General features: G+C 43.4%; 1 protein-coding gene across 4 annotated transcripts; it reads left to right on the forward strand.

Moving 5' to 3' along the window:
* Window positions 1–824: 824 nt before the first annotated feature.
* Window positions 825–50137, forward strand: CSNK1E (casein kinase 1 epsilon). Of its 4 annotated transcripts, none has more exons than XM_081928889.1 (11): window positions 825–993; window positions 13388–13475; window positions 31011–31121; window positions 31243–31391; window positions 32036–32264; window positions 41422–41592; window positions 43219–43367; window positions 44864–45056; window positions 45396–45535; window positions 46771–46836; window positions 48502–50137. In XM_081928889.1, exons 2-10 carry the CDS (start codon window positions 13400–13402, stop codon window positions 46801–46803), a joined length of 1251 nt encoding a protein of 416 aa, XP_081785015.1. In that variant the 5' UTR covers window positions 825–993; window positions 13388–13399; the 3' UTR covers window positions 46804–46836; window positions 48502–50137. The 4 variants fall into 4 exon arrangements, with proteins under 4 accessions (XP_081785015.1, XP_081785018.1, XP_081785017.1 ...); XM_081928892.1 differs by having other exon boundaries at window positions 48599–50137; XM_081928891.1 differs by lacking the exon at window positions 825–993 and adding an exon at window positions 1046–1179.
* Window positions 50138–53414: the final 3277 nt, after the last annotated feature.

Consider the following 53414-nt stretch of genomic DNA (forward strand, 5'->3'; position numbering starts at 1 on the left):
ACATATTCCACATACAGTGGTACCTCTGGTTACGTACTTACTGTAATTCGTTCTGGAGGTCTGTTCTTAAGCTGAAACTGTTCTTAACCTGAAGCACCACTTTAGCTAATGGGGCCTCCTGTTGCTGCCGCGCCGCCACCGCGATTCCTGCTCTCATCCTGAAGCAAAGTTCTTAACCTGAGGTACTATTTCTGGGTTAGCGGAGTCTGTAACCTGAAGCGTATGTAACCTGAAGCGTATGTAACCTGAAGCATATGTAACCCGAGGTACCACTGTACTCAAAAGGGAAGTTTACTTGAGCATTCAGCATATGAAGTTGGATGTTATGGAATTAAAAGGTGCTTGTCTCTAGATCATATGACCCATCAAAACCCAGCAGGTAGGCCCTAAGGAGAATTGCTAAGATGCTGAAACTGGGATTTCAGTATTATGGGATTTTGATGTGACCAGATCTTAAAGATATTTGAATTCCATGTCAGCTGGAAGGACAATTTATTTGTTGCTCCACTTTGGTAAAGCATTGTTTGGGATGATCCAGGTTATAAACAGTGGTCCACATAGCTGACTGAAATGCTAGGATTCACCACAGTGACATTTTGGAGGATAGAACTATAAAACAATTCAGTAAATTTCTCAAGTGGGGGCCTAGGACAAGAGGAAGGTGGGGTGGAGGCCAAATCCATTAATTCACAGACAAACCATGAGGCAGAGATCTATTGACTGTTGCCTAACCTGCATGTCTACAAATTCACCAAGTATGACAGTTGCCATAGGGATTGTGATTGTGACTTGGAGTCTGGAGGGGGGGGGGCTGTGAGCTCTATCTCAGAGAGACTCCATGATATGAAAAGTCTGGAATAGACAACTTTGCTCTGACTAAGGAACTAGGGATGTTCCAGTCCCGGCTTGGCCTTTGTTATGATGGAAGAGCTCAGATCTTCAGAAATGAGGCCACCTCACCGATTCCTCACAAATGAAGAGCCATTTTGTCAGGTGAGTGAGGCCTAAGCTACTGATGTAAACTCAGCCTCTATGACACCACTTAATATTGACTTGGGCAGGTAATGTTGTCCATTGCTGGTTGCTTGACAGCTTGGCTTTCTCCTAGCCTCTGAGGACTACCTAGAGTACACTTGAAACCCCAAGCCCTCATTGCAGAAGATAAAAGGCTGGAGAAAGGTATCTAAGAAGCCGGGTTTAAAAATGGAAAGATTAAGAGGACAAGAAGTCATTGGTCTTGGGTAGCTGAGATAGTTGAGTCTCACTCAGCTTGGCCATGAGCCAACTGTGGGCGGTGTGGAAAGAGATGGAATGTTAACTTTTATGTTTGGTGGAACTTTTACTTTTATGTAAGTTATAAGCAGCTGTGAGATTTACCCCCCTTACAAATATAAAGCTGTATAGAGTAACATTGTGGGCATCTGTCTGTCACAAAAGACAAAAGATGTCCCTCAAGGCAGAGGGTAAAAGCAGTATAGGAATGATGATGGTAATAAGAATAAGAATAATAAATTTCAACTCAGATAGGATAGTACAATATTAGTGCAGTCCTCACTGGCTTGGGGTGCTTCCCCACTAGACGTTTACAGCAGAACTCCCCCCACTGGAATTGTGCTCTTCCAGACAACCCGTGTCTTGAGCATTCACCCTTATTTGCTTACACAAAGTTTCTGTGAATGTCAGATTGTATCTGGTCATTTGTTCCAATATATTTGCAGAGAGATTATATGACAATGAATAGTCACTCTGATTTGCTTGTGGGGCATTTATTCAATTTGCCCTTCATTATTTGTTCATTCTGCATACTTTTCAGTGCACTGCCCATCACTTTCCTAACTACGAATAGTCAATTATAATTTTTTTAAAGGGAATTTACTGTTCTAGGGGCAACAGAATGATTTAATCTGCTTCAGTTGCACAAATTTCCTGGTATACACTTGAATCTCTTCCACAAAATACTGGGTTTGGAGGCATCCTTTGTTCAGTCACTTTTTATGGGGTATCAACATGACATCATAATCACATTGTTGTCCTCTTGTGTGTCCCCTCTCTCCCAATATTCTTTCTATCTTTTAGATCTTAAAAAAACAGTAGTCCAACATCTCTACAGGTGTAGATCACCTTGATGCTCCTTTTCCATCCTTTTGAAGAAATGGGGTTTTGATGTGCACAATAACAAACTAGATAGATGAGCCAGTTTAGCATCATGTTAATTGTTCCCCTCTAATCTGGCACTAAAACACTTTTTAATTTACCTTTCAGAAAAGGCATTGTATTTTTAGCATTTCTTTGTTAAATTTGTATCGTAGAATCATAGAATTGTGGTATTAATTATCATTAAGGCCTACTATGAAACAAATAACTTTATTTAAACAAGCTTTCTTTAACTCCTAACTCTCTCTGAACATCCTGCTCTCTCTTTCTATACTTTCTGTGCTGAATCACTTTCCGGTAGCTGTTCCCTTAACCTGTGCCTTCCCTCTGTGTCTCTAAGTTTCTCCCCCTGACTGGTGTTCTAAGCCTCTTATTTAGTTCCACATACATTGATATAATGGTGTCTTTCAAAAAGTGATGTCATTAGAAGCAGTCATTGAACATATTGACATTTACTCTTGAGTAAACATGCCTGGGACTGCAATGTTATTTTTATTTATAAAAAATCACACAGTCTTAATAAATACATAATTTTATAGGTGCGTAAGATGCTGCCTTATACCTTTATTCCCTTAATAAATTAGCAGCATCCAGTCTGCCACTCCTGAAGTGCAGGCCACGTGTTGGAATTATGGGGTGGAAATAGATATAGATCACCTGTGTGGGGTAAATAATAAAACAATTGGCTGGATCCGTAGGTCTAAAGCACAAGGCTAAACATACTCCCCATCAAGAGACCGCCCCTCCCCCGCAGTTTAAAATCACATAATTATACAGCACAGTGAAGCATGGGAGGCTGTTAGACCTTTTAAATATCCTGTTCTAGCTGCTTACAGCATTTCCCCTCTCTACCCCATTGCAGTGAACAAACCACATTCTTAGTAAATGTAAATGCTTTACTTACAAACTCCAAATACCAGATTCATGTGTTATTCCATGCAGCAGCATGTATACACAGGCAGAAATCTTGGGACACAAAATATAGTGAAATAGCTCTAAGCACAGGGGCTGAGCTTGTAAAGAACAAGCTCACACAAGTCATGTCTTAGTGAGCTCAGATGATGGAGAGCAAACAATGGGAGATACTTCCTTCCAGTCGAGGGGCATGATCTAGCTAAGTCTAGAAATAAAATTATTGGTCTTAACCCCTACATGCATTAACTAGCCCTAAGCTTACTAAGTCAGGCTTACACAGTGATGTTAGACTGCAATTCTGTTTCAGATTTTAAGGGTGCACCAAAATGCCCTTTTATCACGTTGAATTTCATGTTGATTTTGTCCCTCAAGAATTCTTTTTCATGCTTCCTTCTCTCATAATTCTGAGTTAGGGCTTGTTATTGTGCAGTTTTATACATGTCTACTTAGAAGCAGATTCCCATTTAGATCAATGACAGTTACTCTCTGAGAAGTGTACACAACATTGTAGCCTTAGACTGAAACCCTAAACACAATGGGCGAATTATATTCACAGTAGACCCATTAAAATTAATGGCTGCAATTCATTTGGCTCCATGAATTTCAGTGGGTTTACTCTGAGTAGAACTTAGTTCACTGCAACCCACTTACTAGAAAGTGAGCCTCATTGAACATATTTACACTTACTCTTGAGTAAACACGCCTAGGGCTGCAATTTTTTTTTTTTTAAAGCTATTAATAAAGGCATAATTTTATAGCTGCATAAGACGGTGCAGGATTTCAAACAGGGTCTCTTTCAGCCCCACCTGGATATGCTGTGCATTGAAGCTGTGATCTCCTGCATGCAAAGCACAGGTTCAACTACCACTGAGCTACATCCCATCCCTTTCCCCAGTGTTTTTCCCCACACATCCCTCAATAAATTGATCCAGTTTTTAAAAAGTAAAAGGCATGGAGCACAAAACCTTAAGACAGAGTGGTGCAGGAGTCAGATTTAGCTTCTTGTGAAAGGAATTTGCAAACAAAAGTAACAGTGTCCAAACTTACCATTAAAAAAATAAAAGAAAAATATCTGTTTAATCCGGGCCAAGGACAAGACAACAGGCAATTAGAGGGACAATCCAAGACTGCTAACTTTTTGCCTCTTTTGTTCAATGCTGTGCAAGTCTTTGTGTTAAACATAAGTGGAGCACAGTGACAAATCTTGTGGTACAGTGTGAGTCCCTAAAACTAATGCTTGCACCTGAAAATCATAATTTTGAAGTAAAATGAAACCATATGGTAAAAAAAGTGGGGAAGTCTATGGGTGGTGGTGGGGAATGCACTTTTCCTTGCCTTTCTGCCAAAATCTTCTATTGCATAGCCTTCTCCGTCTAGCCATGCCAATGGCTAGCGTTTGTCAGTGAACTTGTTGTGGTCTGGTCAATATATCCTAAACTTTGCCTAGAGCAATCCTGACACATTTACACAATTCCGCAGACTCCACTGGTTAGATGAACGTGTTGCACAAATTAATAACAGATGGGTTTCTGGAGTTTGTGTGAGCTGCTATGCTCCCATGGGCGAAAGGTGCCTAGGAACATTGGGAGGTGACAGAGTAAATTGTTGCAGCATTACTTTCCTGTAGGTGTGGCTGTCATTAATTTTGTCTGAGGCCAGATTAGCTTGCATACAAGCCAACCAATGAGGGGTTCTGGGTGCTGATAACAGATCCTGCTTGTAGATATTTTCAAATTCCTCAAGAATCTTCTTTCTCAGCTTAAAAAGCATAAAAAAGCTGAGTAAAAGAAATCCAAGTGGATTATTAGAGCTTTATCAACACATGACATACTTGTCACCTCAGTTTTCTGTTGCCCAGAAAACTAATGCAAAGCGCTGTGAAGAAGTCTGGAATTGTTCCAGATGTAACAGGGCAACCAAAATATCCCCATATTAGCCACTGGTGGATAGTTGGTTTTATGATGTCTTTAACATGAGTTATTTGTTGGATTGTCATGTTATGTCACAAAATGGTATGGGTCACATCCACTTCACACATTGAAAGCTCAGAGCTTTCCCAGAGAATCTTGGGACTCTTAGTTTCCTAGAGGTGCTAGGAAATGAAGCTCTGCAAGAGGTTTGACTACAGCTCCCAGGATTCCACGGGGAAAGCGATGTGTCTTGAGTCTTGACTGTGTTTGAAATGTCTGGTGTGAATGTCATCTTAGTATTTTGTTACTGTAATGATATCTTGATCTGCATTTTTGTTCTGTTGTGAGTCACTTTCAGCATATATTTATATGGAAAAGCTGCATACAAATGTACATATATAGCTTGACTATCAGCCTTGACATATCCTCCATGAATTTGTCAAATCCCCTTTAAAGTCATCAAAGCTACTGGCCATGACCACATCCTTGTGGCAGTGACTTCGAGGCATTAATTATGAATTGCGTGTAAAAAAAAATGCCCCTTTTTTGGCTGCATTCACACCACAGTTTATTCCATTGGCCAGATGTTTCCCTAACTAGTTAATTTTTGTGTTATAGCTGAACTGTCACACCACATAAAAGCCACTTCTAGAAATATAGCAGAATATAGTGCAAGTTTAATATTCGTGCCCATGTTATTTTCTTACAGAAAGAAAGAAAAACCATATGTAAATAACAAGGAAATGGGTGGGTGCTAAACCTTCTACAGTACTATATTTCCCCAAGTGGTTTTTACACTGTGGGAAAGCTCAAATATACTGTGGAAATTAATAATTTGGGAAACAAAATGAACACTGGGAAACAGTGTGAGTAAAGCCTTTGTCTGTCCAGTAGCCACTGTCAATCAGCTAGAATCATAGCTAGAATGGCTTCACACAGCCATTGTGTGAAGCTATTTTCACATGTATAACACATGAAGCGGGTCCTTGACAGAGGGAGAACTTCCCTCTATCCACTTTGAACCTCAAGTGTAGTTTTATAAATTTGCTAATTTCATTTTTGTGTGGCTACAAGGACACCATTGTGGAATCCTCACTGTATTAACACACATACACGTTAGAGACCCAGGTTGAGTTTTGTCACCAGACAAATTATTAGCCACAGGCAACAGGGCTTGCTGAATCCAGACCAAGCTTTGTGTTTTCACTGGTTGTTGTTGTTTTTTTGTAGGAATCCTACTTTGGCCATTGATTGATTGCATTTATATCCTACCTTTTTCTCCGGGAGCGCAAGGTGACGTACATGGCTCCCCTCCCAATCCCAGGTCCTATTCTGACACTACTCTGACACATTGGCTTCCTCTGGTTACCACAGACTGCAGCCACTCCCAGATGCTTAGGGAAAGGGAACAAGGGTTGGGCACTTCAGCTGAATTACATGAGCATACATACGCACTCCTTGGTTTGGAAGGATAGCCAAGCTAGAATTGGAGTGACCAAGCTGAGAGAGGCTGTGTTCTAGGAAGCTACTCAGCACCTCCAGTTAAGCAGGACAAGGAGGTCTAATGGCCCTAACCAGGGCAATTGCTGTATGAGAGCATACAATTGCCGTGTTGCGCAATTATTTGATGATAGCACTACCAACCTTCTTATCTGCTCTACTTTTGTTAATGGAGAGGTCACATCAACACCATATATTTGAAGCACACTTAAAGTACATGTTTTCCCCCAAAGAATCCTGGGGCAACTTGCCCCTCACAGAGCTACAACTCCCAGCACCTTTAACAAACTACAGTTCCCAGGAGTCTTTGGGAAATGTATGGTATGGATGTGACCATAATCCCCAAGTGGTGTACAGTAAGGTTACGAAAGATACAATAAAGATACTGTAAAATCACTTAAAGACAACAAAAATCATAAAACTTAAATTGCCTGCTGAAATTAAGTGCCGGAAGTTCAACAGGGAGAGAGGGCCTGTCTGATATCAGCTGGGTGGGGGATTTCACAGAATTGGATCCACAATATTCAGGAAGTAGTAGTCATTGCTTGTCTTGTGACCTTTGATCAAACACATCCAGAGAAATGTGAACCATTTCAGAACATTCATATATAGGTATGTATATGAATGATCCAAAGACTGATGGTTCAAATCAAGTAAATTTTGTTTCATAAAACTATTGGCTGGAAGGTATGGAAAAGCCATTCTACAGGCAATGCAAATGACAGAATGCAGACTGAAATGTTTATGGTTTGGATTTTGTGTTTGACTTTAAGCTGAGTTTTCAAGACAAGCATACAGCCCATTCCTAAGCGAGTTTCTTGGGATGTTCCGCCCAGCACCATGAGGCAGATTGAAGCAACTGCCTCAGGCAGCACATGATGGCTGCACAGACATGTCTGAGAACAAGCACTTGCAAATGGTTCAGGGTCCAATAAGTAAACAAAAGCAAATAAATATTGTAATGAGTGTTAAAAATATTTTGGTGTGGAGACTTGAAAGAAACATCTCACAATCTCCAGAATACAGGCTGGATGTTATGCAAAGCAAGCCACAATCTTGAGATTTTAGGAAACACAGGAGGCTGCTTTACACTGTGTTAGAGGCCTTTAAAAAAAAGTAGAGACATCACCTTGCCAACAAAGGTCCGTATAGTAAAAGCTATGGTTTTCCTAGTAGTGATATATGGAAGTGAGAGCTGGACCATAAAGAAGGCTGATCGCCGAAGAATTGATGCTTTTGAATTATGGTGCTGGAGGAGACGCTTGAGAGTCCCATGGACTGCAAGAAGATCAAACCTATCCGTTCTTAAGGAAATCAGCCCTGAGTGCTCACTGGAAGGACAGATCGTGAAGCTGAGGCTCCAATACTTTGGCCACCTCATGAGAAGACTCCCTGGAAAAGACCCTGATGTTGGGAAAGATGGAGGGCACAAGGAGAAGGGGATGACAGAGGATGAGATGGTTGGATAGTGTCTTCGAAGCTACCAGCATGAGTTTGACCAAACTGCGGGAGGCAGTGGAAGACAGAAGTGCCTGGCGTGCTCTGGTCCATGGGGTCACGAAGAATCGGACACAACTAAACAACAACAACAAAGAGGCCTTTGGACTTTGCAGCTCAGCATGGATGGCCTATGCTGACAGGCAGCAGTTCTCCAGGGTTTCAGACATGGGTCTCTCTTCCAGCCCTACCCCCTGGAGATGCAGAGGGTTGATCCTGGGACCTTTGGCATGCAGTGCAGATGCTGCCCTACTGAACACTGCCCTTTGTTTTCAGAGGGATACTTCCAGCAGGATCCTGCGCATCGCATGTTTGGCTTGGTAGGAAGGCTTAATGTTATTTACAAAAAGAAAACGTATGGAAGATTTGGCTGTTAATGCACTCAGTACATTGGGCCAGGCTTTAAGACTATAAGCTCCCACATCTCAGCCCTTGGTCCAGAGTGCGCAAAATATAACTTTTCTGATCTTGAGGTGTTTATCTGTCTGTGGATTATTGATTTACTAAAAAGCTTTGAGCTGTGCAACAGAGCTGGATGCGTTGGACGCCTACCCAGAAAGTTAGGATGAACTCAGCTCCCCCTCCACCTTAATATGTGCAGAAGCTTGCAGCCTCTCTTGTCCTGATCCGAGCAATGGGCGCCTTTTCGTTTACCCCGACGAGAGGCATTTGGCGCCCGTTCTTCTGGATTCCGCGCAACGCGATAGCGATGCACTGCGGTGCAGGTGTGAGCTAGACAGCTGCTAACAGTTTGCACAAAATTGCGCCGGTACATATTTTTTGGGGGATGGATAGCGGGTCATTTCAGAACCCCCGTCCTCCGCGCGTGTATTCCCCCCCCCCCCCCCGCCGCCTCAAAAAAAGCGGTTGCCAGCGTGGGCGACCAGGAAGCCCTCGCAAAGCAAGAACCAACAAAAACAAGCCGCTGCCCCTTTAAACCTCCGAGGGAGGGCCCAGGGCTTTGTAGGATGACATCAGTGGGTTTGGCCCTGAGACTCAATGGAAACTCAATGAGCGAGAGCCTCGGCTGTACACACACCGAGGGAGGCTGGAGGGGAAGGAGGGAGGCAGCTGAGCAGGCAGAGCGCAGAGAAGGAGGAAGCGGCGGCGGCGGCGCTCAGAGCTGGCTACGGCCGCCTTTCCCAATCCTCCGTCATCCTTCCTTCCCCGGCGCCTTTCCTCCCTGACAGCCCCGGGAGCAGAAGCGGCAGACAGGCTCCTTCCAGGCGGGGTGAATATTGTGGGGATCCGGGCAGGTTTTGGGGTGCAAATCCGGGGGGAAAGGCGGCCCCTCCGTCCCTTTGTTTTTCTGCTGAGAGAGGAGGATAAGGCGGCGGGGGGGGGAGGGGGAAGAGGCTCTCGCTCGCTCACACACAGCACACAACGCGCACATACACAACACAACGCACACTTACACAACACGGCGCACACAAGGCTGGGCTGGCATAGGGCTGGGGGCCGGCCCCCCCGTGGAATTTGGTGACAGGCGAAGGAGGAAGCTGTAACCGAAACGGGGGGACGGCAACAAAAGGCTCGTTTTCTCTCTCTGTGTGTGTGTGTGTTTTAATTTTTGACGGAGACAAAGGATTATGCAGGCATCTTTCCCCCCCCCCCCTTCCAGGCTTCACTTTCAGAAGGACACATTGAGGGGCTCCTGTATCTCTCCCCCCCCGTTCCTCTCCCCCCCCCCTTGCTGTCTACATGCAGAAATGGCTCCACTGACTTTATATATATATTTAAATTTTACTTACTGGGGTTTATGCTCAACCTAATGTCCAAGTCAGTGTGTGTGTGTGTGTGTGTGTGTTTGTTTTTGAGAGGAGGGGGTGCTTCTCCGCCCCCCCCCTTTCTCCCTTTTCGTTTCCTATACTTAACATCTGTGTATGGCTTCACAAACAATTGGTAGTGAGTAACGGGTATCTCTCATTTCTCTCCCCCCCCCCCCCCCGGCTCCAACCTTTGACTGTTTGTGAGGGTTTTTTTGGGGGGGTAGGGTGGGGGGACACCAATAGTAAACACTGTTGAATTTCTAAAAATGTTATATTTGACAAATAGGGTGGGTATTGTGAGGCGGAGGGGGGGAGGAAGTGGCTGTTATTGTAAATCACTATCTCCTTTTGTGCACTGGGAAGGTTCGGTATTGTAGGGAGGGGGGTGAAGAGGGGGGCAAGATCTCACCCCCACCCCCACATCTTTTCTGAAATGTTGCTTCTTTGTACCAGCTCAGGGATTTGTAATGAGGATTGTATAGTAAATAGAAGTTTTGCTGCTATTTCTGCTGCCTAATTCTCATTCCTCGCTGCATTATTCTCCCCCCTCCCTATTTTATAAGATGCTTCTGGCGCTGGAAGAGGGTGATTTAATTTTAAGTTATACTTGTGGCTGAGTGATGAGGTGATCTTATCAGTTTTTATCTCCTTTTAATGCTTGCATTTGTTGTGTGTGGTTGATCTGCCTTCTTTAGCTCCTTTTCTTTTTTGGTAACTGCTCTGAAGGGAAATGGAGAGGAAAGAGAGAAGGAAGCAAATCTCTGTTGTGGCACATTGCTTTTTAGAAAAGTATTGCTATATTTATGTGCACACTCCTGTTCCCCCAATCCTTTGAAGCTGATATGGAATATCCCCCCCCCCCCAATTCTTCAAACCCAGAAGCATCCATTATATATCTGGTCAACTCTCGCACAGTGTGGCCTACTGTGGTCCTCGATGCATCCTTGATTTCTAGCAAATCAAGTAAAGCTGGTATGGAAGTCCTCTTGTTTACAATAATTGCTTGGGGGGTTGCCTATGCTGTACTGTAAAGTGCTGAATGCTAGATGTGTGGGGCCTGCTGTGTGTTTGCACACATATTTTTATTATATGATTGCATTTACATAATGTAGAGTAGGTTTGTGTGTGGTGCTGATTCGAATACAGCTTTCTAGAATGTGTGTGTGAGAGAGAGAGAGAAAGAGGGAGAGAGATAGAAGTGGCTATTAATATAGTATAAGCATCCACTCATGCAGAGTATATGCATTAGAGTGTGTGGGAGTCTTTCTAGTTTCATGAAGAGGGAATTCTTGGCTGGCATCTTGACTGCCTAGGGCTGTTGCTCTAGTTTGAGGAAGGCCATAGAGTTGGCTTAGTTCCTTTCTGTCTCTCTGGATGGAGGAGGTGAAGGCCTGAGAGTTTGGAGAGAAACTGATGTGGAAGCAGGGTGGGTGGGTAAGTGTTCCCATCCTCAGCACCTGGAAGCAATTCCTAAGGTGACTGGTTGATTTGTTGTTGCCCTTGGCATGAACTGGTCTTGTTGCCTTCTCCGAACCCTCTGTCCAAAGCATTGCTTGCCTTATTAATGTTTCAATCATATGCTTTCTTACTAGGAAGCAAGTCTGATGAAACTGGAGGTACTTAGGTGTGTGCTTCATTATTATCTTTATGAAAGGGAAATTGGGAGATCTCATTCTTTGTCTCCGCGCGCGCCCCCAAACAACATCTGCTTTTTTAGAAAATGAGTTTGAAGGCCAGTCAGATGTAAAGCTGTGTGGGGTACTTCTGAATTAAGCCCCAATGTTCTTGCAGGAAGTTAAAAGGTCACAACTAACTGCAAACCACAGTGAGCAGCTGGGCCCCTGCTTGCTTGAGCCCAGTGCTGTCCTGAGTGAGATGGGTTACTAGCTGCTGATATGCCGGTCCCTACTTCTGCCTGTTCTCTTGGGTTATGTGTTGAAGAGAGCTGGCACAGAAACCTAGGAAACTCATAACCTTTAGGGATCAAGCATCTCTAGAGTAACTTCTGAAAACTGCTGGCTCCTTCCGGTTTGTGTGTCACCAGTGTTTATAGGAATAAAAAAAACTTATCTTGTATTGAGAGCAAGTTAGAGTATGAGTCAAATGTATATGCAGTTACATTCCTAGTTTAATTGGGGTAGTGGAAGGGATCAATCCTTTCTGCTTGCTCGAATATAACCTCTTGATTCCTGTTTGTTCCCCAGAGCTGTACTTCAGTTGTGTATTCTGCTTGAATTTTAAGACAAGAGAATAACTCTGTAGTCCTTGCAGATTAACAATCCTGCATGCTTGGGTACATGTTTTAGCAGGAGACTCTGCCTTCTGTTGTGCTTTGAGTAATTGGAACTGGGTATTTAGGGTTCATGATGCCCTGTTAAAGCTTACAGTGAAATGTGTGCCTTTAAGCTCCACCACTTCTCTTTTTGCAGTACATGATTAGTTTGGATATGACTAGAACTCGGCTTTACTTTGCTTATTCTGGCATATTGTAGACCTTGGGGTGCAGAAGAAAGGAAGCTGTAGACTCCATCAAACGAAAGGACCCCCTGTCTGCTTAATCCTTGCCTGTTCTTTCAAGCAGCCTACCCACCCAGGAGAGCAAAGCCTGCATACAGTACATTAATAAATATGCATTACATAAATTAACCATACAGCAGCATCCTTTAAAAAGAGCCACAGTCTTTCAAACAGATCCACGTTAGTGGAACAGTGGTGGGGCGGGCAGAAGGAGACAGGAGAAACACAAGATGGTGGTCTTCTGGGAGAGGATATTGCTGGGAGTCTCCGGAAAACAATATTTGGCACAGGCCTAAAGAAAGAAGTTGGCATGCATGGTTGAAGTGAAGGTAGTAGTGCTGGGGTTTGGATGGCTCTCATGTTCATGAGCGTGATGTGCGGAAACATATGGTGTGCCTAGTGTAAAATGTGGCATGCAGATGTGCACCTTGGGCCCAGTAACTGGTTGTGAACCATGTGATTGAGGAATTTGTCCTGTACTACCATGCTACTGCCCAGAAGGAAAGCGAAGCAGAGTAGAAATGTTGTGAGCCCCAAATCCCAGTTCATTGGAACGCATGCCAGGTGTAGGGTTCTCGCTTGTCCTTGAGATGGGTTCACTTTCTCCACCATAAAGTTCTCTGCTATACATTTTCTTTTAGCCAGAGACCCGCATCCTGGTTCCAAGCGTGTTTTATGTTCAAGTCTGTCTCACTGATTTCATTGAGGCTTTTTTCTAGGTAACGTTGCAGCCAAAGTTGGCCTTGCAGTCAAGGTTACTTTAGGTGACTGGTTTGGTTGAACTGTTACTTCTGAATGCCCCCCAGCCTGGAAAAAAACCTGTTAAGAAATGTCAGACTACTGTTTACTAAATTGAAGGTTTTACTATGACACTGAGAGAGCCCCAAGGGTTTAGGCAGCAAAACTGGACCCAAAAACTTTAATTGAAGAAGGAATAAACCAGGGGTAGGAACCTCCTGATGCTACTCAACTCTCATCACTTATAGCAAGCATAGCCAGTGGCCAGGGTTGATGTGGAGTTCCCCACACCAGGAATAAATATTGGGTCCCTCATATGGTAGCTGAATGTGTTGACTTAGGTCATCTTTCTAATCTTACCCTGTATGTCCTCTGTTTTATTCCCAGAGCAACTGAATCATGGAGCTTCGAGTGGGGAACAAGTATCGGCTGGGAAGAAAAATCGGTAGTGGATCCTTTGGAGATATTTATTTGGGTGAGTTTGTCCTAACTGTAGGAATGCATCTTCTAATAGCTTAGAACATTTTGGAATAGTGAGCTGGTGTGTTGGTTCTTATGTGTTTCTTCAGCCTTGTATTCTCCTCTTAACTAAGGAGGCTAAGGGCCAGAGGAAAAACAACTCCTTTAGACAGAGACCGGGGGGACATGCTCTTTTTATCTGATGCCTGGAATTCATACTATTTTAAAGTAAGATTTCTGTACTACTGTAAAGGCGGCAAGCATTTCTCACAGGGCTTCTGTTCCTGGCCCCTGCATTCGTGTCGGTGGAGCGCGTATAAATATGCCCCCCTTTTCCCTCTTCTGGGTCCAAAAGGACCATGCATTGGTGATTGTTCCAATTGGACGCACCTAAAATAGTCGCCGCCTGTATTCATTAACAAAGATGGTGGTGGAAGTTCTCAAGCTGCAATATGTTCAGCACTGTATAACAAGTCTGACCCAACCTGGTGCTTTCCAGATATTCTGGACTTCAACTTTCATCAGTCAGTAAGAGTTGTCAATGATCGGGGATAATTGAGGTTGTCCAACAACATCTAGAGGACATCTGGTTGGGGAAAGGTGCTATAAAATATTGTATCTGTTTTTTGGATTTTGCATTTAAAGTACATGTTTGTTATTTTATGAACATTTATAACCAGCTGAATATAAAAGAATTCAAGCAGTGTATAAAACATGATATATAAAAGCAACAATGTTTTCTTTAATCCCCACATTATCATAATAATGGTAAAGTCAAAATAGTTGGTACAGGTTTCAGCTTTCAACAACCTGATGGATTACTTAGAGCAGAGTCCTTGCTGGTAGCGCCATGTTTAGCAAAGCTAGGGCAAATGAAATAGGTCTTTAAAAAGATGTCTAAAACAAAGAAAAGAAAAGGCAGCGCATATGGCAGAAGGAAGAGTGCCAGGGTAGTGCTGTCGCTACCAAATGATGGTCCATAAGACATGGTGCTACTGGTAAGGAATCCTCAGACAAAGAAATCTAGCAGGTCTGTGTATATGGGCAGGTGGTTTTCAGGTAACCTTGTTTTAAAAACCTTTATATCCATGTAACCTTTCTACTGCAAGGTATTAAAGATAGCTTATAATCCAAAGCAATCGGTTAACAAACACACCACACAACAATGGAAATGGCAGCAGCAAAACAGGCAGGCAAGAAACTTCAAGGGCCTGTTAGTGGCCGAATAGTTGTGAGAGTATACTGGGACTTGACATCTAAAAAATAGAAAGCCAAGTGTCAAATGTGGGTCTTCCTGCAGAAAATAAGCCCTGCCCTTAGTCTCAGCTCACCTGTCCCCTTTGACAGTGGGGGCACCCAGTCCAGGACTGTAGGTGTTACGCTATGTTGCGTGCGTTTGTTCCCTAATTGGGAAGCCCTTTTTGCTAGCTTGTGGCAACTAGGCTACGCAGCTGGCTGCTCTCGGGAAAACTGGCTTGTGTGACAAAACGTGCTTTGTCACTCTGCTGTGTTGCACATCCCTGGTGTAGAGTATGCTTGCAAGGTTATGACAATGGCGGTCTTAAGGATTCCTCCTCCTATATGTCTCATGTAGTTCTATCACTGAGGGTGTGCAAGGGCCAGAGAAAAGAATTCAAATGCTTACCTCCTGTATTTCTCTGATTGGGGGGTTGGGTGCTTGCCTTTTTTCTTTTTTTAACTTTTGAGAATGGTGGACTTAATTATGTTTGTCAGTGCTTTGGCTTATTTTTATACTGCCAGGCTGCATATCTCTTATTCTGAATGACCCTACCTTTTTGTGTGTGTGTGGAAATATATTAAAAAATTTAAAAATTGTCCAGTAGCACCTTAGAGACCAACTAAGTTTGTTCTTGGTACAGTATAAGCTTTCGTGTGCATGCACACTTCTTCAGATACACTGAAACAGAAGTCACCAGACCCTTATATATAGTGGGAGGGTGGGGTGGGGTTTTTTTTGTGTGTGTTCACTTAATGGTGTGCCCAGAGGTAAATAAAAAGTCCTAGGTGCGGCTTCCCTTCCCAGGGCTGCATCCGAAAGGGCTACCCTCTGAGTGAGCTGTAAGGTGATGCCTCTGCATGCATAGCTTCTGTGTAGCGTGTAGCTGGCTTTCCCAGTTCCTAGCAGGGTGTCACATTGCAACCTCCCATCTCCAGTTTCCACTCTGGCATTGCCACAAGATTTGCCAGCCCCACTGTTTCAAAGATTCCTCCTCTTGAGTGTGGTTGCTTTGGGTTGTTTTCTTTTGAGCAGCCCTGCCTTAGTTTTCCAGTGTAAACCTTCCATTTTCTGCTTATTTTATTGATATATTTATATATATTCAGATTTTTAGAGAGATGCTTTTCCACCTAATAGAGTCCTCAAAGTGGCAGGTGACAATGCAGTTATTAAGGACACAACTAAATTTAAACAATACAAATTAGCCTGTGTTGTCATCCTTCTGGCTGTGTTTTGAGTCCTCTTGTGGGTGGATCACAATACTGGGCCTGTGTTCTTTGCCCACTGGAAAATCCTGTTCCTCTCTGACACCATGGAAATGGACTTGTTTGATTTTAAAAATTTATATCCTCTTCATTTTACTTAAAAACAAATCAAAAGTTTAAAAAACAATATTTTTAAAACCCAGTTTGTTATGGTATTGGGTGTGGTGGATATGGTGTCTCTGGCTCCATCCTTTTATGCTTAGGCCTCTTAACTTGTACCCCATCTTGTCACCTTTTCCTTTGACTATTTATTTCCAAGATTCTGGTTTCCACTTGTCAAAAGCCCTCTGCTCCAACTAGATATCTGCCATACCTATTTAACAACTAAACTTGTATTTCTCTCTCCTTCCAAGGTCTCAGGGTAGTTTTCTCACGCTATCCCTTTTTACCCTGTGAAGTAGTCTAGCCTGCAAGTGATTTTGTCTAAGCCCTGGTGAGCTTTCTTGCTCAGCAAGGATGCTTTCTCTGTGTCCGCCGAGTATGGTTTGAACCATACTTGCAGTGGGGTTTTCTGATCTACTCTTTTAATGAGGTTCTGGAAACGGATGTGACATAAAGTGACATGGCTTTTAAAAGCAGTTCCCCCCACAATAGTAGTATCTAACAACAACAACAACAACAACACCCTATATGTTTGTGTGCCTAATAATTGATGCAAATTGCTTTCAGAATACCTTTGAATGAAGCAGGATATGAACATTTAAATTGGGTGTTGAGTCCATCTGTGTTGGGAGAGCCACAGGTTCCTAACTCCCGCCAGGCCTCATGGCCAGTGGTCTTGGATGATGTGACTTAAGTTCAACATCTGGAGGGTCACAGGTTCTCCACTACTGGTTTAAATAAACAAACACAACTTTGAACCCAGATCCCTCTGGTCCAAGCCCTAAGTTTTTCCAACTGCATCCAACTGGACTAGCTTTTTCTTAAACCTGAAAGAAGACCCCCCACCCACCCAACAGGCTATTTCAGGAAGAGCTATTGGGCCCTATTCTACTTGCACCTTGAATGCCTGCTGATTTCCTTCATTTCCTCTGAAACGTTCATCCGTCCCTTTTATTCCCAGCCCTGTATTGGTTGTATATTTTTGTTTGCAAGCCTTTGCTTACAAAGTACTTCCATGGTCTGTTGTGCACCAGCTAGGAACTTGCTGCTATGGTGCTCAGTAATATGTAATTTGTAGTTATCAATTGATTATGGTAATTTGATAGCACTTCACTGGCAGCTACATATTGTTTAGCTTTTTCTGCTAGTCCAGAACTGGCGCACAGGTGGGGAGCTACAATATTTATTGCCTGTATTTTAAGTTCAGCATTTGGTACAGGGTTGACAGGCTTCAAGCACGAGATGGTGGTCACTGACACTTCACATATAGTGGTTGTACTGCAAATGCATGATTGCTTCTAAGATGGGGGTCAGCAAATATACTTTGGGCACTGCCATGTTGAACGTAAAGATGAAGCAAGGTGCAATGTGCCCTCTAGGAATAAAGATGGCAGAACTGTCCATCCCTTTTTCTTGCACTTGTGAAAGTATGGGCATAGGCAAAGATGGAATATGTCTGGCTTGAAGCCTTTGCAATTTTGCAGTATAAGATAAAGGCTGCATATTCTTGATTAGGAGTATTTCATTATAGTTTTTTCTGTTAAGTAACAGACTCTTAAGTGATGGCAGCTTGTTTTTTAATTCCTCCTATTTTGAATTTTGTGGCGCTGCTCAAGTGATGGGGGGCACCAGTTCTCTGGCCAACCATGAGTTTTGGAAAGCTTCAAAAATTGATGTCTGATGAGCTGGTGTATTTGATCCTTCCCAAGATCCAGTAGCCATTCTATAGTTTCATCTCAATGTCAACATGAGCAGATTTGAAAACGTCTCAGTCTGCTCAGCCCCCACTGTTCTTTCTGTCCACTTGCATCTTTTCTCTTGGTCTTTCCACCTTTTTTATTCCTCTGTCCAATAAGTGCCTAGTGAAGTGTATTTCATTAAATGCAAGCACTTGTATTTCCTACCCCACCACAAAATAACTGAAAGCGAAGTAGGTAAATCAAAAATTGGCTGGCTGCTTCTGCACATGCCAACCACCGTGTGGATTTATTGAAATTGTGCTCTCAGGATGCCAGCCCAGTTGTGCAAATCAGACTGGAGAGACTTACCCCAGAGGGAGGTTGCTTGTTGCTTGGCAAGCCTGGTATTGGAAAAAAGAGCATTGGAGATCAGGCCGAGAGACTGGGGTGACCTGGACTAGACACCCTATAAGCCTCTTTTGCATTCTATGATTCTGTAATTCAATGGCTTTTATAAACACACGTCTGGAATGTGGAGACTTTGCTTTCTGTTGTGAAGACTGTTTGGTTTGGGAGGCTCAACTGAGAAACACTGGTGAACCAATGGTGTGTGTGTTGGGGGGGAAGAGGTGGGTGATCCTGAACACAGTAGCCGCTTGGGGGGTTTATTGTCACTGGATCCAGAGGCAGAACTTTTATCTGCAGGAGTTGCTACAGGTTGGAATAGAGATTTTTCTCCATCAGACACGGGAAGGCTGTTTGGCAAAGCAGGGCATGCTGGGTAGCTGGTGGTGTCTGCTTGGACAGTTCCTGATGGCAGGCCCCTCCCTCGGAGGGAGGGGGTGCATTCCCTTTGTTTCCCAGCTAGTTAACTCTCTCTCTCCCTGCCTGACTTCACCCATCTGCTCCATTCCCATCCTTTTCTTTCGCCGCTCGGTAACAAAAAAGGACAGGGAGGAAAGGTGGTGGCAAAATGTCGTTCTGCTCTTGAATGCCAATAGGGGTGTGTTGAGTGTATTTATGTGCCCCAACAAGTCCATGCATCTAAATTTCCCAAAAGGGTCCCTCGTGAAGACTGTCATTTTCACTTAGGCTGGTGGCATCAATCTTTTTGTAAGACCTTCTCCGTTATGCCACCCCCATCCCACATTTGAGCAGTTTGAAACAAATGGATTTTGAAGTACGCGGCCCACACGATTGAATGAGACAGGGGGTGGATGCTGCGTAGGATTGTTGATGATTTCCAGATTTCTCAGATCACTGAAGCATAAGGTCTTGGTAGCATTTGTATCTATATGGAATGAGGCAAAGGAACGGGATTGCTTCTAACTACCCTTTGTTGTCTTGGCTGCTTCATAATCTTATTTGTAATAGCAAAGGCATGATTATGATTGGATATGGTTTCCTGGGGATTTGTCTCGTATGGTGTTCACTTGGCTCTTCCTTCTGTGTTTGAACAATGAGGTGGGGATTATGGGATGGGCTGGGGAAAGACAGGAGAGCAATGGAGGGAGTTGCAGGTAAAGTAAGATGGTTGGGGTTCAGGAAAAGGCTGGCTGAAGAACTGGGGTTCGAGGAAGAACCTAAATGGAAATAAGCTTTATAAATGAGCCTTAGGTATAAGCACCAGTATGGTTAAAGACCTGGGTATGAAATGGGGAGAAGTATGCTATTTTCATTTTTAATGTAGTCTTTGAAAGCATTTCTGACTTTTAGCAGGCAAGAGGTTATTTATCATTACATTTATATCCCACCTTTATTGCAAGGAAGATCAAAGTGACACACAATTACACTGAGAAACTGTGATAGTGAACTTCGTAGCTGGGTTCAGGATTTGAACCCAGATCTCCCAGATTCTTGTCCAACGCATTAACCACTACTCCAAATAGGTAGAGTTCTTGTACTCTGCACTGGATTTAATTCAGTCTTCTTACCTTGTTCTCTGGTGTAGGTAGCAGGGGCTTCTGTCATGCATAGCTGGAAGGGACCAGGAAGATGTTGGACTTGGCTATGGCAGAAAGTTTGGTCTTTGCTCATGCCTGCTGCCTTTTGTATTGTCCACACTACTCTGGGCTCCTTGACTGAGCAGTCCAGAGAGAAAACCACTCCAAAAAATGAATGCTACATAGATACGTAGAATGTATGAGTGCAGAATGTATGAGTGAGATAATGACACCATCGCCTGTTGTGGATTTGACTTGTGAGGCTTTAAAAATATATTATCCTCCCCGTATGCTCTGCTGCCATTAAAAAAAAAAATCTAATTAGTGAGTCACAGCCTAAAATACAGTTTTTAGGAAAAGGTAGGCAGCTTATGTAGTAGTAGTAAGATGTTGGCGAGGATTGCTAAATAAGCAGTTTGCATACAACTTGTGTTGGGGAAGGACCCCCATGGCATGAGGGCAGAGCACTATGCTTTGTATGCACAAAGGTACAGTTGCTCACACTGGTATCTCCAGGAGGAAAAAAAGAGGTTTGGGTAGCAGGTGATTGGAAAGATAGCTCAGCCTGAGTCTCTAGAGAGCTGCCTGCCATTTCAGAGCAGACAAAGCTGGGCAAAATGGACCAATTAGCTGGCCTGGTCTAGAGCAGCTTTCTACATTCTGCTTACAGACTCTTTCGAGGTAGAGGACTATTCTGAATAGCTGCTTGGGAAAAAACAGGTACCCCCCCCTTCAAGATGTGTGTGAGGCCTCCAGCCTAAAGGACAGGCATCTTGATACAACTTCTCACATGGCATTCTCAATACTGCCTTAACACTTGTAGGATTCTAGACCAGCTTACAAAAATACCTTGCGTGTGGCCACTGATGTTATAAATGGATGCCATTTTTCCTGAGTCTGCAGACGACAGACCTGAAGCTGTGACTCAGATGTCAGCTCCAGTGTGCCCACAGCCTCCCTCCTCCCGGCTAATCTCATTGGGGTTGTAGCTTTAAAGCCTAGTGACAACACTCTTTAAATGTCAGCATTAACTTTGGTTTGCTGATCATTTTAGCAGATGGAGTGAGAATAAAGCCCATGGGAAGGGGGGGGGGGAGATAGGACTAGGAGTTCCTACAGAGAAGGAAATGCAAGAGAGAGAGAGGCAGGCACCGCAGGTTGTATAACTCTGGTCCTAAGGGGGAATGTATCTTCCTAATGAGTAATGCCGGGCATGATGATAAGATAATGGCTGAGAATTTAAAAGCGGAAATATGTGTTATGCAAGTGCCATGCACTATCCTATTCAAGTGAAGAACTGAGTTGGTGGATCACATCCCTGAATTTACACCTTGCCCTCAGGGCTATGACTAAAATGGAGTGCAACTGCTTTGCCAAACAAAGTTCACTGACAGGTTGGTGGTGGCAGTAACTCTGTCTCTGTGTATTTTTGCTTCTCTTCTCTCCCCCCCACCCCCAAGACCTGTTCAAATGATTGCTTCACACACATCTTCCTGTGGAAAATGAAAATCTTCCTTTCTCTGGCTGGTATATCAGAACATATTATATCCCCAGTCTGTTGTGTGCCTTGTTCTTCATTTCCACTAGAGAGAGAATGTTGCTGATGTATATAGAGCAAGATAGGGGCTAGGGTTTTTTTTTTTTGCTTTGGCCATTTTTGGCCACAATTGCGGAACTGTGTGCTTGTTGGCTATTCCTGCAGCCTAGATAAGGACAGAAGTCTTTTACTAGGTCACTTGCCAATGGAGTTCAATCCTGTTGGGAAATCCTGTCCACTATTCCCAGATGCATAGGAGCAGGCTGCTGTTGCACTCTGCACATACACAGAGGTGCTTTTTATTGCTTTGCATTGTCAGTACCAACTTCCCAGAACTGTACACAAGTTAAAGGGCTTTCCTTGTTCCAATCTGTTCTACCTGCCATACCTGTGCCGTGCTGCCATACCTGTGCCTTGAGGTGACTTTGAGGTGGTTCACACATAATGCCAGACCATGGTTTGTTCCGACATGAAAGAGCAGTTAGAAGCCTTGGAATCTCATGCTGCTTCTCGTGTGGCACTTCCCATAGCTTGTTTTGCCCACTGGGTACTTAGTGTGTTCTTTCCCTACAACCCTGTGTTGCATGATGGGGAGCCATCCAGATGTTGGACTCAACACTCATGAGCCCCAGCCGGCATGGCCTGAGGTTCAGGGGTGATGGGAGTTGTAGTCCAGCAGCATCTGGAAGGTCATGGGCTCTATATCCCTGCAATATTGGAATTGCGATCAAATGCTGATTTTCAATCCTGGTTTGCAAGTTTAGTGAAAACTGTGGTTCTAATGCAAATGATGCTTTGTCTCAAAGTAGAAGGGCAGAGATCAGGCCGGAGAAGAATGGTGGGAACTGCTTCACATACGCATTGAGGGGAGCCCAAGGCTTACTATGCTTTACTCCTTTGAGTAGGTCTAGTGAGAGTTTCTGCAGCTTAGGGTGAGTGGCTAACTGGCAAAGTGGATCACTCCTGAAGCCCCAAACTAGATTTGTTTTCTTGGAAATTTGCCCCAACGTGTCCCTTGCATACTCAGACTTTGAAAGTTCAAGAAGCAGCGACGCTACAATATATAGAATGGCAGCTGACCAGATTATGGTAAGCCTAAAAAACTCATTTTGTGTTCAAAGCTGTGCACCTCCTCTTACTTTTCTGTTCATGAAGGGAGGTTAAATCAAATATTGCTGCTCTCACTGTTCACTTATCCTGTGGCCTGTTGATTTGCCAAGCCTCTGTTTTGCATGGGTCATTCTTTACTAAGCACTCCAATTTGTATTTGAAAGAAACAGTACTATATTCAGTATCCTGCTTTTGACTGTGAAGTGTAGGGTCTAGGTCACCTTTGAGCTTTGCATAGAAATGTCCCTGATAGCATTCCATGGCCTTGGGCTCCGTTGTTTACATCATTTTTCTTATACCCATACGTGTATAAAATAAAAACATGCATAATATGTAATTTGATAAAAATATAAACAATATATATATTTACACTTTGTAGCCTTCCCTTCTCCTAGCATTCTTACCTTTCGCTTTCTACATAGTCTCTAAGCACCTTACAACGTTTTAATAGCATAACAATACATTGCAATTTTAAAAATGCAAAAACTTGTAGAATAGACCCAGTAAAGCAGCAGCAAATAACTTCAGTAGCAAAATATCTTATCAAGCAAAATAATCAGAATCAGACAAATGCCTGGGACAAAAGTTATTACCTGGTGCCAAAAAGACATTAATGACTGGGCCAGACAGACCTTACTAGGGAGACCCCTTGCACAGACAGGAAGCCAGAACCAAAAAGGACCTCTTCCTTGTTACCACTCTTCAAATCTCTCTCCAAGGAAGCACCCAGGTAAGGGCCTCTGATACAGATCTAAGAGCCCCTATAGGGTCATGTTCATAGAATCATAGAGTTGGAAGAGACCACAAGGGCCATCGAGTCCAACCCCCTGCCAAGCAGGAAACACCATCAGAGCACTCCTGACATATGGTTGTCAAGCCTCTGCTTGGGACATTTCTGAAAAATGTTGGGACATTTCTGAAAAATACTGGGGTCTAGATCCGTATAAGGCTTTAAAGATCAAAACCAACTTCTTGAATTGGCCTTGGAATGTAAAGGCAACCAGTGCAGCCGAGCCAATATCAGCTTTATATGGTCATTTTGTCTCAAGTCTGTTTGCAATTGGGTATCTGCATTCTGCACTATCCACTGTTTCTGAACAGTTTCCCAAAGCAGCCTCATGTAAAGCACAGTGCAGCCAGGTTACCGGTTCAGATAGGTTGTAGTTGCTCAGCAGCCTAAGCTTCTGGAAGGTGGAACTTGACACCACTTCAAGTAACAGCAGTGGATCAAAAACTATGAACCTGGTCTTTCAAAGAGAGCTCCCCATCTCCAGCATGCTGCACACCACTCAGCTGAACAGGTGAAGCACCCACCAGCAGCATCTCAGTCTCATCAGGTTTAAGCTTCACTTGATGGACACTCATCCAGTTGGTTATTGCAATTCAGCACATCACTGCATCACCTGCAGAAGGTGAAAAGGCAAACTAGAAATGAGGCCCCGTTTCTAGTGACAGCACGCTTCAGAGCTCTGTATGACTCCTGCTTTTGTGTATGTGCTAAATAGCATGGAGGACAGAACCAGCCCTGTTGGACCCCCTCACTGGAGAACCCACAGGGGCATTCTGTATCCTCCAAGCACCACCACCTGGAGCCAACTATCCAAGTAGGAGGCACTGCAGCATTGTTCCTCCAGCCCAGCAAGTCATCCCAGAAGGATACCATAGTTGATGGTATTGAAAGCTGCTGAGAGACTAGAGCATCAAAAGGGTCACACTCCTCTGTTTCCACTCCCCCTCGACACAGGTCATAATCCAGAGCGTCGAGACGATTTCTGTACCCATACTGGGCCTGAATCCTGATTGAAATGGATGTAGAAAATTAGTCTTCTCCAAAGAGTGCCTGGATCTGCTTGGCAACCATCCTCTTGAGGAACTTTCCCAGAAAGGAACCTCTGCAGCTGTTCTGAAACTATTTTGAACTTCTGAACCCAGGGGTTTCTTTAGGAGTAGTCCACCACCACCTTCTTCTGGTGGCCCAGGCATTAATTACCTCTCTGGCTCTGCCAGCTGCCCCCTCCCAGTCAGGTTTTGTAAGCTAAAAGGGACAAGGGTCCAAAATGCAAGTAGTTGCACAAACCTGACCATGTACCTTCTCCCAAGTCCTCAGGCTGCAGGATCTGAAACTCATTTAATGATCTTTTACCAAAAAAAGTGCTCCAGGCCACCCCACCAGAATTGTTTGTTTGTGTGTAATTATCTCTGCTGACTGTTGATAACACTTCATGCACTAATGGACGCTAATCCATAAAACCTGTTACAGTGGTACCTCGGGTTACATATGCTTCAGGTTACAGACTCCGCTAATCCAGAAATAGTGCTTCAGGTTAAGAACTTTGCTTCAGGATGAGAACAGAAATCGTGCTCCGGCGGCGCGGCAGCAGCAGGAGGCCCCATTAGCTAAAGTGGTGCTTCAGGTTAAGAACAGTTTCAGGTTAAGTACAGACCTCCGGAACGAATTAAGTACTTAACCCGAGGTACCACTGTATAGTCTTCAAGGTGTCATACAACCTCTTGCTTTGGCAATATCTAAATGTAACTTTTGATTGTAATAGTCAGAGCTGTGCATTCTCAGTGACTATGTCCAACATGGGATTTGGAAATGGAGCATATTCCAGTATCCTAAGAGTGGTTTTGTGTGTGTGTTTTTTAAAGCTATAGGACACCAGAGGGGTCTAGGAAGCTCTGTGTGCATAATTTCCTATGGCTGAGAGCCTAAGTTTCAGACCTCTGTAGAACCTCTTCCCCTTTCACTTGCCTTATTTGGGGCAGAATATGATATGCAAAACATGCATAATATATCCAACTTCTAGAATGCTACTTCCTTTGTATAGGCATTCTTTAGCTGCTGAGCGTTGCTAAGTGTAACAAGCCTGACACATTTGTGGCAAGACTATAAAGTTAAGATTTTGCAACCCCGGAAGCCCTAATTGTGTAAGCTTGTTATAAGCAAAATAAGTGGTGCTTCTGATCTTGCAATAACTGATTTCTTTGACATAACACTGTCCTCAGCATTCACAGACAGGCTAACAGCTTAACTGGCACCAAACCGCTCAAGCTAGGTAAACCAATACTGATTACAGAATAAAGCAGGACCAGAAGGGGAGAAGAAACGTGATTTAATTATAATTTTTATAAGTGGTAGGTAGGGGAACTGAGAGTGGAAACTGCAAAGAGTGAAAATGGTTTCCTGGACATAAAAAGCATATTCCAGAGTCTCACTTCCTCTTGCTTCCCTAGCTGCTTTGTAAATCAGGGTTAGATGTTTGTTTATATCTTAAAGTGTTTCTATACTACTATATCATATAATGTCAGGACAGCGTACACCATTAAAACATAAAACACTTTTAAAACAATGCAGATACTGAGGTTCCAAGAATGCTGGAACGTACCCGCATGACTTCTGAATGACACATCCTAGAGCAGGATTCCTCACCCTCGGCCCTCCAGATGTTTTTAGTCTACAACTCCCATGATCCCTAGCTGGCAGGACCAGTGGTCAGGGATGCTGGGACTTGTAGTCTCAAAACATCTGGAGGGCTGAGGTTGAGGAAGCCTGTCCTAGAGAAATCTGCTTCTTCCTTACAATTTTGCATGACCTGTGCTAATTTTAATTAGGAATCTTGCTTGTTTAATTACAGATGAACTGAAAGTGAGCTAGTTTTGCACAAGGTGACAAGTCAGTTCCTTTTGGAATCTCTTTCATTGGGGCCTTCTCTCTGTTTGCTCTCCCTGACGAGCACGACGAGCCTGTTGCCAAAATGAATGGGATGATATTCTGCATCATGCTGCAGTGAAATCACTACAGCACAGTGTGGCGAGGTGGGAAGCATCCCTGTTTCCAAAGCAACTGGGGCAGTGCTCTGCCTTACTAGTATAGTGCAGTTGCCATGACAACTGGCATGTTCCCTCCCTGTGCTGAGGGCGCAAAGCATTGACTATCTTCTGCCCTCAATGTCACAGAGCCAAGACATGGGTACATAGCCTCATGATGTTATGTTCCCCACATGATCCCTAACTGGTTGGGATCACTCAGAAGAAAGCAGAGCCCTCTACCCCACCCAGCTGCAGTGGCACCACAGCAGAGGAATAAATTGAGAGCTGTGAACAGTACCAAGAAAGATACTATATACATGCATTTCAGTCACGGACTTAGGTAGGCCCAACCCTGCCTTGTTACGTTATGGGGTGGGCTCCCTCCACCCAAATAAGTAGATGGTGAGGGGTCTTGGTACAGTGGTTGCGAACTTAATTCATTCCAGAGGCCTGTTCTTAACCTGAAACCGTTCTGAACCTGAGGTACCACTTTAGCTAATGGTGCCTCCCGCTTCCGCTGCGCCACCCCCAGCATGCGATTTCTGTTCTCATCCTGAGGTAAAGTTCTTAACCCGAGGTACTACTTCCATGTTAGCGGAGTCTGTAACCCAAGGTGTTTGTAACCTGGGGTGTTTGTTACCCGAGGTACCACTGTACATGCCAAAAGGATGTCCTGGTCTTAGGGTCTTTGTGTTTAACCTTTTGTTTAAGGGGAGGGGGAAGCTGAAATACTTAGAGAATTAACTTTCATCAATTTATTGTAATCAAAAGATTATATGCACACACCATTACTGCAACAGCTTCCAAAATGCTATAGATGTTTTGTCATATGTATGCTTGATTTGGGCGGCATTTGACTAAGCTTTACTCAGATTAGACCCATTTAAATTAATGGACTTTATTAATTTCAGTGGGTCTGCTCTTGAGTACAGTCTTGTTTAATACCATCCATTATTTCTTAGCTTGGATGCCTTATGCTCAGGAAAGACAATGGGATGTATGTGTTGGCTGGGGATTGCCACTTTATTGGGTTAGAATTCCACCTCTGAATGTTCATAAAATGTTTTTCACCTTCTAAAAGCTCTGCTTTTGCCTCAAACTTTTGGGAATGCAAATTTAGCACGGTCCTAACATTTAATTGTTAAATAGTTGGACGTAATTTAATATATAAACTGAAAATAAATGGCACCAAGAAAAAAGGAGGTCTGCCACCCGGGCAAATTTTGCATTTTGTTGATGGGAAATGGTAAGGAGTTACACGGGAAATCACTGGAACAACTATTTTTAGAGCAGCAGAGAGTCTCGGCCCAGATTCAAGTAAGCCTCAGTTCTGGCCCTCAGCTGCACCTGGCTCCTTACATGAGCACTGCACAGGAGCGCCTAGGAGCCAGGAGAATTGGTTAGAGATCAAGGCAAGAGAGGCTGTAGCCTTCAGAGTTGAAGAGGAGGCAAGACAGGAACTGGGCAACAGTCAGAGTGGTCAGGCCAGTGTGGGGAAAGGAAGTAGGTGAAAAGGATGGGTAGGCAGGGAGAGAGAAAAAAAGCCTCTGGAGGGAAAAGGGCCAGGAAAGCCAGTGAAGGAATTTTGAAAGAGGTACAGTTAATATTTATTATTTTTCTAAATAAAATAGTGCATTGAGAGGCAGGGGATAAGAGAGGAAAGCTGTTGTAGGAGGAAAAAGTGGATGTAAAAAGAGCAGGGAGAAGGAATAGGGTGAAATTAAAATGTGAAAGGCAGAAGAAGTGATGGGAGATGAATTTAAAAAAAAAAATTTTTTTTGAGGGAGGGAGAAAGAAATAGAAAATAAAAAGCTTTCTGTGTTTAGAGCATCTAGATCTGCAAATTCCACCAGAAGTGTAGAGGATTGAATGTTACCTTTATTCTAAAACCTGCCATCCAACCAGTTGATTAAAAATGTGCCTCTGTAGCAGTGCTTAAAAACTAAAAGAAAAAAAGAATAAAAAGCCTTCTTAAGAAAAATTGAGGTCTGGATTAGCCCCCTCAAGGCCTGGTCAGAGTGAGTCTGGTAGACCTCATTGGGAAGAAAATTCCATTGGGAAGGCATGACCACTGGTAAGGTTCTGTTCTTTATAGATGACAGTTTAGCCACCTATCCAAATTAGGGCCACAGCAGCAGATTGAAGGCTGTGGGAATGTTTGCATGGAAGCAGGTATTTTAGCACACCCTTGGATTTGGTTAAGACTTGGGTAGGCTGTTGAGCAGATTAGGAATAATGAGGATGAAAAACGTTGATGTGCTCTGAGAGGGCTATGTGAGAGTAAGATGGAAGTGGCTTTTGGAGGAGTTGATGGCCTGAGGGTGTTGAAGCAAATACTTGAGTAGATAGGGTTAGATACTAGTGGCCCAAGGTCTCTCTTGAACAGGGGAGACAGCCACTTGCTTGCCTAATTTGTGAATTAACACTGCCCAGAATGGCTACATGTGATTGGGAGGTGACAGGACACAGAGAGACATGGGTGGACTTGGAATGGTGCAGCAAAACTTCCCCAAGGATATGAGGCTACTGTATTCAGGTATGCTGTGGAGCCTCATACAATGAGGCCCAGCAACACTCACTCTCTCGTTTTTGTTACAGATAGGTAGCCGTGTTGGTCTGCCATAGTCAAAACAAAAAAAATTCCTTCCAGTAGCACCTTAAAGACCAACTAAGTTAGTTCTTGGTATGAGCTTTCGTGTGCATGCACACGAAAGCTCATACCAAGAACTAACTTAGTTGGTCTTTAAGGTGCTACTGGAAGGAATTTTTTTTTTGTTTTCTCTCGTTTTTGTTAGCTTCTGACCTACAGAATTGGAGTGTCCTGAAATAAAAGCCATCTCTTAACAACATATTTGACAAGTCTGAGATTGGGAAGGAGATTGTGGCGCAATCGTTGCAGGCAGGCTGAGTGCAAATCTTGCTGTTGTAATTTTTGGCTGGTGGAACCTCTGTGTTCCCATAAGGGGGGGAAATGGCATGCTCCACCCTCTTCTCTCGCAACCAAAAGAACAAAACAGAAATGATTTATTTAAAAAATAAAATAGGGTTGCGTGCAGCACTTAAGCAATTTCTTGTTTTGGTGGCAGCTAAATTTAGCTCCACCCGTGTCAACATTTAATTAAATGAGAAATATAATGGTACCCTGTGTGTCGTAGTCCCTGTGTGGTTTAATTTGCTAGTGAATCTTTTTTCTTCATTCAGAGTGTGTGAGCTAATTGATAAACCAAATGGGATTTTAAAAAATATTTCCAAAAGTATAATTGCATGCTTCGTTGTAGAGGAGGGCACCTGAAGAGAGGGAGCAGGTGGGACTGATTGAGGGACTTAACAAAAAGAAGCCAGTTGATTGTTAGCTTGCTTGTAAATGGTTTCACTGCAGAAATAATAATATGCACATTGTTTTGATGGCAGTGGCAAGAGTCCTAGGATACAAGGTGTGTGAACAAGAGCTACTCTGCCAGAAGGATACCTCAGTGCTAGGAGAATTCTGGTGTTTACAGTGCTTGCAAAGCTACTGTGCTTTTGCTGCCAGTGGGAAAAAATGGGGTGTTCCATACATTTCTGGGGTACATCAGCATGGTGTGTCTGCAGTCTTGTCAGTCATTGATCCATGATGTTGCTGGCTCCCTCTTTTATGTATGTTGTCCTCGCCCCTTATTGCTGCCCATTCTGATCCTCACTCCTGATGTGAAAACACTTTTTGGTGTGTGCTCTCAGCCCTGAAGGCCATTTTGCACATTGCACAATGGCGAGTGTAGGTTTGCCCTCAATAAGACACTCAGCAGTAAGGTGTGCAATCAGTTGCATCTTCCTGAGAAGTGTCCCGGCATGATGGATGTGTCTCTTTCACACTTATAAAATGCAATGTGTGAAGTTCCAGGTTTTTTTACCCTGTGTAGCTAGGGTTAGATAATTTCCCTGCCCAGTGCCGACCTAAGAATTCCTGGCTAAATTGAGATTGTAATCTAGTTATTTATTTAGGTTCATGCATTATCTGCTTGACCAAATTTAGCACCTTGGGCTGTGTTTTTTTTTAGTAATTGTGGGCAAACTGGTGAGCCACTTACATGTATTCAGATCTCTGCTTGTGGCCTCTGATGCATCCTTTTAGGAATGGCCTCTTTACATGGATGGTATCCCAACACTTTAAATGTCTCTTATGCCTGTGGTATATTTATTGCAGCTGATACATGGCTTATGATGAATGTGCTAAAACCTTCACAGCATCAAACAGCCTCTGAGCTTTCCATGCCATTTGAGGCTGAAAAGTGCAAACAAACATTTAGCTAATAAAAGCCAACTGTTTGTTTATACTTTTCACATTCGGAAGGCTCCATCCGGTGAGTAGTTCATCACCTGAGGTTTTGAATGCGTTTTTTTAATCAAATGCTTGCTTTGGCTTGAGAGTCTTAATCTCATCCTAGCTTGACTAATTATAAAACAAAAGATTTGCCTCAAATTCTTAAGGTGGATCTGCTACCCAATATTAAAAAGGTTAGCACCATAACCTTTATTTTGTGAATAATATAAGCGTTTTCACCCAGGTCATGTGCAATGGAGATCCAGTGTGGAGTGAGATTAAGAAGTGTGTCAATAGGACCAAGGAGACATGGAGTTCAAATCGCTTGCCAGCCATAGCTTGATGGGTGACCTTGGGCCAGTCATATAGTACCTACCCAATCTACCTCACAGGGCTGTTGTGTGCATAAAACAGGGGAGGGGAAAGAACTTCCCTAAGTTCTTGGATGATAATGATGATGGTGATGATATTTATACCCCGCCCATTTGACGCTGTTTCCCCAGGATGGATGAGATAGAAATGTACTAAATAAATAGTCATTCCCCCCCTCTTTGTTTTCATGCAGGTGCCAATATTGCCACTGGGGAAGAGGTAGCCATTAAGTTGGAATGTGTGAAAACCAAGCACCCGCAGCTCCACATCGAAAGCAAATTCTACAAGATGATGCAGGGAGGAGGTAAATTCAGCGAATAATGACATACGAGTTGCTGTGAGGTACAGTGGGGTTTGGATATTAAACCTTGGTGCCTGCTTCTTGGTTTCTCATAAGGGGTGTGTGTGTTTCTCTTCCCTCTTAGTGGGCATCCCTTCCATTAAGTGGTGTGGAGCAGAGGGTGACTATAATGTGATGGTGATGGAACTTCTGGGACCCAGCCTGGAGGACCTCTTCAACTTCTGCTCTCGCAAGTTCAGCCTCAAGACTGTTCTGCTCTTGGCAGATCAGATGGTGAGTTCTTATAATCTGTTCTTTATGCTCACGTGTGCCTTTCTTCTCAGCTCCCTTCTTTGTAGCAGTAGTTCAAGATTTAATTATCCTAAATTATTACACTTGAGTGGGGAATGGAGAAAATGTGTACAAAGGGTGTCTTGTTCTGCAAGAGCTGGAGAAGCATAAATCCTCATGTAGGAGAGATGGGGTGTGTGTAGCGTATGTGCTATTGGCCAGTGTTGGAAGATGTTGAGGGCAATATGAGGTGTGTTGCTAGTCTTGGTAGTTTGTGATGCACTTAGACCTGGGTGCTCTGAGTACCATGTTTCCACACTCTCTTTGGCAGCAGCAGCAAGAAAATCCTGCTTCTGGCTCCCAATTTGAAATGTTCTTTTTGAAAACTTATTAAGCTCCAGAGGTCCTGGGATTAGGCCTACACTTTCACTTTCCTGCTACCGAAGGACAGAAAGTTGGGATTAAAAGAAAACTTGAGGTTCCCTGATTTCTCTTTCAGATAACATTGCAAGTTAGAGGAGACTTCAGGTTAACCCTCTTGTGTGTATGCGGTTTGCTCTGTAGCTTGCAGTGCTATTTGTGGCCTTGGTTTCACAAATTTCTGTGTATGTTCTCCTTCCCGGCACCATTTCCCAACCCATTTTCAGATCAGCCGTATCGAATACATTCATTCCAAGAATTTCATCCACCGAGATGTGAAGCCAGATAACTTTCTTATGGGGCTCGGCAAGAAGGGCAACCTTGTGTACATCATCGACTTCGGCCTGGCCAAGAAGTACCGAGATGCCCGCACTCACCAACACATCCCCTATCGGGAAAACAAAAACCTGACTGGCACAGCCCGCTATGCCTCTATAAATACTCACCTTGGAATTGGTAAGCTTGTCTTGTTACTATGGAGAACATGGTTAGGTGGAGAAATGTTGTTGTGGCCTTCTATATGTTGCTGGGCTCCCATCAGCCTGCATAGCCAGTGGGCAGGGATAATGAGAACCTTGAATCCACATGGTCTCCACCTTTGCGTTAAACAGTAATCCATTTCATAGTGGTTATAATTTTGCAAACTTGTGTAATAACTGCAGGGTACCACTCAACACTAAGCTGAGCTTTCTTAGTCTGCAGTTGTGTGCTTTTTCGAAGTTCTGACATGCCCCAGGCCAAGGGTCATTTAACTGGCCCATGAACCGCCCCCAAACAGAGCTGCCCGTTCGGCGAGTCTCCACGTGCTGCACTAAACCAGCGCAGCGCAGGGACTCGCTTCCATGGCGCTGGAAATCGCATCTGCACAGATGCCGGAAATTGCAGGCGCGCAATCGCGATCCAGCCCACGGGGGGATCTCCACTGGAGTGAACCGGCCCAGGCAAGGTAAACCTTGCCGAACCCTGCCCCAGACACATGAGGCCACCTTTTTTTGTACAGCAGGCCGAGGGCATTCTCTTACTTGGCTCCTTTTAGACTCCTTTGTGATGCTGTTGGGTAATGTGTGAGCTAGCAACCTAATAACTAATAACACTTAGCAATGGAAGCCCGTGGCATTAGTATCCAGTATGAGGTCTGTGTTTGAAACTTCAAATGGTGTAAACCATTCAGCATTTCAAGGAACTGATTACTCAAATTTTACACAGTGAAAAGAATTCTAATGCGCTTTTTTGATACGCCATGTGAGGCAGTCTTTTCTGAAATGCCAAATAACTATTTTCAATGCCTTCCTGTGTTTGGATAGAGCCAGGGAAAGAATGCCATTTTTCTCCCCCCTACCCCCTCCCCCCAAAAATGGCACAGGGGAAATGGTCTAGCAGATCTGTGTACTCTATGTAGGCTGATCCTTCAAGAGTTCTAGAGGTCTTACTAGCCACACCCAGTTATTCAGGGGAAATGTTTTATCTCTTAAGTTTTAGTTGATTCTGCTCATTAATCACAGTTTGCAGCCCATCCTATGAACTTAGTCACAGTGTCCAACGGTTAGGCAGAACATTTTGTTCTATGCTGGTTACCCTGTCTCAAAAAAGGAATTAAGAGAGCTGGGGAAGGCTTAAAGGAGAGCACAGCTGAAATGACCAGGGACTTGGAGGATTGGAGAAATTTTTCACCTTTAGTTTAGGGGGAAAGGATGGCTAAGGGGACACGGGAGGGTATAAAATCATGAAACATTTCGAGAGAATCTGATATTTTATATCTTTCAGAGTACTGATAATTTATATATTTCAGGTCCTTCAGGTTGCTAAAAATTCACCTAAGGTTAATTATGTTCATGCAATGCATAATTAACTTTAGATTAATTGCTCAGATGGCTTTTTTTAAGGGGGAGGGAGGATTAGACAAACGTGTGGAGTCTTTGAATGGCAATTGGCTATGAAAGCTAAAAATGATATTTCCTACCAACAAGGTATAACTGTTAACATCATGCTCTGCTTGGAAGCTTACAAGGGGCTTCCTGCTGGATATTGGATCTGTAGCGTGGCTCAGAAAGGCAAGTTGTTGTGGGAAATTCCCATCCTCTGCTAGCATTTAACTGTGCTGCTGAAGATGAAAGGAATGCATAGCAGAACTGAAGCAACAGTAGAACATGTTTTTTGGGCCCTTTGGCAGCTTAAGCTTCTGGACAATTGGCCAGTGACCTGGTCAGTGCATGATTAAATGTCAAATGTTAAACAGTCTTAAAATTTATCTGCCATGATGACTTCCTTTTGCTGCCTTGCCAAAAGAGAGAGAGAGAGAGCACTTATACCACATGTCTCAAGACCTGCTGTTGCCCCCCTGGGAACTTGGAACGTGCAAATAATTTTTAGGCATGCAAATAATTTTTTATAGCTGCAGGAAAGCTGCAGAATATCTTCTTCCCCATTGTGTTGAAAACAACAAAGCAGTAGTGTTGCTGCGTGGAAGATTGGAGGATCCCAGTACTGTAAATACGTTCTGCATCCCATTGAGATCAATAAGAGGGAAAAGTTTCACGTGCTTTGTGTTTTGAGATACATTTACTTGCATTTTCTTTAGTGGGTCTGTTTCTGAGTGATTGGAGGTGTAGGGAGTGGGCTTCACACTCTCTTCCTTGAATAAGGGGTTGTTGTTGTTTATAGTGTTTGCTAACATATTTACCAGCTGAGCAAAAGTGACCCAATTCTGGACAGAATATGTCTAGTACCAGTGTCCACTGGTAATGGGGTACAATCCATTCTTCAGCTTTAAATAATCCTAATAAGCTCCTAGGGAACAATGGGGTTCCCAGGAGTAGAGCTTTAAAATAGTATTATTATCCCCATCACTGGTCCCTTAGAGAAATATTAGTTTTGGCTTTTTGCATGAAATTCTAGCTGAAGGAGACTCTTAAAACGTGGAACCTCATAACTAGGTATTTGCTTTTGCCATCATGGCAAATTGTCTTCATGCCATTTGGTTGGTTGCTGTGTTCTTTTGATAAAGATGCATATGTAAGAATCTTGCAATGATGAGCTTCATCAGCGGTAGCCAACATGGTGCCCTTCAGATGTTGCTGGACTTTAACTTGCATCATCACTGACCGTTGGCTGTACTGGCTGGGGCTGATGGGAGTTGTAGTCCAGCAACATCTGAAGGGCACCATGTTGGCTACCGCAGTGTACATGCTCTGTAAAGGCTGATTTTTCAGACAGCTTGGTCTTTTTTAGATAGCAGTACAGTACTGTACGCCGGCTCCCTTGGCCAATAAAGCGAGATGAGCGCCGCAACCCCAGGGTTGGTCATGACTGGACCGGTCAGGGGTCCCTGTACCTTTACAGTATGAAACAAAAAGCAAATTATTATTTTTTAAATGGTATGGCGAGTCTTACACAACTATATTGTGAGGACTAGTGCTTATTACTGATTCAAACAGGAATCTGATAAAGAACTTTCCTAATAAATTAGTCATCCAATTAGTTTCATGAATGTGAGAGACCAGTTGGTAGATTAGTATTGTTTGGGATGCTGTATATGCTCTTAAAAATCATTGGGGGTATTGGTAGAATATGGTTGCTATTTGTATATATTTCTCTCTTATTTATTGTGTAGATGCTCTGTGCTTTGCACATTGGAATTTTTCCTTCTCATTGTAAACCATTTTGGGTACCTTCTGTAGAAAAGCAGAATACAAATAATAATCTTGAGTTGTGGTCTGTGATAGTTTATGAAAAGAGCTGACAGACCACGGTTTGTGATCAGTCAGCAAATTAGAATCTGAAACCGTGGTTTGAAATTGGGGCTCATGTTGTTTTTTTGGCATGCTGTGTCCCCCTTGGCCAACCATAGTTAAGGTCTCTGATCTGCCTCCAGAGGTCATTATGCCTGCAAATGGGGATGCTGAATAGACGGAAAATGAAATCAGATAAGCAGCCCAAACCATAGTTGTGAACCGCCCTGAGATCTGCGGGTGAAGGCCACCCACAAAACTATGGTTAGTACAAAGCAAGATTTGCCTGTTTTTAGTTGCCTGGATTGCTAAAATGTGTGTTGGTCTTTATCTGCGCCTGTTGTGCAGGCCATGTGTACGTGCAGCAAGATTAAGAAGTTTACAATTGTCATGCAGGTTGTGTACAACTTCCTGCGTGGTGTTTTTCGTGTAAGAATTTTTTCATGGCTGAGAGGTTCCTTAGTCAAGGTTCTTTCAGCAAGGCTAACTGCTAGACTGTGTATGTAGTAGCCATGCATAAATCAGTCCCAGCTGCTGTTTGCATGAATGGATCTTTTGGACTCGGCAAATAAGCAACTAAAGTGTGTGTTTGCATGTTGATTGGAGGGACCTTAAGACTCAGCAGTCTGACTTGCGTATTGTAATGAATGTTTTGACATTCCTCTTAGAAAGGCATACTGTATAAACCTGACTGATCTAGATATTTCAACCTTAAATAGTAACCTGCTGGAAATTCTGCTTTTTTGTTTTTCATTTAAATGAGTGGCTTGTCTAATTCTTGCAAGGCTAAGTGATCAGAAGCTTTAAATAAAAAAAAAAAATATGTGGTGGGGGAAATCAAACTCAGGAAGCTGTAAATCAGTAAGCTACATTGAGCATGCAGATTTTGGAAATGTATTTTTTATTATATATTATCTTTTATGTTTGGATATTGTGGTACTGAAGGGCGGGGTGTAAAACACCTTCACTATTGCCACTTTACTATGCAGGAATTTACTTTAAATGCACAATACTGAAAGGCAGGGTTTAAAACACCTTCACTATTGCCACTTTACTAAGCAGGAATTGTGTTTTACTTTAAATGCACAATTACAGTCAGAGTTCTTCATTTAAAGAAAAACAAGTTTAGTGACCAGAATCTCATGTTAGATTATGACACAATATTATGTGCAGTACTATGATCTATTTTGAGGCAGGCCTACCAACTTGGAAGCCCCTGGACCAAATGCAGCATGCCAGTCATAGATTGCTGGCGGTCTGGGGCTGGACAGTCGCGCCCCCAGGCTGACCCTCCGTGTTAACATAAACTCTGCACTACCGAAACCTCGTAAATAAAATGGGCTTCAGGCACTTGTTGTACGCAAGGCCTAGTGGATTGTCTGAAGTCTTGTGAGGAGTCTAGGCAGGAGTTATAATTGGAGCCGGCAAAGCTTTTAAATGGACGTTTGACAAGTTTGCCATTATTCAGAGTCTAGAATTTTGTGCTTTAAAAATACCACCTTCTGAATTGGCAAATGTGGCTGGTTGACTTCATTTTGGCTGCCCAGATTTAGCAGCGATTTTAATGAATGAACCTAGTACATTTTTAATTCTGTAGTATACTTGTGTTTGATTTTTTTTTAGGAAGGAGGGGGGGAAATGCCTTCTGTTGAACTTAATTTGGCTACAGTATTCTAAATTTGAATGTGCAGTGCAGTGATTACAGTGTCCAGAGGACATGCTGGGTGTGTATCTATTCAAACACTGAGTCAAGCGCTTCACCTGGACCTTGCAGGAAATAGTATTAGGAGGAACAATTTGGAAAAGGCAGCTCTCTAGTCAGCATGGAGTCGGGCATTCCAGTCAACTTTCACATGCTCAAAATATGTCTTCCAGCATATCCTGCACACTTTAGATCTCGAGATATATGAAAGAGACACCCAGAAGTGCCCAGGGAGATGGCCTGTAGCAGACTTTGTCTAAATAGCTGGAGGAGAAGGGCATAAATATCCGAATGGTGATTCCTCCCCTCTCCTTGCTCCAGCTGGGCCCCAGAGCCTTCCTGCTGATCCTGCCTTCTAGCATCTATAGTTGATTTCATGCCAAAGTGTAAAGCATTATCCACACACTCCAGGTCAGGGAATCAAAATTTACTGATTTATCTGATTTTTAATGCCAGTCAGCAGTAGGCAGAATCAAGCCCCAAATTGGCGAGATGTTGCCTGACGCTGACGCTGCTTCTCCAGTGGGGTGTGGGTGGCGCAGGTGGCTGTGGCAGGGCAGGGCGGCGCTTCCTGTTAATGCCCCAAGTGGCAAAATGGTTAATCATGAGCCTGGGCCCCAAGCACTCCAAAGCTCCATTCTGATTTATGATTCAAAATAGCTTCTGGTGCTGCGGGAAGCAGTGAAAAAGTAGAAGCACGCCTGCTTCTCACGGTTTTTCCGCTGCCATGGTGAAACCACCTACAGTGTCTGAGGCCAAGTCAATGTGAATAAACATAAAACTTTTCAGAAGTTACATTAAAAACAAAAACAAAACCCTGCTCCTCCCTGTTAATGTGTTAATTTAACATTGTTCTCACAGAGAGGATTCCACAGACAGTTGAACGCGTCTGTTCAGCTGAAGGAGCTGTATGACTTGAGTTGTGCCACAACAAATTTATTAGCATCCTTTAATGTGCCTCAGGACTTTGGTCCTCTGCTGTAGCAAAAACAAACCAAAGGAGGCAAGCTTGTGTTTAGAATACAGGATAACACAAAGTCTCCACCCAGGAGCCCAAAGGGTACGCAGGTGCTGAAACTTCCCCTCGAGGCACCTCCCTGAAGTCTGTTGCTTTTCTCTGAGGAGAGCTCTGGTGATAGTTGTGAGCTCAGCTGGAAGAAAAGTGCTGGGGTGAGTGGGGGAGAGGCTGTGGCAGGCACAGGCTCAGGGTGCCCCTGCCAAATGAAGAAGGACCTTTTTGGGGGGAATAGCATCCTGGCAAGGGGACAACATTCCCAGGCACTATCCTGCTGGTCTCCTTTTGCACCAAGTAAAGGCCTTTGTGTTCACCCAAGCCCTTTAAAAAAGTCTTATGAAACCTGGACTATCCGTGTTTACCTCTTGGGGTGCGGTTTAAATGTTCGTTGCATTTTTCTTTATATTACACACACACACACACACACACACACAGAGAGAGAGAGAGAGAGAGAGAGAGAGAGAGAGAGTCAGTGAATAAACTGACCAGGTAACATTACCGGTATGTTATGTTAGAAGGTGCATAGAAGATATATATGCATATAGATAGGTAGAAACACACAAAAATACCTCTGCTTTATATATGACTGGGGCAACCCCACTTTTCAAGATTCACATTTCTGCACCTAACAACTTTTTTCACTTCTTTGTTTATACCAAAATAGTGCTTAAGGCAGCTAAACAGTGATAAACTTGTTTGTTAGCTTGTTCATTTCATTTGTGAATTGCTTCTCATGAAGCATCCCAAAACACTTCAGCAATAAAAACAAATATAAGAACAAGTTTCAAGTCCAATAGGGAGACACATTGGGTTTTTAAAAATACCCAGTAGTTGGGGAGAAAGGTCTTTGGTGGGTACTGAAAGGGTGATAGAGAAGACATGCCTGCCTTATATGAAACACAAATGAGTTCCAGAAGATGTAAAATGCAAAACATGGGTACTTCTCTGGGGTTTGTGTGGTCTGTTTTTTTTTAAAAAAGAAAAAGCTACAAGCTGCTTTTCTCCTACTGTATTTTCCCCTGTATCTGTAAAACTTTAGCAGTTTAATTTGTGGCGGATTATATAATTTTGTATGGTAGCGTTTGTTTTAGAATATTGGGTTTTGATTACTTACTTATTTGTAACCTGCCTTTCTTTTAGGAAGCTCAGGGGAGTGCACACCATTCCCCTCCCTGCGTATTTTGTCCTCACAGTAACCCTGTGAGGTAGGATTGGCTGATAGTGTCTGGTCCAAAATCACCCAGTGAGCTTTGTGACTATGTGTGGATTAGAACCAGAATGGCTGTACAGTACTTCACTTTGAGACAATGAAATCCTTTCTCAGTGATTAAAAATTCACTTGGGTCGTTGCTGCTACTTAGCCGCAGCACGGGTGCTGAGGATAAAATTGGATCAAGATGCATTGTAACCTGCCTTGAACCCTTATAAGCTAGCTGAGTTGTTATTAGGGAATGCTGGAGAAATTAGTACAATGAGAAAACAGCAAAAGGGAATGCTGTATCATTTTTCATACTGACAGTGTGATGAATATTGTTCAGTCTGTATACTAAATAGATCTTTTGGACAGGAAGCTCTTTTCTGTATGGATAAATCTTTCAGAGACGGAGCTTATTCCGTAGTAACCTTCCTCCCCCCCCCCCCCCCCCCGTTCCTGATACGATCCAAACAAGGAAATGGCACAGATACAGGGAAGAGAAATCCAGCCACTGTAGAAAGATATTTCGGCCAAATGCACGCTAGAGGCCAAGTAATAAAGGTCAGGGCCACAGTCCATCACAGTTAAGCATGCTTAAGCCCATTTGATATCAATGAGCTTAAGAGTGCTTACCTCTGTACTAGATTTTATTTTTCTTCTCCTCAGCTGCACACTGAAATATGAACGGTTTCTGTTCTGTTCTTGTTTTTTACATTACTAGTGCTATCTGAGAATTTTTCAGCTATTCTGGCATACGGTAGGGTAAAAAGGCAGGGTCAGCTGAAACTTTAGGGAGCAGGAAACCTGAAAAAGCAGAAGGATAGACACTTGGTGCCACATACGTTTTGGTCATGTGTGTTTCTCTCTATATATATTTATATTTATATAAAAAATAGGGCAGGCAGACAGAAGTTATCCCTTTATCAACACACTGTGGTCTTGATGAAAATCACTTCCTTGAAGCTGCTATTTGCATCAGGGGGGAGTTTGCATTTAGACAGCGGCTGCTATTTCAAAAAGACAGGCCAAACCCACATGCGTTAACATAACACACAGTTTCCCCCGCCCTGAAACCAGTGCTAAATGCGGGTGTGCCATCCTTCTTAGCATCTGAGGAAGGACAAATCATATACAAAAGATAAGTTGAATTCTAAAAAGCATCTAGAATTGATTTGTATCATCAGTTAGTACAGAGCCTTGTAAATAAGCCCAGAAAAGTTACAAGCCTTCTACACATACACACACACACACACACACACACACACCACAAACACACACACACCAAACACACAGACACATGGGCCTGCTAAGGGCTAGTAGAGGAGAGATGACTCTGTCCCCATCCTCCAGCAGGCTGTTGCCTTGCTTTGATGGGAGTTGAGGAGATGGGTTTCTTCCTCTGGCTGCCTGTTTGTTTTCTGCTGGGCACCACCAACCTGATCCGTTGTCTGCATGCTATTCCTTGTCACCCATGGCTACTAGGCAAGTGCTTAAAAACAAGCCTGATTATACATTTACTTTGGGTTATTAACTTTGGCTTCTGTTGGTCATGGGGAAAGGTAACTATCGAAGCCTTGATTATAGGAAATCTTTGCCTACAGCAGTTTCCTCAGAATCTCTTCTTTGCAGTCTTGAGTGCCTACTTTTTCAGAAAAAAAGAAAGATAGCTGAAACTCCAAAGATCTTGAATTGTGTACCAGTTTCAGTACCTCTTTTCCCTTCCATGGTTTTGTGCAACACATAGCCCTGCCTGGATCTCAGTCTTGCCACATACTTGCAGGACTCCGTCAGAGGGGATGAGCGCTGGGCCTGCTTTTTAAAATATAAATATGAACAAATCTTCATTTCTTGGCAGGATAAGCCAAATTCTCTGTTCTGTAGCTTGTCTAGATCATCACCTTGACTTTTCTGACGTAATGCAAGCTATTGCTGGAATAGCTCTGCTTCATGCATGTGTGTGCATCTGTTTCCAGAACAAAGTCGCCGTGATGACTTGGAGAGCTTGGGCTATGTGCTGATGTACTTCAACCTTGGCTCGCTGCCTTGGCAAGGCCTGAAGGCTGCTACAAAGCGCCAGAAATATGAGCGCATCAGTGAGAAGAAGATGTCGACGCCCATCGAGGTGCTCTGCAAAGGCTACCCTTGTAAGTTCTTCCTTTGCATGCTCAAGTTGCACATGCCCTTGCATCTCCTTCACTCAGAGATTCGTGTCTCCATAAACATACTCAAATTTGTCTAGTTGCCATCTTTGCATGTGCTCTGTGACCTTGCTACCTATTTAGGATCGAGATGAACGTTGTTCCTCTGATTGCAAAATATTGGGTGAACAATCTGAGTCTTTCAACAAGTTCTGCCCCAGTAGTCTAAAAACTGTAGCTAAAGGGGCTGCCTCAAGAGGTAAGGGACAAGCCTGGGGAAGGGTCACAGCTGAGTGGCACAGTATCAGTTTTGCATACAGGCGGTCCCAGGTTCAATCCCCAGTTAAGATTAGGAGAGAGCTGTCCGAAACTTTGGAGAGCTGCTGCCAGTCAGTGTAGACTCTACTGAGCTAGATGGCTTAGCGGTCTGACTTGGTATGAGGTGGCTTCCTATGTTCCTAAAGCCTTGCTTGTACCTGAAGCAGTCCGCTGGGTATATGTTGGGCAAGCTCATTTCAGAGTCTCCAAATATAGGCCTCTGGGGCTTACGCAGAGCAGGATTAAGTCCATATGCTATCCCCTTTATAGAGGGAATTGGAAGCCTTAAATGTGTGTATTCAAGTATGTTAAGTCGCAGAGTGTGATGGACAAATTTCACTGCCTATGAACAGATGCGCAGCAGTCTGTTTTTCCTGCTTAAAGCATGGTCTCTCCCTGTACAGCACCAATACCAGAGGTGCATGCCCTCCCAATATACAAGTCCTGAGCCTCGATGGGCAGACCTGTATTTGTGAGAGGAAGGTCTGAAAATCTGGGAGGAAAGTGGAAGGGGTGGCATGCAAGCCTGCCTGTATGTTATTTCTCTCTGGTTTTGGGAAAAGGGAGGTGAATTTGGGGGCATGTATTTGGCAGGTTTCTGTGAGAATAAACTGGGGTAAGAAAGGGTAGGAATAGTCATGTACCAGCTACCTCTGCAAATGGACGAAATAAAAAGGGTTTTTGCACCAGGTGGGCTTTAGGCTTGATGACAGAAGAAGCACCACAGCTGAAAAGGTCTTTTCTTGGGTCCATAATATGACCCCAAGAGGATAGACAACAAAAATCTTAACTGCTAGCTAGGCTTGTTTTCCTTTCCCAACATTGCTGCCTAAAGTTGGTGTGAGAAATAGCCAAAATATGAAATGAACACAACCATATAACATGTTCATGCTCCTCTGGCTCTTTGAAGTTGGAGAATTTATCATTGTTTATTTAAATCCTGAAGAAATTAAAACATACATAAAATAGAAAGACAAACAGGAAAACTGAAACATAATAAAAAACCATAACAGAGTAATATTAACAGCAGATAATGTATCTAAAGATCTAAAATACATTAAAAGATATTAAGTCTGGTGAAATTTCTGGGGGAAACGAAAAAGGCTTCACCTGGTGCTAAAAGTTGACAACTTAGTGCCGGGTGAGGGTCTCAAGGGAAGGCATTCCACAACTGCAGTGGCACCTTCAAAAAGGCCCCTCTAGTAATCTATAACATGAAGACTTTATGAAGGCAAAAAAGAGAAGAGCAGTGCCTCATTGGGGGGACTGCTGTGCTTTATGGCAACCAATAATCTCTCCCTGCTTTTCTCCCAGCTGAGTTCTCAACATACCTCAACTTCTGCCGTTCGCTGCGGTTCGATGACAAACCAGATTATTCTTACTTGAGGCAGCTGTTCCGCAACCTCTTCCACCGCCAGGGTTTCTCCTATGACTACGTGTTCGACTGGAACATGCTCAAGTTTGTGAGTAATTCCAGTTCTGAGCCTTTTTGTTGTGTCCTGGAGTCTGTGTGTGCTTGTGAGCTGCAAGTGGAGGCGAGTGGGGTGAACAATAGGGATGGCCATGCTTGAGGGTCTCTCTTTTATTGATGGGCTCTTGTGTTCACACATTATACTACTAATTCTTTTTAGTAGCAGGGTTCTGTGTCCTGACCTCAACTGCTGTTTGTTTGTTTTTCAAATTAGAAGCAAGTTCAAAACCCTGTATGGCTGTAGAAATAAGCTTGGAAACAAGTGCATAAAGATCACACCCACACAAATCATTTAAATAATATTTAAACTGCGTAGCTTCTTCCAACAAATCCTGGGAACTGTAGCTTGCCCCTCACAAAGCTACAATTCCCAGTACCTTTAATAAACTACATTTCCCAGGATTCTTTGGGGGATAAGCCGTGTGTTTTAAACATATCATCAGGATGTGACCGCAATCTCAGAAGACACACGATGGGGCTTCTTGTTCTGCACTGTTCCTTGTTGGACCATAGCCAAATCTTGTTGTGATGAGGCCTAAAGATATGCTGAGGTGGCACTGTAAGTTAATGGAAAAACTTAAATGTTTAGTAGTTGTGTTCTTAGTTTTGGCCTAACCATGAGAGGGAGCATGGGCTGGTGGCTGGTGTACCCTCTCGCTCCCCTTCCCTGAATGTTCAGCTTTCTTTTTTCTTAAGTGAAATCAGTCTCTGTCCTCAAACGTAAGTTGATTAGATATTAGATAACAGTATAAGAACAAACCAAGCCCCTGATCTAGCAGGTTGTAGGGGGCAGTTGTATACCTGCACCTGGCCTTGCCTGGCTGCCTCCTGCAAAGGAAGCTTCACCCATCAGCAGGAAAGACCTTCCGCTTGCATCTGCCCTAACAGCCTGGGAGCTGGCACAGCAAACGGGCATTTACCACCACCTTCTGTCCTGCCTGGCATGATCATTAGGTCTGTTGATGCAGCGCTGGCTGCGTCACTCCACTAAGCTGCACCACTGCCCCCCATGAGTTATGGTTGCAGCATAAATTCCAAGCATTTGTCTCTCATCTAAGCGCCTTGGCACTCTTATGTCCAGAACACTGGAAGGCAGGGCAAGTTACCATTTACTGAGCAGCAGCAGCAGCAGAACATTGCCTAAACTTCTACTTCTTTTCAGCGTGAAAAGGGTAGAGACTCATTCCAATTTTTTAAAAAATAGAAAGAAAAGGAAAACTGAACATTCAAGGAAGGAGCCTAAGGGGGTTCACCGTCCACCCGCCCACACTCCCTATCATGGTTAGAATAAACAAAGAAAGCAAAATAAACCAGCATATGGAAACTGTCCTGTATGATTCAGCATGACGGTTTTCCTTCCCCCCTCCCCTGAACTCTTATCTCGTTGCATGTGCATGTAATTCTGCATATGAATAAAGTGATTTTTACCCCCCTTTTTTTAACCTGCTTCTAAAATCTGGATGCGTTCTGGGGTGTTTGATATTCCAGGGAGCAGCCCGGAATCCTGAGGACATGGATCGGGAGAGGCGAGAACACGAGCGAGAGGAGCGGATGGGACAGCTCCGGGGTTCAGCTACGCGGGCACTGCCCCCTGGACCTCCTGCCGGAGCCACAGCTAACCGCCTCCGCAATGTCGCTGAGCCCATGGCCTCCACACCCACCTCCCGCATCCAGCAATCTGGTGAGTAGAGGGGAGGTCACATGCAAACCTGTTCTCTGCATAGCAATGAATTGCACAGCCATGGGCTCGTTCCTAAGTAAAGTAAATCCTCTGTATGTGTAACTACAGCTGCTCACCTTCTTCACTGCTGCTTGCTCTTGCCTTTCCCATTCCTCCCCCCTCTAGTGGCGGCAGCAGTGGTGGTTGTGGGACTCTTACCCCGTCTCCGCCCTGCCTTTATCCTGCTCAAAATTTAGAGTTTGAGCTCCAAGCGGAACAGGCTCTTCCTCACCCCACTTTTTCTTACATTGCTCTGCAAAAAGCATCAATTTTACAAGTTAGTAATTTGCCCCTTGCCAGGAAACACGTCCCCCAGGGCAATTTCACGGGTGGACAGGGAGCGGAAGGTCAGCATGAGGTTACACCGAGGAGCCCCTGCAAACATCTCCTCGTCTGACCTCACAGGGCGGCAAGAGGTGTCACGGATTTCAGCGTCACAGGTGGGTTCCTACCAGCGGCCAAGTGGGGCCAGAACTGCTTCCATCTGCTTGTGGGCTGTGGCTAGAATTAAGAAAATAGTAGAGTTAAGAGTCTCACCAGGTCATGTTAATCTGGTAGGTACCCAGTTGGTGCAAATCCTTATTCTGCTTCTTTGTGGGACTGCGTTAAAAATGGCCTGCTCCTCTGAAAGCGATGGCAATTACATCCTTGTGTGAAAGGGGAGAAATTACCAACCTTCCAGCTGTTGAGAATTTAAACATTCTGGCAGCCCAGCGTGAGAAGCAGAACAGCTAAGCTAGCTGTGTTGCAGGGCTTATCATACGCTGAAGTGAAAAAGAGAATCTTTAGTCTGAATTCTTGTGTGAAGTGCTATCAGAATAGTCACGAGCCACCAAATATGTACAGCAAAAATACATTACGGCTGCTAATCTGCTTTTCTCCAGCCAAGATACATATGGCTCAGACCCATGGGGTATTTTGTAGATTAATAATAGTTCATTGAATTATGCTTGGGAGTCAGTGTTGCAGTGCAGCCTGTGTGCATTCTTGTCTGCTGATGTCAATAGGAGGCTCTTGCGTTCCATACTAGTTGAACTTCCCGATTCTTTTCAAAGACACAGCCCTATTGCAGTGATTTATTCAAGTCAACAACCAATATGGATGATTTTAACTAGGGAAAAAAGAACAAAATCCTTGGACTAGCTGGAACTGGTAGAAAAGCACTCATGGCTGCAGCAACTGCCTGCTTCCCCAAACTGGGAACAGGATCAGCCAAAGGATATGTATCATAGCTGTCAACTTTTCCCTTTTCTTGCGAGGAATCCTATTCGGAATAAGGGAATTTCTCTTTAAAAAAAAGGAAATGTTGACAGCTATGATATGTATGTGTGACACTGTCTCCTTGGAATCTAGGAACCATCAGTAGTCATCATTGCCTCCTTTTTTATGGATTTAGTTATAGCTTTATTAACTAATCATCAGTTAAATGATTCTTGAATCTGCTGAAAAAGAAGTCAACTGGGAAATAAGGTTGAAGTGCATTCAGTGGCAAGCCATCTACCAGTACTTTGATGAAAATAATCCTGTGTTTGTAGGTTGTTGAATGTATTCCTTGGAAGGAGGGGGTGGGGTCTTGTTGAGACAAGGGTGGGAGAAAGAACTTGGATGACATCTCTTTACCCACCCTTGCTAAAGTCCTCTCCTGCAGCCTACTCACTTTTCTGTTTGTTTGTAGACAAGTGTGCCATTTGATCACCTGGGGAAGTGAAGAGAGGATTCCACCGGACCAGTGTTTGCTTAGGTGAGTCTCTGCCTAACCCCTTCTCTTTTGTCTACATGGATAGTGAATCTCCATGGGTTGATATGCTTCCTTTTTGCATGTAACCCCAGCATAATGCCCCATGGTTATAGAAATGGCACAGTCTGTGAACAAGTGGGATGTTTGAACAGCTCCAGCTGTTTAGAACCTATGACACAGAGATCTAAACCTTCATTCTCTCTGTGTCTCTTGGTTGGTAAATGTCCCAGGCCCACCCAGTATCACAAGGCCATTTTTGAACATTAATGGGCATGGCTAAACTTTGGCTAACATGCCACGATTAGCAAACCGTATAGTTTATTGCTGTGGAAACATGTAACCCTCGGCATATGTTAAGATACTGTTGAGGAATGCATTCACTCTACCAGCTCAACTGCTAGGAGCTACTACCTAACAGTTGTAGACCTCACCCTTGAGTCTCACTCACATGGGACTCTTGAAAGATGCAATGTGCACAATTCTTTAGCACACCATAGCTTGCTTTATTGTCCCCTTGGTTAGACTGCCTTTTCCAAAAACAGCTTGCTCTGTACTTCCTTACTTGGTTGGAAAGGAATATGAGGCAGGTTGCTACTTGCCTTTATTGCAGAGGGTGAAGGAAGGCAGCAGATTAAGGGGGAAGAGCAGTGACTTGAGTCCTCTTCCCAAAAGCATGCAGATGTTGATGTAGGAATTAGCCACTGCTGTTTTTAAAAGCAGGCCTTTATCTAGCTTACAGGACTTGGTCCTAACACTCTAGCGCTCTTTGGGTGTTCTTCCCTGTGTAATTACCATTGTGTGGGTGGCGGGGAGTGAGTGCGGATATGTTCCCTGGCCTCACCTCCCCACCCCCCAAAATTACATCATTGTAGCTTTTCCCATCACTCCCCTCCACATCTTAGGGCCTGAATTTCTGAATCAGGAAGCCTGCCCTGCTTCTGTAGGCTCCCTCTGCCATTATGATCTGAAGAAGTGTGCATGCACACAAAAGCTCATACCAAGAACTAACTTAGTTGGTCTTTAAGGTGCTACTGGAAGGAATTTTTTTAAATTTTGTTTTGACTATGGCAGACCAACACGGCTACCTACCTGTAACTAGAACCCTGATCTATCAGGGTTCTCAATTGTGCCGGGAGCATCTTGTGGAGCGGAGCAGCCTGCCAATTGCAGAAGTTCAGCCCCCAACCTGTTCAAAGCTGCAGGAGTGTTGATGGTGTTGTGATCAAAGGAGAGGGGTCGTGGAGTGTGCCCCTAGAATCGCAACACCCTTCTGATTTAACCCACCTTTCTTGCTGTGTAGAATTTTGACTTTTCTTTGGGAGGTGGGAAGAGGCTAACTCTCCTTGTCGGATGCTTCCTGCATTAACTAAGGCGAGCATCTTTTCAGTTTTGGGGCTGCTTCCAGGATAAAGCAGTGTATGCCCACGTTGCAGGTACATTGTGAAGCTGAGGGAAGGAACAGGAAGCACCATGTATACTATTTCACAAATGTCCTTTCTAAAGAGGGTCAGTGGCACAATTGGCTGACACATTTTCACAAGAGTTGCTGCTGTGTGTAGTAGTACTAGTAGTAGTTATTAGTAAGATTTGTCGTAGGGTCTCCACTGTTGGATGGGGGGGAACGTTTTTAACAATGCTCTCTTCTTTTCCCCCCTTTTCTTTTTCTAGTGTCTTCACTGTATTTTTCTTTTAAAAAACAAAATAACAAAAACAAATTTAAAAAAAGAAAAAAAAGAAAAAAACCCCGATTTTTCCCCCCTGCCAGCAACAAGGAGAGGAGCTGCCCTATGCTGGCGTCCATGTCTTTTCTGAGATCGTTGCCTGCGTTCCCGAGCCCAACTTGCCTTGGACAAAGTCACAGACGCAGGAGGAGCCTTGCCGAAACACCTCTGCTGCTGTCGCGCAGTTTCATCTCCGTAGGCCTTGCCCCATTTCACGCCAGCAGGCTGTGGCCAGCCACCCCCAGCTTCTCGCTCCCCCTTTTTTTTTTATCTGTTTGTATCATTGGAAAAAGGAAAAAAAACCACACAACACAAAAAAATCAAACCCCCGACTTCCATATTTTTTAAAAGTTCGGTTTGTGTAAGATGAAATTTGTTTCCAGCATAATTTTAAATTCCGTTGGGATTGTGGGGGGGTTTTGGGGAGGGGAGGGTCAGGGGCGGAGGAGGAGGCAGAGGAGGATGTTTGCGGCAGACTTTTACAATTCCAGGCCAGAGTGGTGTCAAAAGCTGGCTTTAACATTCATTTTAAATGTGAACTGCGGTTTCTAGCAGGCGTTGCCTTTGTGGGTGGCAGGGGCCGGGGTGGAGCAATGGTGGAAGAAGCATTCAGGCATTCTTTCCCTAGGGGACACCACTGCCCCTCTGTGCATTCGCGGGCATGTTGGGAGATGCAGACCAACGAGTCGAACTGTACTGGCACAGCGGCAGTTGCGTGCGAAGGGTGTGCATATGGGGTGGAGGCATGTGCTACACAAGGCAGGAGCAAATGTGAAGGACGTGGAACTGTTGCCTGCCTCATATGCAGGCAGTGGGGGGTGGGTGGGTGGGCGTCTCTTCTTTTTTTAAAAAAAAATTGAAACAAAACTGTTTGCGTGTGTTTAGTTTATATTTTTTTAATTATTATTTTGTACTTCCTCAGGAGCCGGGGAGGGTGTTGAGGACAAAGGGGGAGAGGTATGTGAAAATAACAGTGGGGGGAGAGTCCCTGCTTTTACTTCAGGGGGTTGAGACTTGTGTACCAACAGTTTCCCAAAGGACAACCCCAGCTCAAGACGCACAACCTCTCCTCACGAAAAGGTGTCTCCCACCCTCTGTATTCAACCCCCCATTACTATTTTGTTTTTAATAAAGACTTTAGGCTTTCCTTAAGAAAACCGATCCATCCTGGGATGTGCATTGCCGCAGTCGTTACCATGCCCTGCAGTCCCTTGCTTGGCACACTTTCTTAATTTTATTTTTTACTTTGGACAGTGTGAAACCATTGGAAGTGGGGGTGGGGCTTGGCATATTTGGTTCTTTTTATTCTTTCTATTTAACACACAGCTCTTTTTATTCCCCCCCCTAATTTATTTACCCTGCTTACTGTGTCTTTCTTCCTTTCTCTCTCTCTCTCTCTCTCCTTTTTTTAATTAAAGTAAAAAAAAACAAAACTTTTTATTACTTTTAAAAAAAACAAAAACAAAAAACCTTGAAGAACTTTGGGGGGGATTTTGTACTTTTTTCCTGTGTAAATATTGGACTTTTTTGAGCTTTATCGTGGTTGTTAATTTGAAGTAATAAAGTAGAAAATGATAAAGTGATGGAAGCATCTGCCTTTTTCTTTCTTCTCCTCTTCCCCTTCCAACCTGGCTGTGATAATGTCATGTTGGCAGGAAGTTTCATCTTACATATAGCCTCCCTCCTGCTCTGTTTCCAAGTTCCAGGAAAAAGATTGGCAGGGAAGAGAATGTACACCATTTGTACACCTAAAAATAAAGCTGATCTGGCCTTCAGGTTCATAATTGATATTGGTCTGATAGCAGAAGAGACATCTGAAATGTGATTCTCCTGAAGAAATGCTGCCTGCGTTTTGGGCTTGAAGGAAGAATAGTGTGCAGAACTAGAAATCTCCAATTTGGTTCAGGGGCCCTTCACTTTCTATTCTTTTAGAGTTCCAGATGTTCAAGCCAGTACCACAAATACCAACAAACTCAAAACGACACTTCCAAGCCTTCAGCCGTGAACTCCATTAGAATTTAAATAGCATAATTGTCACAAGTTAAAGAGCAAAAATGTCATTGAGCACTAGTAATTTCGGTTTAGCCATAGAAAGCATGTGATTTTTAAGCTAATGCTGCTAGACTCTTCAGCTGAATCTGGATGCACATTTTTAAACCAAAACTAGCCAGGCAATTGCAGATTTATTGAGAATATGTCATTTGTATTGAGATTGAATCATCTCTTGTTGATGCATTTTCGACAACCTTTTGCTTTCAGCTTGGGTTAACTTCATACAAATTCAATTATTGTAAGCAACATTTAAAAAAAAAAAGATTAGTGACAACAGGTAAGTTTATTTCTTTACACCTTATGATATCCTAAAGAAAAATTTTTTCCGTTAATTTATAAGAATGGGGCATGCTTGCTAATATGCTGTTTTTGTGTGTATGTGGAAATAGGGAGTTTTGAATTCTTTCTTAGTCATTAAATTTGATGGGGTACCACTAAGAGCCACCATTCATAGTTTGGAACATAAGAAGCTGCATTTATACCAAGTCGTGACTGTTGGTTTATCTAACCACGAATTGCCTCTTGACTGACACCAGCTTTCCAGTGTCTCAGGGCAAGGTCACTTTTATGTGGAGGTGCCAGAGACTGAACCAAAATCTCAGTCCCAGTCCTTTCTGCAGTTGTGAAAATGATAGAACAAGAATCTGAAAAGTTTTTGCTGAAAAGCAGTACAGAAATAACCAGGCTTCAGTTGCGCACCTTGCTTAGCTCCAGTTCCCATGATAAAAATATATCTCCTGGCTAGAGAAGAAATCGGGTGGCATGCAACGTTTGGGTTGAGACAGTTTGTGTGAAAGTGATTGGATACAGTCCTTTGGGCTGGATTCTCTTTGAACATGTACTGTGGTTAGCAAATCTGTATTCAGATGTGGGACTGTGCATCAGAATTAAAGGTGTCTAATGTTTACTTTATTGAAAAGAGGCATTAACTTATCAAGAGCATATTAGTGCAAAGAGCTACGAGGCTTTCTTTCCTTCCTGATTTGTAATCTACTTGGAGAGATGCTAATCCTAGGATGCTGTGTTTAGTATGGGAGAGGGCTCCCATTACTGTAAAGCATTTTGGCTTTGTAGGGCTGCAATTTTTAACCTTGCTGTTTCCATCACAATAGGACTTCGTACAGAACCTATTCAGGAAAGTGTGCCATTACATATGTGCGGAGTGCCATTGTTTTCCTCTTTTAAAAAAGCCCCTCAATTATTTTCTGCACATCTATGGACAGGGAAAAAAGTTTGCACATAAGAGTGCCCAAGTATGATTTTCACTTATGATTGACACCATACCACATAAGTTTTTGAATTCATGTATTTTCACCTACATATTTCATTGCCAAAAATCTAAACACAAACTTTTTTAAAGTGAGGAAAACCTGCCTCTGGTTGCATGACATTTTCTTCCCCGCAAAAAAAATATCAGTTTTAACTACTATTTACCCGAAACACTTTTTTCCTCCAAATTAATAAAAGAACAAAATATTCCAACCAATAGACAAAAATGATGAGTTCATATGAACCAGGGTATCTCTGAGCACAGCAAAACATATTTGCAATGCATGGCTCAATTCTGAAAATGTGAACTGTTCATTTCTGCTCATTTGCAGAGTTCATCACAACCTCTTCTATCTGAGATGTGGGGGAATATATTCTAGGTTTGGGGAATGATGTGGAGTCACATCCAGACACCATTTTCCTCAAATGCGAAACAAAAGGGAAAACATAATTATTATAGAAAGAGGCTAACAGTCACTTGCTCTCTTGTAAGGTCATAAAACAAATACTAAACCAAAAAAAGTTCCTCAAAGTAGGGAACACTTGCTGCTTCCTTTCAGGACTTCAGGGAAATGGCTCTGGCCATTCTGGTGGATCTCAGAGGTTCTTGGAGAAAACAAAAACAGATACAAGTCTGCTCACTCAGGTACTAACGTGGCTGAAGCGAAGCAGATCTCTGTGTTGTTAGTGCTTGTGTGGAAGACTGAGTGAAAGCCCCTTTAATGTTTCCTTGTGTTCCATAGAAGAATAAAAAAAAAAGACCTTTTGTAATTGGGAATGGATATTCAATTTTGAAGGCAGGCTATGCCTTTATAGCTGTGAAATATGGCTTGTCTTCTCTGAAAAATATCCAAATGGCCATTGGGAAAGAATCAAACAAGAAGCTTGGGTGTCCTGTACTACTTGATCCTTAAAAAAATGTTCCTATTATGAAATTTGGGAGAAGGGCATATGTTGAGAGTATGGCATATACTTGGTATCATATCAGTTCTAGGCAGCCCCAGTTGAAAAGGTAATACAAGGTGAGGGGCTGGGAAAGACCCCTGCCTGAAACTGACCAGCTTTGCCAGTCAGAGCAAGCAGCACCAGATTAAACAGACTAATCTAACTCAGTAGAAAACAGTTTTGTTTAGTCATATAAAATTTATTTATTTTAAAAATATATTTGGACTACTTGGTTGGCAAGCCTATGAAGGCAATGTACAACCAGGAGAGTCAATGAGCAACATAAACATCACCCTTAAAATAGAAAAAAGCATCATTTTAAAATGGCATGACATTTCAGCAAAACAGATCAGACCTCTGATGCTGGGCATGCTATACTTAAAAACCTAGAGAAAAAAGGGATTGGGAGGGTCAAGAATATGGTCACACACATATATATAGCAAGTGGGATTGGCCACAAAATGCTGGAGTCTGGAGTGTTCCTGCTCACTCTTCCAGTCAGCCATGCCCCCCCCCCCGATAATCCATCCTATTTTCTCCCCCCACAAACAGCATTCTTGACCATTGAGTGCATTCATTCCTCCATTGGGCTGT

The sequence above is a fragment of the Podarcis melisellensis genome (genome assembly GCF_964234715.1).
Source record: "Podarcis melisellensis genome assembly, chromosome: 10".
Classification (NCBI taxonomy): Eukaryota; Metazoa; Chordata; class Lepidosauria; order Squamata; family Lacertidae; genus Podarcis; species Podarcis melisellensis.

Bases quoted from the DNA above. Each gene is read 5' to 3' on its own strand.
- CSNK1E (XM_081928889.1), top strand. From the start codon at position 13,400: ATGGAGCTTCGAGTGGGGAACAAGTATCGGCTGGGAAGAAAAATCGGT. The intron at 45,057-45,395 runs GTGAGTAGAGGG...GCCCCTTGCCAG, and splicing joins CTCCCGCATCCAGCAATCTG to GAAACACGTCCCCCAGGGCA. The intron at 45,536-46,770 runs GTGGGTTCCTAC...GTTTGTTTGTAG, and splicing joins CACGGATTTCAGCGTCACAG to ACAAGTGTGCCATTTGATCA.